This window comes from Hordeum vulgare, chromosome 2H (genome assembly GCF_904849725.1).
Source record: "Hordeum vulgare subsp. vulgare chromosome 2H, MorexV3_pseudomolecules_assembly, whole genome shotgun sequence".
NCBI classification, from domain to species: Eukaryota; Viridiplantae; Streptophyta; class Magnoliopsida; order Poales; family Poaceae; genus Hordeum; species Hordeum vulgare.
This window is the reverse complement of record NC_058519.1, coordinates 637880908-637951082: the sequence shown is the minus strand read 5'-3', so window position 1 is coordinate 637951082 and position 70175 is coordinate 637880908. Positions and strand designations below refer to the sequence as shown.

General features: G+C 45.0%; 3 protein-coding genes across 3 annotated transcripts; all 3 read left to right on the top strand.

The window, feature by feature from the left end:
• Positions 1–49138: 49138 nt before the first annotated feature.
• Positions 49139–51160, top strand: LOC123428189 (cytochrome P450 81Q32-like). Its single transcript, XM_045112374.1, has 2 exons — positions 49139–50126; positions 50222–51160. The coding sequence occupies exons 1-2, from the start codon at positions 49209–49211 to the stop codon at positions 50837–50839; spliced, it is 1536 nt and encodes a 511-aa protein (XP_044968309.1). The 5' UTR covers positions 49139–49208; the 3' UTR covers positions 50840–51160.
• A 9274-nt stretch (positions 51161–60434) lies between these two features.
• Positions 60435–61678, top strand: LOC123428188. Its single transcript, XM_045112373.1, has 5 exons — positions 60435–60481; positions 60857–61004; positions 61099–61149; positions 61261–61365; positions 61486–61678. The coding sequence occupies exons 1-5, from the start codon at positions 60450–60452 to the stop codon at positions 61630–61632; spliced, it is 483 nt and encodes a 160-aa protein (XP_044968308.1). The 5' UTR covers positions 60435–60449; the 3' UTR covers positions 61633–61678.
• A 4424-nt stretch (positions 61679–66102) lies between these two features.
• Positions 66103–67546, top strand: LOC123428187 (ervatamin-B-like). The gene is made up of 2 exons (XM_045112372.1): positions 66103–66580; positions 66753–67546. The coding sequence occupies exons 1-2, from the start codon at positions 66109–66111 to the stop codon at positions 67346–67348; spliced, it is 1068 nt and encodes a 355-aa protein (XP_044968307.1). The 5' UTR covers positions 66103–66108; the 3' UTR covers positions 67349–67546.
• The last annotated feature ends 2629 nt before the right edge of the window (positions 67547–70175 follow it).

The following is a 70175-nucleotide window of genomic DNA, read 5'->3' as shown; positions in this document are numbered from 1 at the left end:
AGATCCGGAGGAGGACGAGGCGAAGCAGCCTGCTCCGGTGTTCAGCATGGCAGAGGCGAAGGCAAAGCTCGTCATCGCCCAAGCCGAGGAGATGGCGGAGCAGCAAGCCATCCTGGAGTCCATCCAAGATGAGGCCTATGTGGATGCCAATCGGCAGTTCCTCCGACAAAAGTAGGCAGAGGCCGACACGCTCTTGGACAAACTCGAGGCAAAGATAGAGGAGGAGGAGGCCGAAGCAGAGCAGCCAGAGGGGACAGAGCTGTAGCCGCCGCCCATGTACCCGTTGGAGGGCACGGAGATAGCCAACATCTTCGACAAGGAGTAGCTAGGTGATCTACGTAGTACATATGTTTTTCGTTTGCATTTTGTATGGATTTAGGAATCTAGTATGAGGTGTCCAAATGCAGTTGTGCTAATTTGAGGCGTGCCCGGTCACGCAACTGTGGGCGTTTGAGCGGTCATATTTGTCATATGTGGGTGTAGATGCTCTAATACCACTACGCCTTCACGGAATCCCAGTCACCTGTGCTTGCTGGTTGCGGATGCCGGATGTGCCCAATCATTGTTTGCCGGAATGCCTCATCCAAGAGAAATGGCGGTAGATGGTGAGGCCATGATCAGACAAGTGAATGACCCCCAACTAGTGGAGTAACAACAGCCGGACACCTAATAGACGCGAACACCGTAGCCAGACACCCAGCTGCCGGCATGGATCCGTACAAGCAGTGGGAGTAGGGTGCCGAATCTAATAAAAAGCAGTGGGAATTATATTTCTCCCAAAGATGGATGAATTGTTGTGTGAGACGTGGTTGGTCATTGGTGTGAATCCGTTTCAGGTCAAGAAGCAACGATGCACGATGTTTTGGCAAAGCGTGCATACGTGGTTTCATGATCAAAAGCACTATGATCCGTACCTCACAAAGTGATCTATCAACGTAATTCGATGTCGCTCACCCATCGATGGTACAACATTTAAGATGGCATCAACAATTTTTGGGGCTTATACAACAAGTGCAAACCGATGGCCAAGTGACACACCAATCCGAGATGTTAGTTTTATTGTTTTTTGCTTTATGTGTTGGTCATTTCATTGATTTAGTCAATGTTGCAACTTGTTCATGATCCATTGTCTTTTTTGCTAGCCCATATGCACGGTGGACGTCATATGCAAAGAGGGAGAAGAAGCACTTCATCTATATGCATTGTTGGTTGAAGTTGAATGTGCAAGGCAAGTGAACCTCCTTGGTTTCCAATTCCGTCAAAATCGCCATGCTCAATGAGGATGAAGGTGGTGATCCAACCATTCTAACACAAGATGATCTTGCTCCAGGTAAGAAGGTGATTAGGAACGGGAAGAAAACGTGAAAGATGGAGAAGGAGAAGCGGAAAAGGGGCAGTGGCGAATATGGCGGAGAAGTTCGAGGACATTGCGATGAAGAAGGAGGAGGCACGTGTCACATCTAGTGAGGTGAAGGAGGAACTGTTGGGGAACGTTGCATGGGAAACAAAAATTTTCCTACGCACACGAAGATCTATCATGGTGATGATCATCTACGAGAGGGAGATCGGATCCACATACCCTTGTAGATCGCTAAGCGGGAACGTTAATAAACGTGGTTGATGTAGTGGTACGTCTTCATGATCCGCCCCACAAACCGTCCCACAATCCGTCTCGTGATCCGTCCCGATCAAGTGCCGAACGGACGACACTTCCGTGTTCCGCACACGTACAACTCGATTACGATCTCTGCCTTCTTGATCCAGCAAGAGAGACGGGGATGTAGATGAGTTCCTTGGCAGCGCGACGGTGCTCCGGTGGTGGTGGTGATCTATTCCTGCAGGGCTCCGACCGAGCTCCACACAAAACCGATCTAGAGGAAGAACTATGAAGTAGAGGTTTAGGGTTAGCACGTGGCAAAGTTGTGTCTCAAAAAGCCCTAAACCTCTAGTATATATAGGAGGAGGGATGGGGCAGGCTTGGCGCCACAAGGGAGGCTCCCTTGTGTCGGCCAAAGTGGAGGAGGGAGGAGTCCTCCTCCAACTCCACTTGGATTAAGACTCCTTCCTTAATTTCCCACCTCTTTTGAATTTTCCACTTTTTCCTCATGGGCTTTCCTTGGATGACTTTTTCAGCCCATTATGCCTTATTGCGCATCCAATAAACCCATGTGGACCCCTTGGGGCGTGGTGGGCCCACCCAGTGGGCCCCCGGAACCCATTCGTCACTCCCGGTACACTGCCGGCAATGCGCGAAAACCTTCCGGAATCCAGAAACCAACTTCCTATATATCAATCTTCATTTCCGGACCATTCTCGAAACCCTCGTGACATCTGTGATCTCATCCGGGGCTACGAACAACCTTCGGTCACCAACACATATAACTCAACTATACTAAAACATCATCGAACCTTAAGTGTGCACACCCTCCGGGTTCGAGAACTATGCAGACATGACCTGAGACACTCTCTGGTCAATAACCAATAGCGGGACCTGGATGTCCATATTGGCTCCCACATATTCTACGAAGATCTCTATCGGTTGAACCTCTGTGTCAAGGATTCATATAATCCCGTATACTATTCCCTTTGTCCTTTGGTATGTTACTTGCCCGAGATTGGATCACCGATATCACCATACCTAGTTCAATCTCGTTACCGTCAAGTCTCTTTACTCATTCCGTAATACAAGATCACATAACTAACTCCTTAGTCACATTGCTTGGGAGGCTTGTTGTGATGTTGTATTATCGAGTGGGCCCCGAGATACCTCTCCGTCACATGGAGTGAAAAATCCCAGTCTTGATCCTTGCCAACCCAACAGACACGTTTGGAGATACACTACTGGAATTCAGTTTTTTGCCGTCTGCTAAATCTTTGTCGTCCGCTAGCTGATGGCAAAGAGTGTCTTTGTCGTCCGCTGCCACAAAGCTGACGGCAAAGAACGAGCTGATGGCATAGAATGTCTTTGCCATCAGTCACTTCTTTGCCGTCAGTGGCTGACGGTAAAGATTAGGACAACAAATGGCAAAGCTTTGGACTGGACCCACCTGACCGAGTGAATGTTAGGTCAAACTATAGTCCCTTCTTTGCCGTTTGCTGGCGGACGACAAAGAGTCCGGAGGCAGACGGCAAAGCGTTAGTATTTTGTAACGGTCGTCCCGCCCCCACCCCGACCCTCTCCCTCTCTCCCTCTCTTCTTCTCTTCTTCTCTTCCACTCCGCCGACACCCACCGCCGCCACCACCGTCGCACCGCCGCCTCCCGCGCCCCCGGCGCCACCTCGGTGCCCCACAGCCCCGTTGCCCCCGCCCCCGGCACGGCCCCGGTGCCCCACATCCCCCCTGCGCCGCCCCACTGTTGGGGAACGTCGCATGGGAAACAAAAATTTTCCTACGCGCACGAAGACCTATCATGGTGATGTCCATCTACGAGAGGGGATGAGTGATCTACGTACCCTTGTAGATCGTACAGCAGAAGCGTTAGTGAACGCGGTTGATGTAGTGGAACGTCTTCACGTCCCTCGATCCGCCCCGCGAACTATCCCGCGAACAGTCCCACGATCTAGTGCCGAACGGACGGCACCTCCGCGTTCAGCACACGTACAGCTCGACGATGATCTCGGCCTTCTTGATCCAGCAAGAGAGACGGAGAAGTAGAAGAGTTCTCCGGCAGCGTGACGGCGCTCCGGAGGTTGGTGATGATCTTGTCTCAGCAGGGCTCCGCCCGAGCTCCGCAGAAACGCGATCTAGAGGTGAAACCGTGGAGATATGTGGTCGGGCTGCCGTGGCAAAGTTGTGTCAAATCAGCCCTAAAACCCCACTATATATAGGAGGAGGAGGGGGGAGACCTGACTTGGGGTCCAAGGACTCCCAAGGGGGTCGGCCGAGCCAAGGGGGAAGGCCTCCCCTTCCCAAACCGAATTCTACTTGGTTTGGAAGGTGGAGTCCTTCTTCCCTTTCCCAGCTCCTTTTTTTTTTCCTTTCCTCTTTGATTTTCTTCCCAATGCGCATATGACCTTCTTGGGCTGTCCCACCAGCCCACTAAGGGCTGGTGCACCACCCCCAAGGCCTATGGGCTTCCCCGGGGTGGGTTGCCCACCGGTGAACTCCCGGAACCCATTCGTCATTCCTGGTACATTCCCGGTAATTCCGAAAACCTTCCGGTAATCAAATGAGGTCATCCTATATATCAATCTTCGTTTCCGGACCATTCCGGAAACCCTCATGACGTCCGTGATCTCATCCGGGACTCCGAACAACATTCGGTAACCAACCATATAACTCAAATACGCATAAAATAACGTCGAACCTTAAGTGTGCAGACCCTACGGGTTCGAGAACTATGTAGACATGACCCGAGAGACTCCTCGATCAATATCCAATAGCGGGACCTGGATGCCCATATTGGATCCTACATATTCTATGAAGATCTTATCGTTTGAACCTCAGTGTCAAGGATTCATATAATCCCGTATGTCATTCCCTTTGTCCTTCGGTATGTTACTTGCCCGAGATTCGATCGTCAGTATCCGTATACCTATTTCAATCTCGTTTACCGGCAAGTCTCTTTACTCGTTTCGTAATACAAGATCCCGCAACTTACATTAAGTCACATTGCTTGCAAGGCTTATGTGTGATGTTGTATTACCGAGTGGGCCCCGAGATACCTCTCCGTTACACGGAGTGACAAATCCCAGTCTCGATCCATACTAACTTAACGAACACCTTCGGAGATACCTGTAGAGCATCTTTATAGTCACCCAGTTACGTTGCGACGTTTGATACACACAAAGTATTCCTCCGGTGTTAGTAAGTTATATGATCTCATGGTCACAGGAATAAATACTTGACACGCAGAAAACAGTAGCAATAAAATGACACGATCAACATGCTACGTCTATTAGTTTGGGTCTAGTCCATCACGTGATTGTCCTAATGACGTGATCCAGTTATCAAGCAACAACACCTTGTTCATAATCAGAAGACACTGACTATCGTTGATCAACTGGCTAGCCAACTAGAGGCTTGCTAGGGACAGTGTTTTGTCTATGTATCAACACATGTAAATGAGTCTTCATTCAATACAATTATAGCATGGATAATAAACGATTATCTTGATACAAGAATTATAATAATAACTATATTTATTATTGCCTCTAGGGCATAATTTCAACACCCACAGCCCCAACACCCACGGCGCCGCCCCGCCGCCCCAACACCCCCGGCCCCGCCGCCCACGACGCCACAGCTGCCCCTGCCGGTGAGCCCCCACACCCAACCCCTATATATGGATCTATAAAGAAATTTTCATTCCAACATTCCAAAAATGACACTCAAAATGTTCTTGGAATTGCTTGCAGTATATATATTTTGTTGAGATTTGGTATTATGTATGTGTGTGTGTGTGTGTGTGTGTGTGTATATATATATATATATATATATGTATATAATCTGTGGAGTCGTTTGGAGGCAAGGAATGGTGGTTGTGTGCAGGGCCGGCCCTGAGGGGGGGGGGGGGGGGGCAGAGGGGGCGGCCGCCCCGGGCCCCCGAGTATGAAGGGCCCCTGATGGCTTGTTTCCTCTATATACGTACGTGATGGGTAGCCCATGTAACAGATCGATTGATTCTAAAAAATGAAAAAGATGGTAACAGATTGACTAATTCTTGGCTTGCCGCACGCGCGTGATCTACTCGGGTTCTACTTTTTCTCTTCCCCAATTAGCAACAATCAGCCATGCCAAGGTCAACGGCCTCTCGTCCGCGTTGGCTAATTGTGATTTTCGGCTGCTGGGTGTACTTAGTGCATGAAGGTAATGTGATTTTCCCGATTACATGAACCTCCTCATCAACGTAAATCCCATATGTTTGTAGTCTTGTTAGATTGTTCACTTCGTGAAGTTAATCCTCATTACGTATCTCCTTCTCACACTTCAATTTCTTGTATTGATTGAGATTAGGAAAGGAAAACCAAATCTTTTGCTCGTGACTTCCTTAAACTTTTTTCATTTAACTAGTTGTGTTCGTAATTTTCCTCGTCTTGTGTCATATATTTGTGTGCTAATTATCAAGATTACTATTAATTTGGCAAGAGTATTCATCCGACAATGAGAAGAAAAAAACATGCATATGAGTTGATCGAGCCTGTTGGAGGAGCTATTGACATTTATTCAGAACACATACAAGTAGTACTTTTACAGCTTAGAAATTTTGTGGAATTAGTTTCTTTGCTGGTAGAATTAGTTTTAGTTACTGAGTGAAGGATTATATGCTGTTAAAATTTTGAGTAAGCATGGAAGTGTTACTAATTCACCTAACAAAAATAATATAAGTGTCAGATTGACAAGAGGGACCAACTTTTACGGTGAATGTTTATGACCCTATTTTCTTTAAATTTGTTAGCTGACAAGACAACATAAATTTTAGTGTACCCAGTTTATTCGCAAATGAAATAGTAAAAATTATGCATATGATTATGTGGCTTTAGGGACCCAGGTCCCTTTTGTGTTGTCTTCGCCCTGGGCCCCCGAATTCTCAGGACCGGCCCTGGTTGTGTGGTAGCCCGTAGCCTTAGGATTAGGAAAATCTTGGCAAATGTTCATTGTTCATACACACCATAAATAAAAGGTAATGCGATTCAGTGAATGGTTTCTGTGAAGGATGGGATTTGCCAACGTTTTGCAGGAACATGACAGTTTCTTCAAGTAAACACGACAAAATTGCCATCTGTGTTTGAAGACCTTGCTATAAAATTCATACTAATGGCTATTTATATTGCGGTCCCAAACAAATCATATTTATGGGAGTGAATTACTATTAGTCAGCTAGAAACATTTGAGATTACTCCCAATAGGCTGGATTATTCATTAAAAGCCAGTGATTTTGTAGTTTTGGTGCAATTTGCTCTTTGAAATTCTTAGTAGATATTTAGTTCACCAAACTAAATAAAATATCTTGAAATATATTGCAGTGAAAATATCATGTTCTCGAGAAAGTGGATTGAGTTCGAGAAAGCAAGTAATTTGAGGTATCATGAGAAAAGCAGTTGGTGACAGCCAAATACAGAAGGGTAGCATGTATGTATGTATGTATATATATATATATATATAATGGAGGGGGGTGAGCTGCCTTAGAAGTGCAAATATGTATTAGGATGAGCTAAAAAATGGAGGGGGGGGGGGGCTGAGCTGCCTTAGAAGTGCAAATATGTATTAGGATGAGCTAAAAATGGAGGGGGTGAGCTGCCTTAGAAGTGCAAATATGTATTAGGATGAGCTAAAAATGACTAGATTGGACTTTGGTACTAGTAGTAAAAAATATTTTAGCAGTGCTGGAGGGAGGGTGACTCAATCTTAAGGGAGCCCTCTAGTTGGGTTTATAAGGCGGGCACGTGTTTTTAGGTCGTCAATTTGACTAGGGAAACATATGTTATATTTTACAAAAATATATTTTTAGATTTTTACACCACCCGCGGGTGCTTCTTCGTCGGCGGCATTGCCCACTGGGAGAGGTGCTGGTTGGGTAGGGAAGAAGGGGAAGGTTATAGGGAGAGGTGGTGGCCGCGGAAGAGGTAGGCGGACTGTTGCGCTGTCCTCGCCACCACCACCAGCTCTTTCACCTGACCACAAGACTACTATGGTGGACCCGTTTGAGGAGGAGGCTACGGGGACTCCGGTCCACGAGCCTCGGGTGGACGGGCATTCGGCCCATGAGACTCCGGTCCAGGATCAGCCTCGGGTCGAGGTGCCTTCGGCCCACGAGATTCCGGTTCCTGAGGCTACATCCCAGGAGACTCCTGCCACACACGCTTCGGCCGACGTGGAGAGGTCTGGATGGGGTGCCTGGCCGGATTGGACCGAGGTGCCGGATTGGACCGAGGGTCCGGGTGGCTGTTCTGTTGATGGCGGGGATGAGTTTACGGATAGTGAGGGCGACGTGCAGGTGGACAGGGCCACCGTGTACAAGCGTGGTAGTACACGTCTCCCGGTCGTGCCGGCTACCCGCGAGCACAGGCCGGTGATTAAGCCTAAAGGGGATAGGTAAGTACATTTACTCTTTTTTTAGCTTTTGCTTTCAAGTTTCTTCAAATATCTAATGCGTTGACCTTATCATACTGCAGGGGATGGGCACACCCTCGTGGAGTCTGCAAGCCGAACAACGTCCTTGGTGTGCTTTGTCGGACAAATTTTCCGGGTTTTGTCACGTTGCCTGGTGAGGGTCACGTTCCTACACTAGGATTTTCCTGGGAGCACTACCAGGCTGCGGAGGCCCCGCCGGAGGAAATTATAGATGGTGTCTTGTGCCACACGAGGGCCGAGATGGTGATCAAGAGCTTTTGGGTAAATTATCCTTTTACACAATCTAAAATTAACAATATAGCTAATTATTGTACCAATCGGTGTTGTCTCGTTTGATTGCAGACCTTCTATAGGTGTGAGGAGGGATATGAGGAGGAGGCAGCCAAGGTTCTCGAGGCCGAGTGTAGGCGGTTATTACAGAACTTACGCCACGAGGCTCGGCCGCAGGCTATTCGAGACTACTACGCCACGTGTGGTATTAAGAAGCAGAAGGTGTGTCGCGGAAAGTATCTGAAGACGAGCAGCACATGAAGGTAATTACCTATTCTTAAGGCCTTCTACGTAGTTTTCTTGATTTGATTCATAGGCGCAGCGCTCAAAATTCTTTCTAATAACTTATAGGTGCCCCCGAGATGATGTGCGGATAAGATGGATTGTTGGAAGGCGTTGGTGGATGAGTGGTGCACAGGGAACTGGCGAGCCGTCCACGACAATGCGAAGGATCGGCGTAGCCAAATGGTTGGTGTGCCACACCATCAGGCAGCGCCAACTTACTTCAGTTCAGACGAAACTAGGTATGTGGTTTGCTTCATGATTCAAGCAATTCATTCTTCATGCTAGCTTGAGCCCCTTACTAATACTTTGTTCCTCTCTTTTAGGCGCATCACAATAAGACGGAGATGCCACACTTGTACGACCTTTATGGCATGACCCATAGTGCCTCCTACAAGAAGGGGAAGGAATTCTCTAAGTCTAACCTGGAGATCCAAATAACTTCACCAACATATCATCCCACCACAAGCCCGTGACTTACAGGGACACGGGGAAGGCTAGGAAAGGGAAGGACTTTAACCCGAGCCATGAACCTTTGGATCCAGAGCTGGTGATGATATCTAGTGGCGGGAGGCGCCATGGCTCTATAGACATTGGAGATGGGATAATACGTTGTCCACTCACTCTCCTGGATATCAAGGCGCGCCCGTCGAGCTCTTGTCCCGAGATAATGCCTCGTCCACGGTCAGTCGATCTTGCCATCGAGGTTAGTTGTACGGACTCAGAAAACTTTCATCCATTTCAGTATGTGTGTGACCATCGATCATTACTGTGGTAACAAGGAATGGTGTTGCAGGCTGCTCTTCAGAAAGAGAGAGCGGCAAACCAGGCTGCTCTTGAGAAAGAGAGATTGGCAAGCGAGGCTGCTCTTCACGCTGCTCTTGAGGAGAGGGACCGGACCACGGCACGAATGATTGAGGAGGAGAGGGCCCGGAATGACGTGGGTCAACGGGCCATGTACGAGCTTTTTCTGGTAAGTTTTTTTTTCACATTAGCCAAATCATGTGTGTAATGTCTGTTTCATTACTAACTAATACGACCGACTCTTCATAGTCTGTGCGAGAAGAACGGTCAAGTCCCTCCGCCGATGCCCGTCTTCTGTGCGATTGGCACGGTGAGTTTCATTTGAATGGTCATTATAAACTAGTATTAACAATTGAGTGTCATCATGCTAACTGAGACATTGCAAAATATTTTTTCTGTAGAATAACTCCCGAGCGGCATCGCACGATACTTCTCTAGGGCAACCGTCTCCAAACAAAGCCGGCGCGAGCAACCCTCGTGTGTTCTCCTCCTTGATGACCACGACGGTAATTTTTCTCTAGTTCATTTTTGACATAATTAGATAATTTAGCTCCAAGAAGAGGAGAAGAGGAGAAGAAATAGGAAAAATGAAAAGAAGGAAGAAGAAGAAGAAGATAAGAAGAAGGAGAAGGAGAAGGAGGAGGAGGAGATGAATGAGAATGAGCAGGAGAAGAAGAAGGACCTTCTCCTCCTTCTCCTCCTCCTTCTTCTTCTCCTTCTTCTTTATTTCTTGTTCTTCTTCTCCTCCTCCTCTAAAATGACATATTTAACCCAAGTTAGCTTCAAAACGACATATAGTTAGCTTGGCTTCCACCTAAATGACATAATTAGCTTAGTTAGCTCCAAAATGACATATTTAATAAAAAAATGACCTATACTTGGCTAAGTTCTCTCCTAAATGACATAGTAAGGCTTACGTAGATCCAAGATGACCTATTCCCCCTAACTTAGGTATTAAATGGCCTATAATTAGCTTAGCTAGCTCCAAAATGGCTTAATAAGCATAGTTTGCTCTGAAATGACCTATTTTACCCAAGTTAGCTCCAAAAGGACCTATAGTTAGCTAGGCTTCCACCTAAATGACATAATTAGCTTAGTTAGCTCCAAAATGGCCTATTCAATAAAAATGACCTATACTTAGCTAAGTTCTCTCCTAAATGACATAATAAGGCTTACGTAGCTCCAAGATGACCTATTCCCCCTAACTTAGCTATTAAATGGCCTATAATTAGCTTAGCTAGCTCTAAAATGGCTTAATAAGCATAGTTTGCTCCGAAATGACCTATTTTACCCAAGTTAGCTCCGAAAGGACCTATAGCTAGCTAAGCTTCCACCTAAATTACATGCTTAGCTTAGTTAGCTCCAAAATGGCCTATTTAACAAAAATGACCTATACTTAGCTAAGTTCTCTCCTAAATGACATAATAAGGCTTACGTAGCTCCAAGATGACCTATTCCCCCTAAGTTAGCTATTAAATGGCCTATAATTATCTTAGCTAGCTCCAAAATGGCTTAATAAGCATAGTTTGCTCCGAAATGACCTATTTTACCCAAGTTAGCTCCCAATGGACCTATAGTTAGCTAGGCTTCCACCTAAATGACATATTTAGCTTAGTTAGCTCGAAAATGGCCCATTTAATAAAAAATGACCCATACTTAGCTAAGTTCTCTCCTAAATGACATAATAAGGCCTAAGAGAAGAAGAGAAGAAGAAAAAAATAAGAAGGAGAAGAAGAGAAAAAAGAAGAAAAGAAGAATAAGTAGAAGAAGAGGATAAAGAAAAACAGAAATAGAAATAAGAGGAAGAAGAAGAAGAAGAAGAAGAAGAGGAAGAAGATGAGAGGAGGAGGAGGAGGAGGAGAAGGAGAAGAAGAAGAAGAGGAGAAGAAAGAGGAAAAATGAAAAGAAGGAAGAAGAAGAAGAAGAAGAGAAGAAGAAGAGAAGAAGAAGAGAAGAAGAAGAAAAGAAGAAGGAGGAGGAGGAGGAGGAGAAGGAGCCATCCTTCTTCTCCTTCTTCTCTCCTCCTTCTTCTTCTTCCTCCTTCTTCTCCTTCTTCTTCTCCTTCTTCTCTCCTCCTTCTTCTCTTTCTTCTTCTCCTCCTCCTCCTCCTCCTCCTTCTTTTTCTTCTCCTTCTTCTCTTCTTGCTTCTTCTCTTTCTTCTTCGATTTAGCTTATTTTACCCCACAAAGACATACTCCCTCCGTCTCAAAATAAGTCTCAACTTTATACTAGCTCTAGTACAAATTTGTATTAAGCTTGAGACGGTTATTTTGGGACGGAGGGAGTACTTAGCTAATTATCCTCCAAAATGACATAATTAGCTTAGTTAGGGTAACAACATCATAAGAACCTTGGTTAGCTCACAACTTAGCTAATTATCCTCCAAAATGACATAATTAGCTTAGTTAGATCCAAAATGGCCTATTTAATAAAAAATGACCTATACTTAGCTAAGTTCTCTCCTAAATGACATAATAAGGCCTAAGAGAAGAATAGAAGAAGAAAAAAAAAGAAGGAGAAGAAGAGAAAAAAGAAGAAAAGAAGAATAAGTGGAAGAAGAGGATAAAGAAAAATAGAAATAGAAATAAGAGGAAGAAGAAGAAGAAGAGGAGGAGGAAGAACAGGAGAAGACGAGGAGGAGGAGGAGGAGGAGAAGAAGAAGAAGAGGAGGAGGAGGAGAAGAGGAGAAGAAATAGGAAAAATGAAAAGAAGGAAGAAGAAGAAGAAGAAGAGAAGAAGAAGAGAAGAAGGAGAAGGAGGAGGAGGAGAAGGAGCCCTCCTTCTTCTCCTTCTTCTCTCCTCCTCCTCCTTCTCCCTCCTTCTTCTCCTTCTTCTCTCCTCCTTCTTCTCCTCCTCCTTCTCCTTCTTATTTTTCTTCTCCTTCTTCTCTTTTTGCTTCTTCTCTTTCTTCTTCAATTTAGCTTATTTTCCCCAACAAAGACATACTTAGCTAATTATCCTCCAAAATGACATAATTAGCTTAGTTAGGTAAAAACATCATAAGAACCTTGGTTAGCTAATTAAAATGACATTATAAGCTCAAAATGGCATAAGAACCTTGATTAGCTCATTAATATTATATACTTAGCTTGTTTTCCTCTATAATGACATAATTAGCCTATTTAGCTCCAAAAATACATAGTTAGCTAATTTAGCTCCAAGAAGAGGAGAAGAGGAGAAATGAAAAGGAAGAAGAAAAATAAGAAGAGAAAAATAAGAGAAGGAGAAGGATAAGAAGGAGGAGGAGAAGAAGAAGAGAAGAAGGAGAAGAAGGAGAAGGAGCCCTCCTTCTTCTCCTTCTTCTTCTCTCCTCCTTCTTATCCTCCTTCTTCTCCTTCTTCTTCTCCTCTTATCCTCCTCCTTCTCCTTCTCCTCCTCTTCCTCCTCCTTCTTATTCTTGTTTTTCTGCTCCTTCTTCTCTTCTTGCTTCTTCTCTTTATTCTTCAATTTAGCTTATTTGTCATATGTATGTTGTTGTTGCTCTTCTTCTCACTTTCTTATTCCCATTTTGCAGATTGGATGTACTACATGCATGGAAGCTGGCATTGGAGTGCTTTAGTTCTAGTTTTTATTTGAGTTGATGAACAATGTGGAACTATATGTATATGTATATATGGATGAACAATATATGTGGAACTATATGTATGTATATATGGATGGAACTTTGTATGTGTTGGTTCTTTCGATATATGAGATGTACATTGATGAAGAAATGGCATTGATGAACTTTATATGTATATCATATATGTGTTGTGACCTATATGTCATATATGTGCTATGAATTATGTATATATGTGCTGTGAAATAGAAAAAAATGTGACAACATTGGCTCTTTGCCGTCTGCCAGCTGATGGCAAAGGCCTTTGCCATCAGGAAGCAGACGGCAAAGAGGCCACGTGGCATCCAGCTGTGCAACCTCGGTAGCAGCAGCTGGCCATACGGGCTCTTTGTCGTCCGCTGCCTCGATAGGCAGACGACAAAGAAGCTGATTCCTGTGCTGGCCCAACTCTGTGCTGGCCCATAGAAGCAGACGGCAAAGAGGGGGAGGGAAGCAGACGGCAAAGCCTCCGTTAGCCCTAAGGGAGGCGTCGCCTGTCGGCTGCCGTCTCAAATTCTTTGCCGACTGCTCAGTGCGTGACACTGACGGCAAAGAGCTTTGCCATCCGCTTAGGGTAGGCTGACGGCAAAGAAGCTACAATGCCTTCGTAAGCTGACGCAAAATCTTTGCCGACAAGTGTTCTCTTTGCCGTTTGTGGATTGATCAATGCCGTCGGTGGAGTCCACTTTGCCGTCTGTTATGGCAGACGGCAAAGAAGCTGATTCATGTAGTGATACCTGTAGAGCACCTTTATAGTCACCCAGTTACGTTGCGACGTTTGATACACACAAGGTATTCCTCCGGTGTCCGGGAGTTGCATGATCTCATGGTCATAGGAATAGATACATTGACATGCAGAAAACAGTAGCAATAAACTAACACGATCATATACTACATTTATAGTTTGGGTCTTGTCCATCACATCATTCTTCCAATGATGTGATCCCGTTATCAAGTGACAACACTTGTCTATGGTCAGAAAACCTTGACCATCTTTGATCAACGAGCTAGTCAACTAGAGGCTTACTAGGGACAGTTTTTGTCTATGTATCCATACCTGTATTTGTGTTTCCAATCAATACAATTATAGCATGGATAATAAACGATTATCATGAACAAAGAAATATAATAATAACTAATTTATTATTGCCTCTAGGGCATATTTCCAACAGTCTCCCACTTGCACTAGAGTCAATAATCTAGTTCAGATCACTATGTGATTTTAACGGATCCAACACCCATACAGTTCTGGGGTTTGATCACGTCTTGCTTGTGAGAGAGGTTTTAGTCAACGAGTCTGAACCTTTATGATCTGTGTGTGCTTTACAATTCTCTATGTTATCCTGTAGATGCTGCTACTAGGTGCCATTTGGAACTGTTCCAAATGACTGCTCCACTATACGAATCCGCTTTACTCCTTAGTGTTATTCAGATTAGTGTCAAAGCTTGCATCGACGTAACCCTTTACGACGAACTCTTTAATCACCTCCATAATCGAGAAAAATTCCTTAGTCCATTAGTTACTAAGGATAACTTTGACTAGTGTTCAGTGATGCGATCCTGGATCACTCTTTGTACCCCTTGACAGACTTATGGCAAGGCACACATCAGGTGCGGTACACAACATGGCATGCTTTAGAGCCTACGGCTAAGGCATAGGGGATGACCTTCGTCCTTTCTCTTTCTTATGTCGTGGTCGGGCTTTGAGTCTTACTCAAAATCACACCTTACAATACAACCAAGAACTCCTTCTTTGCTGATCTATTTTGAACTCCTTCAAAAACTTGTCAAGGCATGCATTTCATTGAAATTTCTATTAAGGGTTTTGATCTATCTCTATAGATCTTGATGCTCAATGTTCAAGTAGCTCTATCCAGGTTTTCCTTTGAAAACTCCTTTCAAACAACCCTTTATGCTTTCTAGAAATTCTACATTACTTCCGATCAACAATATGTCAACCACATATAATTATCCAAAATTCTATAGTGCTCCCACTCACTTCTTTGGAAATACAAGTTTCTCATAAACCTTGTATAAACCCAAAAGCCTTGATCATCTCATCAAAGCGTATATTCCAACTCCGAGATGCTTGCTCCAGTCCATAGAAGGATCGTTGGAGCTTGCATACTTGTTAGCATCCTTAGGATCGACAAAACCTTCTGGTTGTATCACATACAACCTTTCCTCAAGGAAACCGTCGAGGAAACACTGTTTTGACATCCTATCTGCAAGATTTCATAAATAATGCAGCAAATCCTAACATAATTCCAACAGACTTTTAGCATCGCTACGAGTGACAAAGTCTCATCATAGTCAACTCTTTGAACTTGTCGGAAACATCTTTGCGACAAGTTGAGCTTTTCTTAGTGGTGACTTTTCACCATCATCGTGTGTCTTCCTTTTAAAGATCCATATGTACTTAATAGTCTTACAACCATCAAGTAGTTCTTCCAAAGTCTACACTTTGTTTTATACATGGATGCTCTCTCGGATTTCAAGGTCTCCAGCCATTTGCTGGAATCCGGGCCCACCATCGTTTCTCCATAGCTCATAGGTTCATTGTTGTTCAACAACGTGACCTCCAAGACAGGGATACCGTACCACTCTGTAGCAGTACGTGACCTTGTCGACCTACGAGGTTTGTAGTAACTTGATCCGAAGCTTAATGATCACTATCATCAGTTTCCACTTCAATTAGCGTACGCGCCACAAGAACAACTTCCTGCGCCCTGCTACACACTGGTTGAAGTGACGGTTCAATAACCTCATCAAGTTCCACCACCCTCCCACTCAATTCTTTCGAGAGAAATTTTTCCTCGAGAAAGGACCCATTTCTAGAAACAAACACTTTGCTTCCGGATCTGAGATAGGAGATGTACCCAACTGTTTTGGGTATCCTATGAAGATGCATTTATCCGCTTTGGGTTCGAGCTTATCAGACTGAAATGTTTTCACATAAGCGGCGTAGCCCCTTTTAAGAAACGACAGCTTAGGTTTCTCCAAACCATAGTTCATACGTTGTCATCTCAAGGGAATTATGTGATGCCCTATTTAAAGTGAATGTGGTTGTCTCTAATGCCTAACCCAAAACGATAGTGGTATTTAGATAAGAGACATCATAGTATGCGCTATATCCAATAGGGCGCGACTATGACGTTCGCACACACCATCACACTATGGTGCTCGAGGTGGCATGAGTTGCGAAACAATTTGCACATTGTCTTAACTGTGTAACAAACTCGTAACTCAGATATTTATCTCTATGATCATATCGTAGACATTCTATCCTCTTGTCACGACGATCTTCACTCTGAAATAGCTTGAACTTCTCAATATTTCAGACTTGTGATTCATCAAGCAAATACTCTCGTATCTACTGAAATCGTCACGGAAGTAAGAACATAACGATATCCATTGTGTGCCTCAGCACTCGTTGGACTACACACATCAAAATGTATTACTTCCAACAAGTTACTTTCTTGTCCCATCTCACTGGAAAAACGAGGCCTTCAGTCATATTGCCCATGTGGTATGATTTGCATGCCTCAAGTGATTCAAAATCAAGTGAGTCCAAACGATCCATCTGCATGGAGTTTCTTCATGCGTTTATACCAATAGGCATGGTTTGCATGTCTAAACGTTTCAAAAATGAGTGAGTACAAATATCCATCAGCATGGAGCTCCTTCATGCATTTTATACCAATATAACTCAAGCGGGAGTGCCACAAGTAAGTGGTACTATCATTACTACTTTGTATCTTTTGGCATCAATATTACGAACATGTGTACCACTACGACCGAGATTCAATAAACTATTGAAGGTATTTATTCAAGCAAATAGAATAATCATTATTCTCTTTAAATGAATAATCGTATTGCAATAAACACGATCTAATCATGTTCATGCTCAACGCAAACACTAAATATCAATTATTTAGGTTTAACATTAATCCTGATGGTAGAGGGAGTGTGCCATGTTTGATCACATCAACCTTGGAAACACTTCCAACACATATCGTCACCTCGCCTTTAGCTAGTCTCCATTTATTTTGTATCTTTTATTTCAAGTTACTAACACTTAGCAACCGAATCGGTATCTAATACCCTCGTGCTACTAGGAGTACTAGTAAAGTACACATCAATATCATGTATATCCAATATACTTCTATCGAGTTTGCCAGCCTTCTCATCTACCAAGTATCTAGGGTAGTTCCTCATCAGTGACTGTTCCCCTCATTACAAAAGCACTTAGTCTCGGGTTTGGGTTCGACCTTGGGTCTCTTCACTAGAGCAGCAACTGGTTTGCTGTTTCACGAAGTATCCCTTCTTGCCCTTGCCCTTTTTGAAACTAGTGGTTTTACTAACCATCAACAATTGATGCTCCTTTTTTATTTCTACTTTGGTGGTGTCAAACATCGCGAATAGCTCAAGGATCATCATATCTATCTCTAATATGTTATAGTTCATCACGAAGCTCTAGTAGCTTGGTGGCAGCGACTTTGGAGAATCATCACAATCTCATCTGGAAGATTAACTCCCACTCGACTCAAGCGATTGTAGCACTCAGATAATCTGAGCACATGCTCAACGATTGAGATTTTCTCCCTTACTTTGTAGACAAAGAATCTTGTAGGAGGTCTCATACCTTTCAACAAGGGCACGAGCATGAAATCCCAATTTCATATCTTTGAATATCTTATATGTTTCGTGACGTTCAAAACGTCGTTGGCGCCTCAATTCTAAGTTGTTAAGTATAACGCACTGAACTATCACGTAGTCATAAAAAACGTGTATGTTAGATGTTCGTAACATCCACAGACGATGCTCGAGGTTCAGCATAGCGAGCGGTGCATTAAGGACATAAGCCTTCTGCACAACAATGAGGACAATCCTCAGTTTACGGACCCAGTCCGCATAATTGCTACTATCATCTTTCAACTAAATTTTCTCTAGGAACATATCAAAAACAGTAGAGCTACAGCGCAAGCTACAACATAATTTGAAAAGACCTTTTGACTATGTTCATGATAATTGATTTTAGCTAATCACATTACTAATAGCTCCCTCTCAAATAGACATCCCTCTAGTCATTCGAGTGGCGCATGATCCAAATTCACCAACTCAACTCCGATCATCACGTCAATTGAGTATAGTTTCAGTGGTGAACATCTCCATGTTGATCATATCAACTATACGTTTCATGCTCGACCTTTTGGTCTCTTGTGTTCCAAGGCATGTCTGTACATGCTAGGATCGTCAAGTTTAACCCGAGTGTTCCGCGTGTGCAACTGTTTTGCACCCGTTCTATGTGAACGTTGAGTCTATCACACCCGATCATCACGTGGTGTCTCGAAACGACAAACTGTCGCAACGGTGCACAGTCGGGGAGAACACAATTTTATCTTGAAATTTTAGTGAGGGATCACCTTATAATGCTACCATCGTTCTAAGAAAAATAATGTGAATAAAAGGATTAACATCACATGGAAATCATAAGTGACATGATATGGCCATGAACATGTGCTACTTGATCTCCATCACCAAAGCACTAGCATGATCTCCATCGTCACCAGCGCCGCACCATGATCTTTATCATCATGATCTCCATCATCGTACCGCCATCGAGGTTGTCGCGCTATCTATGCTATTACTACTAAAGGTACCACCTAGCGATATAGTAAAAGCATCTGCAAGCACAAAATTTAGTTTCAAGACAACCCTATGGCTCGTGTCGGTTGCCGTAGCATCGACGTGCAAGTCGATATTTAACTATTACAACATGACCATCTCGTACATCCAATATATCATATCATGTCTTTGGCCATATCACATCGCATGCATACCCTGCAAAAACAAGTTAGACGTCCTCTAATTTGGTGTTGCATGTTCTATGTGGCTGCTATGGGTATCTAGTATGATCGCATCTTACTTACACAAAGCCATAACGGTGATATGCAAATTGCTATTTAACCTTCTTCAAGGACCGCCTCGGTCAAATCCGATTCAACTAAAGTTGAAACAACGGATATCCGCCAGTCATCTTTATGCAACAAGTTGCATCTCAGTCGATGAAACTGGTCTCTCGTAAGCATACGAGTAAAGTTGGTCTCGGTCGCTTCAATCCAACAATACCGCCGAATCAAGAAAAGACTAAGAAGGGCAGCAAGTTGAACATCAACGCCCACAAACTCTTTTGTGTTCTACTTGAGATATTGTCTACGCATGAACCTAGCTCTGATACCACTGTTGGGGAACGTCGCATGGGAAACAAAAATTTCCTACGCACACGCAATACCTATCCATGGTGATGATCATCTACGAGAGGAGAGAGTGCATCTACATACCCTTGTAGATCACTAAGCGGAAGCGTATATAACGCGGTTGATGTAGTGGAACATCTTCGCGATCCAAATTGCAGCCCGTGCCACGATCTCATCACGATCCGTCCCGCGATCCCATCACGATCCGTCCCGCGATCCCATCACGTCCATCCCGATCTAGTACCGAACGGATGGCACCTCCACGGTCAGCACACGTACAGCTCGATGACGATCTCCGCCTTCTTGATCCAGCAAGAGGGGCGAAGAGGTAGATGAGTTCTCCAGCATGGCGGCATGGTGGTGGTGATGGTAGAGCTATTCCAGAAGGGCTTTGCCTAAGCACCGCTGAAACTAGACTAGAGGAGAAACATATCCACAGAGAGAGGGCATCACGTGGCTGTTTTTCTGTTGTCTAAAACCCTCAAAACCCTTAGTATATATAGGAGGAGAGGAGGGAGGGGGATGCGCCCTTGGGCTGCCCTTTCTTCCCTTGCGCAAGGAGGAGAGGAGGAGTCCTCCTCCAATCCTAGTAGGAGTAGGATTCCTCCTTCCCACTTGGAAACTCTTTCCACCTTGTGTTTTTTCCTTCTCAAACATTATGGGCTTAGTGGGAACTTATTCCAGCCCACCAGGGGCTGGTTTATCTCTTCCTACAGCCCATGAGGCCCATTGGAGCATGACACCCCTCCCGATGGTCCTCGACACCCCTCCACACACTCACGGTACATTACCGATGAGCCCGAAACTTTTCCGGTGACCAAAACAGGAGTTCCTATATATCAATCTTTACCTCCGGACCATTCTGGAGCTCCTCGTGATGTCCTGGATCTCATCCAGGACTCCGAACAACCTTCGGTCACCAACACATATAACTCAACTATACTGAAATGTCACCGAACCTTAAGTGTGCAGACCCTGCGGGTTCGAGAACTATGGAGACATGACCTAGACACCTCTACGGTCAATAACCAATAGCGGGGCCTGGATGCCCATATTGGCTCCTATATATTCTATGAAGATCTTTATCGGTTGAACCTCTATGTCAAGGATTCAGTTAATCCCTTATGTTGTTCCCTTTGTCCTTCGGTTTGTTACTTGCCCGAGATTCAATCGTCGGTATCTCTATACCTAGTTCAATATTGTTATCGGCAATTCTCTTTACTCGTTCCGTAATACAAGATCTCATGGCTAACTCCTTAGTCACATTGCTTGCAAGGCTTATTGTGATGTTGTATTACCAAGTGGACCCCGAGATACCTCTCCCTCATACGGAGTGACAAATCCCAGTCTTAATTCACGCCAACCCAGCAGACACCTTCAAAGATACTTGTAGAGCACCTTTATAGTCACCCAGTTACGTTGCAACGTTTGATACACACAAGGTATTCCTCCAGTGTCCGGGAGTTGCATGATCTCATGGTCATAGGAACAGATACATTGACATGCAGAAAACAATAGCAATAAACTGACACGATCATATGCTACGTTCATAGTTCTCGGTATTCTCCATCACATAATTCTCCCAATGATGTGATCCCATTATCAAGTGACAACACATGTCTATGGCCAAGAAACCTTGACCATCTTTGATCAACGAGCTAGTCAACTAGAGGCTCACTAGGGATAGTGTGTTGTCTATGTATCCACACAAGTATTTGAGTTTCCGATCAATACAATTCCAGTATGGATAATAAACGATTATCATGAATAAGGAAATATAATAATAACCAATTTATTATTGCCTCTAGGTCATATTTCCAACACGATCATCATCTCTGAACCATCCGAGAACACCTCGTGACGTCCGGGATCTCATCCGGGACTCCTAACAACATTCGGTTACCAACATCAATAGTTCAACTATACAGAAACGCCACCGATCCTTAAGTGTGCAGACCGGTTCGAGAAGTATGTAGACATGACCGAGACACTTTCCGGTCAATATCCAATAGCGGGACCTGGATGTGCATATTTCATCTTACATATTCTATGAAGATCTTAATTGGTTGAACCTCTTTGTCAAGGATTCAGTTAATCTTGTATAACATTCCCTTTGTCCTTCGATATGTTAGTTGCCCGAGATTCGATCGTTAGTATCTCTATACCTATTTGAACCTCGTTACCGACAAGTCTCTTTACTCATTCCATAATACAAAATCCCGTGGCTAAGTCTTTAGGCACATTGCTTGCAAGGCTTGTTGTACTACTGAGTGGGCACCGAGATACCTCTCCGACATACAGAGTGACAAATCCGAGTCTTGATCCATGCTAACTCAACGGACACCTTCGGAGATACTTGTAGAGCACCTTTATAGTCACCCAGTTACGTTGCGACGTTTGACACACACAAGGTATTCTTCTGGTATCAGTGAGTTACATGATCTCATGGTCATAGGAACATATACTTGACATGTAGAAAAATAGTAGCAATAAAATGACACGATCACATGCTACATTCATAGTTTGGATCTTTTCCATCACATCATTCTCCTAATGATGTGATCCCGTTATCAAGTGACAACACTTGTCTATGGCTAGGAAACCTTAACCATATTTGATCAATGAGCTAGTCAACTAGAGGCTTAATAGGGACAGTGTGTTGTCTACGATCCACACATGTATCTGAGTTTCCATTCAATACAATTCTAGCATGGATAATAAACGATTATACTGAACAAGGAAATATAATAATAACTATCTTGTTACTGCCTCTAGGGCATATTTCCAACACCAGCAAATTTTCTCATGTGGCACAAGCATGTTTTCATCATACCATATCCTGGTCACCATCTTTTTTCCCCGGACTTTCTACCAGATGAGGCACAATATAACACTACTTCTTCATCAGAATCAACATGAAGTTCATCATCTATATCTTCATCGGATAAGGGAATGTACTCCACCTCAAGTTTGTCTTGTGAAATGTAGTGTGATCTAGTTGTTGGACCTCTTCTAACAAGCAATTTCTTGATAGGTGGTGCTTCAACAAACCCCTCTCCTACATCTCAGCCTCACAGGATAGGTCTTCTAGATCTGAATCACCTTCAAGAACCCTCTTTCTCTTCAAATCTTTTATTTTCTTGTGAAAATCTCCAACTTCAGGCTCCTCTTCCTGTATCTCCTCTTCGAAGCTCTCACCATCAATCTCTTCTATGTCCACGAACCCATCCTCTTCCATGCTTTCTTACTCTTGTACTACTGGCATGTCATCAACAAACTCATTAAGAAAATCATCTAACTCTTTCACACCAGCTATGTGTGACAACCCCATGCCGACGTTCCAGAAGATTCCCCTTCTATTCCGTTTTCGTTGTGTGTCTATTTTCTTTTGTCGCATCATCATCTCATCATTCGCATCATCTGCATTGCATCGGCATCTCCGTTGCCGCCAATTTTCAAAACTTGCATCCGTTGTTAGTTGCCGGTTCTCATCGTTGTCCGTTCTGAGCCCGACCGCACTCGCACGCGCCCGCGGCATCGTTCATATCTTGCTTTTAAAGTGTGTTGAAAACTTTCTCTGATTGGGTTAAGATTTAACGTGCGATCGTATTTTAATATAGGTAGGCCGCCTGTCAAGTTTGTCGCAATTGCAGTCCGTATGGTACCCGAACGTTCGACCGTAGCGGCACCGTCTTCGGTTATTCGTCGGACGTTTGTCGGTGTTGTAAAAATCGTTGCCGCGCCGCCCGTTTTCCATCTCGTCTCCGGTAAACCACTCTTCACAGCCACGTACCCGTTCCCGCATGCGGAATCGTCCGATTCCGACCGCACGGTTGGATCCGGAACGGAATTCCGGTTAACCTAGCCCCCTTTCTCTATAAATAGGCCCCCCTCCTAAATTTTAGGCATCCAACCCTAGCAGCCTCAAAAACCGTGCCTAACCTAATCCCCTCTCTCTCTCCTACCAACCGCCAGCCACCGCGGGCCCGCCGAGCCCATCCGAGGCCCGCCGGGCCCGAACCGCCGTCGTCGCCCGTTCTGCTCCCGTGCCCCGTGCCGTGGTGGCGAGCCGCCGGGCTGCCCGCGCCGCACCAGGCTCCCCCGTCCCGCCGGCCTCCGGCTGCAGCCCACAGGAGCTCCGTGAAGACCTCGCCGCAGCCTCCTCCTCGAGCAGTGCCGACGCGCCATGCCCATCCAGTCGCCGCTGGTTCCCGCGCTCCTTATCTCCCTGCCCCGAGCAACCCTCATCGGAGCCGCCACAGCTCTCCTGGTCGCTAGAACCGCTGCCTGCCTCCGATCCGCGGTAGAACCGGCAGCCACCGCGTGCGCCCCCTGGATCCGGTCGGGATCGAGCCCCTCGGCAAGGTCCCGACTGTTGGGGAACGTCGCATGGGAAACAAAAAATTTCCTACGCGCACGAAGACCTATCATGGTGATGTCCATCTACGAGAGGGGATGAGTGATCTACGTACCCTTGTAGACCGTACAGCAGAAGCGTTAGAGAACACGGTTGATGTAGTGGAACGTCCTCACGTCCCTCGATCCGCCCCGCGAACAATCCCGCGATCAGTCCCACGATCTAGTACCGAACGGACGGCACCTCCGCGTTCAGCACACGTACAGCTCGACGATGATCTCGGCCTTCTTGATCCAGCAAGAGAGACGGAGAGGTAGAAGAGTTCTCTGGCAGCGTGACGGTGCTCCGGAGGTTGGTGATGACCTTGTCTCAGCAGGGCTCCGCTCGAGCTCCGCAGAAACGCGATCTAGAGGAAAGACTGTGGAGGTATGTGGTCGGGCTGCCGTGGAAAAGTCATCTCAAATCAGCCCTAAAACCTCCGTATATATAGGTGGGAGGGAGGGGACCTTGCCTTGGGGCTCAAGGAGCCCCAAGGGGGTCGGCCGAGTCCAAGGGGGAGGACTCTCCCCCCCCAAACCGAGTTGGACTTGGTTTGGTGGGAGGGAGTCCCCCTTCCTTCCCACCTCCTCCCTTTTTTTTCTTTCTCTCTTGATTTTCTTCTCCTTGGCGCATAGAGCCTTTTGGGCTGTCCCTCCAGCCCACTAAGGGCTGGTGTGTCACCCCCAAGGCCTCTGGGCTTCCCCGGGGTGGGTTGCCCCCCCCGGTGAACTCCTGGAACCCATTCGTCATTCCCGGTACATTCCCGGTAACTCCGAAAACCTTCCGGTAATCAAATGAGGTCATCCTATATATCAATCTTCATTTCCGGACCATTCCGGAAACCCTCGTGACGTCCGTGATCTCATCCGGGACTCCGAACAACATTCGGTAACCAACCATATAACTCAAATACGCATAAAACAACGTCGAACCTTAAGTGTTCAGACCCTGCGGGTTCGAGAACTATGTAGACATGACCCGAGAGACTCCTCGGTCAATATCCAATAGCGGGACCTGGATGCCCATATTGGATCCTACATATTCTACGAAGATCTTATCGTTTGAACCTCAGTGCCAAGGATTCATATAATCCCGTATGTCATTCCCTTTGTCCTTCGGTATGTTACTTGCCCGAGATTCGATCGTCAGTATCCGCATACCTATTTCAATCTCGTTTACTGGCAAGTCTCTTTACTCGTTCCGTAATACAAGATCCCGCAACTTACACTAAGTTACATTGCTTGCAAGGCTTGTGTGTGATGTTGTATTACCGAGTGGGCCCCGAGATACCTCTCCGTCACACGGAGTGACAAATCCCAGTCTTGATCCATTTTAACTCAACTAACACCTTTGGAGATACCTGTAGAGCACCTTTATAGTCACCCAGTTATGTTGCGACGTTTGATACCCACAAAGCATTCCTCCGGTGTCAGTGAGTTATATGATCTCATGGTCATAGGAATAAATACTTGACACGCAGAAAACAGTAGCAACAAAATGACACGATCAACATGCTACGTCTATTAGTTTGGGTCTAGTCCATCACGTGATTCTCCTAATGACGTGATCCAGTTATCAAGCAACAACACCTTGTTCGTAATCAGAAGACACTGACCATCATCGATCAACTGGCTAGCCAATTAGAGGCATGCTAGGGACGGTGTTTTGTCTATGTATCCACACATGTAAATGAGTCTTCATTCAATACAATTATAGCATGGACAATAAACAATTATCTTGATACAGGAATTATAATAATAACTATATTTATCATTGCCTCTAGGGCATAATTCCAACAGTCTCCCACTTGCACTAGAGTCAATAATCTAGCCCTCACATCACCATGTGAATTACATTGTAATAAATCTAACACCCATACAGTTCTGGTGTCGATCATGTTTTGGCCGTGGAAGAGGTTTAGTCAGCGGGTCTGCTACATTCAGATCCGTGTGCACTTTGCATATATTTACGTCCTCTTCCTCGACGTTGTCACGGATGAGGTTGAAGCGTCGTTTGATGTGTCTGGTCTTCTTGTGAAACCGTGGTTCCTTTTATAAGGCAATGGCACCCGAGTTGTCACAGAACAAGGTTATTGGATCCAGTGCGCTTGGCACCACTCCAAGATCCGTCATGAACTGCTTCATCCAGACACCCTCTTTAGCCGCCTCCGAGGCAGCCATGTACTCCGCTTCACATGTAGAATCTGCTACGACGCTTTGCTTGGAACTGCACCAGCTTACTGCACCCCCATTAAGAATAAATACGTATCCGGTTTGCGACTTAGAGTCGTCCGGATCTGTGTCAAAGCTTGCATCGACGTAACCTTTTACGGCGAGCTCTTCGTCACCTCCATATACGAGAAACATCTCCTTAGTCCTTTTCAGGTACTTCAGGATATTCTTGACCGCTGTCCAGTGATCCACTCCTGGATTACTCTCGAACCTACCTGCCATACTTATGGCCAGGCTAACATCCGGTCTAGTGCACAGCATCGCATACATGATAGAACCTATGGCTGAAGCATAGGGGACGGAGCGCATATGCTCTCTATCTTCATCAGTTGCTGGGCATTGAGTCTTACTCAATCTCGTACCTTGTAAAACTGGCAAGAACCCTTTCTTGGACTGTTCCATTTTGAACCTCTTCAAAACTTTATCAAGGTATGTGCTTTGTGAAAGTCCTATCAGGCGTCTTGATCTATCCCTATAGATCTTAATGCCTAGAATGTAAGCAGCTTCTCCTTCATAGAGAAACTTTTATTCAAGTAACCTTTTATGCTCTCCAAAAAATCTACGTTGTTTCCAATCAGTAATATGTCATCCACATATAATATTAGAAACGCCACAGAGCTCCCACTCACTTTCTTGTAAATACAAGATTCTCCAACTACTTGTATAAACCCAAATGCTTTGATCACCTCATCAAAGCGTTTGTTCCAACTCCGAGATGCTTGCACCAGTCCATAAATGGATCGCTGGAGCTTGCACACCTTGTTAGCATTCTTAGGATCGACAAAACCTTCGGGTTGTATCATATACAACTCTTCCTTAAGGAAACCGTTAAGGAACGCTGTTTTGACATCCATCTGCCAGATTTCATAATCGAAAAATGCAGCTATTGCTAACATGATTCTGACGGACTTAAGCATCGCTACGGGTGAGAAAGTCTCATCGTAGTCAACTCCTGGAACTTGTGAAAAACCCTTTGCCACAAGTCGAGCTTTATAAACGGTCACATTGCCGTCAGCGTCCGTCTTCTTCTTAAAGATCCATTTGTTCTGAATAGCCTTGCGGCCCTCAGGTAGTATCTCCAAAGTCCACACTTTGTTCTCATACATGGATCCTATCTCGGACTTCATGGCTTCTAGCCATTTGTTGGAATCTGGGCCCACCATTGCTTCTTCATAATTTGAAGGTTCATTGTTGTCTAACAACATGATTGATAAGACGGGATTACCGTACCACTCTGGAGCAGCACGTGATCTCGTCGACCTGCGTGGTTCAACAGAAACTTGAACTGGAGTTTCATGATCATCATCATTAACTTCCTCCTCAACCGGCGTCGCAACGACACAGGTTTCCCCTTGACCTGCGCCACCATCCAGAGGGATGAGAGGTTCGACAACCTTGTCAAGTTCTATCTTCCTCCCACTCAATTCTCTCGAGAGAAACTCCTTCTCGAGAAAAGCTCCGTTCTTAGCAACAAATACTTTGCCCTCGGATTTGAGATAGAAGGTGTACCCAACTGTCTCTTTTGGGTAACCTATGAAGACGCACTTTTCCGCTTTGGGTTCCAGCTTTTCAGGCTGAAGCTTTTTGACATCAGCATCACATCCCCAAACTTTAAGAAACGACAACTTTGGCATTTTGCCATACCACAGTTCGTATGGTGTCGTCTCAACGGATTTTGATGGTGCCCTATTTAAAGTGAATGCAGCTGTTTCTAATGCATAACCCCAAAACGATAATGGCAAATCAGTAAGAGACATCATAGATCGCACCATCTCTAATAAAGTACGATTACGACGTTCGGACACACCATTACGCTGTGGTGTTCCAGGCGGTGTCAACTGTGAAACAATTCCACATTGTCTTAAGTGATCACCAAACTCGAAACTCAGATATTCGCCCCCACGATCAGACCGTAGGAACTTGATCTTCTTGTTACGATGATTTTCCACTTCACTCTGAAATTGCTTGAACTTTTCAAATATTTCAGACTTGTGCTTCATCAAGTAGACGTAACCATATCTACTCAAATCGTGAGTGAAGGTGAGAAAATAACGATATCCGCCGCGTGCCTCCACGCTCATCGGACCACACACATCGGTATGTATGGTTTCCAATAAGTCACTTGCACGCTCCATTGTTCCGGAGAACGGAGTCTTAGTCATCTTGCCCATGAGGCATGGTTCGCATGTGTCAAGTGAATCAAAGTCAAGTGACTCCAAAAGTCCATCAGCATGGAGTTTCTTCATGCGCTTTACACCAATATGACCTAAGCGGCAGTGCCACAAAAATATGGCGCTATCATTGTTTACTCTAACTCTTTTGGTCTCAATGTTATGTACATGCGTATCGCTATCAAGATTCAATATGAACAATCCTCTCACATTCGGTGCATGACCATAAAAGATGTTACTCATAGAAATAGAACAACCATTATTCTCTGACTTAAAAGAGTAACAGTCTCGCAATAAACAAGATCCAGATATAATGTTCATGCTCAACGCAGGCACTAAATAACAATGATTTAAGTTCATCACTAATCCTGACGGTAGCTGAAGTGATACTATACCGACGGCGATTGCATCAACCTTGGAACCATTTCCTACGCGCATCGTCACTTCATCTTTCGCCAGCCTTCGTCTATTCCGCAGTTCCTGTTTCGAGTGTCAAATATGAGCAACAGAACCGGTATCGAATACCCAGGCACTACTACGAGAGCCAGTTAATTACACATCAATAACATGTATATCAAATATACCTGATTTCTCTTTGCCCGCCTTCTTATCTGCCAGATACTTGGGGCAATTGCGCTTCCAGTGACCCATACCCTTGCAATAGTAACACTCCGTTTCAGGCTTAGGTCCAGCTTTGGGTTTCTTCGGCGGATTGGCAACAGGCTTGCCGCTCTTCTTCGAATTGCCCTTCTTGCCTTTGCTGTTTCTCTTGAAACTAGTGGTCTTACTCACGATCAACACTTGATGCTCTTTACAGAGTTCAGACTCTGCGACTTTCAGCATCGCAAACAACTCGCCGGGAGACTTGTTCATCCCTTGCATGTTGTAGTTCAACACAAAGCCTTTATAGCTTGGTGGCAGTGATTGAAGGATTCTGTCAGTGATAGCCTCTTGCGGGAGTTCAATCCCCAGCTCAGCTAGACGGTTTGAGTACCCAGACATTTTGAGCACATGTTCACTGACAGACGAGTTTTCCTCCATCTTGCAAGCATAGAATTTATCGGAGGTCTCATACCTCTCGATCCAGGCGTTCTTCTGAAAGATAAACTTCAACTCCTGGAACATCTCAAATGCTCCATGACGCTCAAAGCGACGTTGAAGTCCCGGTTCTAAGCCATACAAGACTGCACATTGAACTATTGAGTAGTCCTCCTTACGTGCTAACCAAGCGTTCTTAACATCCTGATCAGCTGTAGCGGGTGGTTCATCTCCTAGCGCAGCATTAAGGACATAATCCTTCTTCCCAGCTTGTAAGATTAGCTTAAGATTACGAGCCCAGTCTACAAAGTTGCTTCCATCATCTTTCAACTTAGCTTTCTCTAGGAACGTATTAAAATTCAGGATGATTGTCGCGTGAGCCATGATCTACAACACAAATATATTCAAAGTGGACATAGACTATGTTCAAGATAATTAGAGTTTAACTTAATCAAATTATATGCTAAACTCCCACTCAAAAAGTACATCTCTCTAGTCATTTGAGTGGTTCATGATCCACTTACACTATCCCAAGTCCGATCATCACGTGAGTTGAGTATAGTTTCAGTGGTAAGCATCCCTATGCTAATCATATCATCTATATGATTCATGATCGACCTTTCGGTCTCATGTGTTCCGAGGCCATGTCTGCACATGCTAGGCTCGTCAAGCTTAACCCGAGTGTTCCGCGTGCGCAACTGTTTTGCACCCGTTGTATGTGAACGTTGAGTCTATCACACCCGATCATCACGTGGTGTCTCGAAACGACGAACTGTAGCAACGGTGCACAGTCGGGGAGAACACAATTTCGTCTTGAAATTTTAGTGAGAGATCACCTCATAATGCTACCGTCGTTCTGAGCAAAATAAGGTGCATAAAAGGATTAACATCACATGCAATTCATAAGTGACATGATATGGCCATCATCACGTGCTTCTTGATCTCCATCACCAAAGCACCGGCACGATCTTCTTGTCACCGGCGCCACACCATGATCATCCATCAATGTGTTGCCATCGGGGTTGTCGTGCTACTCATGCTATTACTACTAAAGCTACATCCTAGCAAAATAGTAAACGCATCTGCAAGCACAAACGTTAGTATAAAGACAACCCTATGGCTCCTGCCGATTGCCGTACCATCGACGTGCAAGTCGATATTTCTATTCCAACATGATCATATCATACATCCAATATATCACATCACATCGTTGGCCATATCACATCACAATCATACCCTGCAAAAACAAGTTAGACGTCCTCTAATTTTGTTGTTGCATGTTTTACGTGGTGACCATGGGTATCTAGTAGGATCGCATCTTACTTACGCAAACACCACAACGGAGATATATGAGTTGCTATTTAACCTCATCCAAGGACCTCCTCGGTCAAATCCGATTCAACTAAAGTTGGAGAAACCGACACTTGCCAGTCATCTTTGAGCAAAGGGGGTTACTCGTAACGATGAAACCAGTCTCTCGTAAGCGTACGAGTAATGTCGGTCCAAGCCGCTTCAATCCAACAATACCGCGGAATCAAGAAAAGACTAAGGAGGGAAGCAAAACGCACATCACCGCCCACAAAAACTTTTGTGTTCTACTCGAGAAGACATCTACGCATGAACCTAGCTCATGATGCCACTGTTGGGGAACGTCGCATGGGAAACAAAAATTTTCCTACGCGCACGAAGACCTATCATGGTGATGTCCATCTACGAGAGGGGATGTGTGATCTACGTACCCTCGTAGACCGTACAGCAGAAGCGTTAGAGAACGCGGTTGATGTAGTGGAACGTCCTCACGTCCCTCGATCCGCCCCGCGAACAATCCCGCGATCAGTCCCACGATCTAGTACCGAACGGACGGCACCTCCGCGTTCAGCACACATACAGCTCGACGATGATCTCGGCCTTCTTGATCCAGCAAGAGAGACGGAGAGGTAGAAGCTTTCTCCGGCAGCGTGACGGCGCTCCGGAGGTTGGTGATGACCTTGTCTCTGCAGGGCTCCGCCCGAGCTCCGCAGAAACGCGATCTAGAGGAAAGACCGTGGAGGTATGTGGTCGGGCTGCCGTGGAAAAGTCGTCTCAAATCAGCCCTAAAACCTCTGTATATATAGGTGGGAGGGAGGGGACCTTGCCTTGGGACTCAAGGAGCCCCAAGGGGGTCGGACGAGTCCAAGGGGGAGGACTCTCCCCACCCCCCCCCCCCCCAAACCGAGTTGGACTAGAGGCTTAATAGGGACAGTGTGTTGTCTACGATCCACACATGTATCTGAGTTTCCATTCAATACAATTCTAGCATGGATAATAAACGATTATACTGAACAAGGAAATATAATAATAACTATCTTGTTACTGCCTCTAGGGCATATTTCCAACACCAGCAAATTTTCTCATGTGGCACAAGCATGTTTTCATCATACCATATCCTGGTCACCATCTTTTTTCCCCGGACTTTCTACCAGATGAGGCACAATATAACACTACTTCTTCATCAGAATCAACATGAAGTTCATCATCTATATCTTCATCGGATAAGGGAATGTACTCCACCTCAAGTTTGTCTTGTGAAATGTAGTGTGATCTAGTTGTTGGACCTCTTCTAACAAGCAATTTCTTGATAGGTGGTGCTTCAACAAACCCCTCTCCTACATCTCAGCCTCACAGGGTAGGTCTTCTAGATCTGAATCACCTTCAAGAACCCTCTTTCTCTTCAAATCTTTTATTTTCTTGTGAAAATCTCCAACTTCAGGCTCCTCTTCCTGTATCTCCTCTTCGAAGCTCTCACCATCAATCTCTTCTATGTCCACGAACCCATCCTCTTCCATGCTTTCTTACTCTTGTACTACTGGCATGTCATCAACAAACTCATTAAGAAAATCATCTAACTCTTTCACACCAGCTATGTGTGACAGCCCCATGCCGACGTTCCAGAAGATTCCCCTTCTATTCCGTTTTCGTTGTGTGTCTATTTTCTTTTGTCGCATCATCATCGCATCATTCGCATCATCTGCATTGCATCGGCATCTCCGTTGCCGCCAATTTTCAAAACTTGCATCCGTTGTTAGTTGCCGGTTCTCATCGTTGTCCGTTCTGAGCCCGACCGCACTCGCACGCGCCCGCGGCATCGTTCATATCTTGCTTTTAAAGTGTGTTGAAAACTTTCTCTGATTGGGTTAAGATTTAACGTGCGGTCGTATTTTAATATAGGTAGGCCGCCTGTCAAGTTTGTCGCAATTGCAGTCCGTATGGTACCCGAACGGTCGACCGTAGCGGCACCGTCTTCGGTTATTCGTCGGACGTTTGTCGGTGTTGTAAAAATCGTTGCCGCGCCGCCCGTTTTCCCTCTCGTCTCCGGTAAACCACTCTTCACAGCCACGTACCCGTTCCCGCATGCGGAATCGTCCGATTCCGACCGCACGGTTGGATCCGGAACGGAATTCCGGTTAACCTAGCCCCCCTTTCTCTATAAATAGGCCCCCTCCTAAATTTTAGGCATCCAACCCTAGCAGCCTCAAAAACCGTGCCTAACCTAATCCCCTCTCTCTCTCCTACCAACCGCCAGCCACCGCGGGCCCGCCGAGCCCATCCGAGGCCCGCCGGGCCCGAACCGCCGTCGTCGCCCGTTCTGCTCCCGTGCCCCGTGCCGTGGTGGCGAGCCGCCGGGCTGCCCACGCCGCACCAGGCTCCCCCGTCCCGCTGGCCTCCGGCTGCAGCCCACACGAGCTCCGTGAAGACCTCGCCGCAGCCTCCTCCTCGAGCAGTGCCGACGCGCCATGCCCATCCAGTCGCCGCTGGTTCCCGCGCTCCTTATCTCCCTGTCCCGAGCAACCCTCGTCGGAGCCGCCACAGCTCTCCTGGTCGCTAGAACCGCTGCCTGCCTCCGATCCGCGGTAGAACCGGCAGCCACCGCGTGCGCCCCCTGGATCCGGTCGGGATCGAGCCCCTCGGCAAGGTCCCGACTGTTGGGGAACGTCGCATGGGAAACAAAAAATTTCCTACGCGCACGAAGACCTATCATGGTGATGTCCATCTACAAGAGGGGATGAGTGATCTACGTACCCTTGTAGACCGTACAGCAGAAGCGTTAGAGAACGTGGTTGATGTAGTGGAACGTCCTCACGTCCCTCGATCCGTCCCGCGAACAATCTCGCGATCAGTCCCACGATCTAGTACCGAACGGACGGCACCTCCGCGTTCAGCACACGTACAGCTCGACGATGATCTCGGCCTTCTTGATCCAGCAAGAGAGACGGAGAGGTAGAAGAGTTCTCCGGCAGCATGACGGCGCTCCGGAGGTTGGTGATGACCTTGTCTCAGCAGGGCTCCGCCCGAGCTCCGCAGAAACGCGTTCTAGAGGAAAGACCGTGGAGGTATGTGGTCGGGCTGCCGTGGAAAAGTCGTCTCAAATCAGCCCTAAAACCTCCTTATATATAGGTGGGAGGGAGGGGACCTTGCCTTGGGGCTCAAGGAGCCCCAAGGGGGTCAGCCGAGTCCAAGGGGGAGGACTCTCCCCCCCCCCAAACCGAGTTGGACTTGGTTTGGTGGGAGGGAGTCCCCCTTCCTTCCCACCTCCTCCCTTTTTTTTCTTTCTCTCTTGATTTTCTTCTCCTTGGCGCATAGAGCCTTTTGGGCTGTCCCTCCAGCCCACTAAGGGCTGGTGTGTCACCCCCAAGGCCTCTGGGCTTCCCCGGGGTGGGTTGCCCCCCCCCCCGGTGAACTCCTGGAACCCATTCGTCATTCCCGGTACATTCCCGGTAACTCCGAAAACCTTCCGGTAATCAAATGAGGTCATCCTATATATCAATCTTCGTTTCCGGACCATTCCGGAAACCCTCGTGACGTCCGTGATCTCATCCGGGACTCCGAACAACATTCGGTAACCAACCATATAACTCAAATACGCATAAAACAACGTCGAACCTTAAGTGTGCAGACCCTGCGGGTTCGAGAACTATCTAGAAGTGACCCGAGAGACTCCTCGGTCAATATCCAATAGCGGGACCTGGATGCCCATATTGGATCCTACATATTCTACGAAGATCTTATCGTTTGAACCTCAGTGCCAAGGATTCATATAATCCCGTATGTCATTCCCTTTGTCCTTCGGTATGTTACTTGCCCGAGATTCGATCGTCAGTATCCGTATACCTATTTCAATCTCGTTTACCGGCAAGTCTCTTTACTCGTTCCGCAATACAAGATCCCGCAACTTACACTAAGTTACATTGCTTGCAAGGCTTGTGTGTGATGTTGTATTACCGAGTGGGCCCCGAGATACCTCTCCGTCACACGGAGTGACAAATCCCAGTCTTGATCCATACTAACTCAACTAACACCTTTGGAGATACCTGTAGAGCACCTTTATAGTCACCCAGTTACGTTGCGACGTTTGATACACACAAAGCATTCCTCCGGTGTCAGTGAGTTATATGATCTCATGGTCATAGGAATAAATACTTGACACGCAGAAAACAGTAGCAACAAAATGACACGGTCAACATGCTACGTCTATTAGTTTGGGTCTAGTCCATCACGTGATTCTCCTAATGACGTGATCCAGTTATCAAGAAACAACACCTTGTTCGTAATCAGAAGACACTGACCATCATCGATCAACTGGCTAGCCAACAAGAGGCATGCTAGGGACGGTGTTTTGTCTATGTATCCACACATGTAAATGAGTCTTCATTCAATACAATTATAGCATGGACAATAAACAATTATCTTGATACAGGAATTATAATAATAACTATATTTATCATTGCCTCTAGGGCATAATTCCAACACCGACGTGCTCGCGCCTCCTTCGGCAGCCTGCCATCGCCGGCAACCGCCGCCGCCGCCTTCGGTTCCCGCTCGGGAGGAACCAACGAGAACGCCTCCCTCCCGCTGGGCCAACCGCTCCGCCATGCCTGGGCCTCCTCCGCCTGGGCCCCGAGCTGGCCTAGGGACGCCAGGCCTCGCCCCGGCCCAGCTCCCGCAGCTGTCTGCCTCCTCTTCCACCGGGCCAGTCCCGAGATGATGTTTTTTTCCCTGTGCCCTTTAATCGGCGCCCGTGCGCGTTTTAGTTAAACCGCGCTTGCTCCTGTAGCCCATTAGCATTTAGATTAGGCCTGGTAGTATTTTTTCTTTTTAGGTTATTTTCGGAATTTAATTAAATTCTAGAAAATAGGTAAATATTTAGATGCTCGTATCTTTTATTCCGTGTGTCGGAACGAGGCGTGTAGCATATGTATTTCGTGTAGTTTTGCGCGTATATTACGCTTGTGCAACTTGCATATTTGTTTCACATGGTTTGCCGTGCCAAATGCATAGATTAACGTGTTGTTTCCATAGGATAGACGCCCGTATTTATTTTTCGCGCAAGATCGGATAGCCCGAATGTCGTAGTAGAAATGCCCATGGTTTAGAAACCCCTTTGCCATGTATTTTAGAGCGGTCATTGGTATTTGTGCGTGTAGGGATTTGCCGCTAGTTTATTTTCCGTGCTTAGGACATTATCTCGCATTTACGTGTGGCAATATTTTTGGGTTGCAACCCCACATGTTGCCCTTTGATGTTTAGTCTAGCCCCTGGTATTTTTGGTTGCAATAGAAATGCATGTTTAGGTGTGGTTTGCTTGCTCTCAAGTTGCTACAAATAGTGCTGATTTGGAGGTGCTGAAATATTTCTAAGTCTGGAATATATTTTGTTGATGTCTTGTCTTGCTTCTATCTTGTGATATGTAGCTCTTTTGAGGTTGGTCCAATGGAGTTAGTTGTATACTTTGTGTTTCTCTAGCATGCGGTGAATTTTCATGTCATTTGGAGTCCGGTAGCTTGTGGTTTTTCTGCTGTCAATATGGCTTCAGATCGAAAACTGCACTTTCAAGAACTGTTATTTTCACCAAGTCTGAAATAGTGTGTGAGATGCCATTTTGTGGCTTCTTTTCCTAGTGATCCTTGCTGCCATGCTAGTTGTTGTTAGTTGTTTGTTGTAGTGCTTCTTGCCCTCTTTCGTGCCATGCCTTGGTTGAGTAGATTGAAGTTGTGTAGCTCGTAGTTGTGGGGTGTAGAAAATGCTATGTGGCTGATTTTGGCAGATTGTAGTGTTTTCTTGTTTAGCTCGTAGTTGTTGAACCGTAGCTCCGATTTGCTCGTGTCCTATATGGAACTTGCTTAGAATCTCGTGTAGTTTCATTTTCTCTTGCTGGTTGTATGTTTTGAAATGCTCGTGAATGTCGTTGCACACATATTGCATTCATGCCATCATATCTTGTGGTGCTTTTATCTTTTGATCCGTAGCTCCGTTGGAGATGTTCTCTATGTGTAAATTGCTTGTCTCGACGCGTAGAATCACGTGAACCTATTTGTTTTGCTGTTTAACAACTAAATAATTGTGTTAGTTCAGATATGGACAGATTTGAAAATTAACACGTGAGGTCGACTCGGGGATGCTATAAGTCATTTACAACCTCATTTAAAATGCCTAGATAGGTAGATTACTTGCGCTTCACCTCTTGCCATGTTTAACAACATTTAATATTGCCGTGTACCTAATCGAGATAGAACTAAATAATCCGTATGTGGAGTTTCGTCAATACGCAACTCGTTGCATATTGAACTTCACTTAATGTGTAGTGATTGAGTGTGTGAATTGTCATGCCGTGTCTTGCATGTTTTCAGCTGCTCATCCATCATATGTGTTGTGCATCGTGTGGTGATTATCGTCTGTTGATTTGTGTTTCCGGTTTGCTTTGTCCCGATAGAGTTCCGCAAGCGTGTCGGATTGTGAGGACTCGTTCGACTACATCGGTTCGTCTGCTTCACGGAGTCATTCTTCTTCCAACCGGGATCTCAGGTAAGATGACCATTTCCCCAGATACCACTACTATCATTGACATGCTAGTTTTACGTTTCTATCATTATGTCTCGTTGCCTGCCACATGTTAAATATCAGCCTCTCTACAATGCCATGAATGCCTTCAACCTGTTCAACCTAGCAAACCACTGATTGGATATGTTACCGCTTGCTTAACCCCGTGTTAGCGTTACTAGTTGCAGGTGCAGTTGTTTCCATGTGATAACATGGGTCCCTTGTCATATCACCATATTAAATGCTATTTAATTTAATGCACCTATATACTTGGTAAAAGGTGGAAGGCTCGGCCTTTCTAGCCTGGTGTTTTGTTCCACCTTTGCCCCCTTAGTTTCGGCTATGGTGTTATGTTCCATAATTGAGCGCTCCTAACACGATCGGGGTTGTTATGGGGACCCCCTTGATAATTCGTTTTAGATTAAAGCTGATCAGGCAAGGCCCAACATTGGTACTATTTGCCCAACATAATAATTCTGTTAAACTGAAATGCATAGGGAGTTAGCGCTACCCGAGGAGTAATTCTACATAATACAGGGAGGGCCAGTGCTGGTCCAAAACAGAGTAGCTTACTAACGCTACCCGAGGCAACTCGGCGTTTGGCATGGTAACCATCGCTCATTCGTCCTGTCCTAAGAACGAGATACGCGGCTTCTATCGGGATCGTCGACACGTCGGGCGGCCTTGCTGGATTAGTCTTACCTTTGACGAGATATCTTGTGCATCGGGATTCCGATGATGCTTTGGGTAATCTCATAGTTGAGGTTTTCCACTAAGGAATCCGACGAGATCGCGAGCTTCGTGATTGAGGATTTCTATGCGGCTTGTGGTAATTTGTGATGGACTAGTTGGAGCACCCCTGCATGGTTGAATCTTTCGGAAAGCCGTGCCCGCGGTTATGTGGCAACGTGGAGACTTTGTTTAACACTGGTTCTAGATAACTTGAAGATAACGTAATTAAAATATGCCAACTGTGTGCGTAACCGTGACTGTCTCTTTCGTGAGTTCTTTCTCCGATCGAGGATAGAGTGGGGTTATGTATGACGTAGGTAGGTGTTCAGGATCATTCATTTGATCATCAGTAGCTCACCTCCGTTATGCGTAGATCTTCCCCCTCTTATTTCTGTACTCGTAAGTTTAGCCACCAAATATATGCTTAGCCGCTGCTGCAACCTCACCACTTAACCATGTCTCACCCAATTAAGCTTTGCTAGTCTTGATACCTTTGGAAATGAGATTGCTGAGTCCCCTGTGGCTCACAGATTACTACAACACCAGTTGCAGGTACAGGTAAAGGTTATATGACGCGAGCGCGTTGATTGTTCATTTGGAGTTGCTTCTTCTTCTTCTTCTTCATCGATCTAGGATGGGTTCCAGGCCGGCAGCCTGGGATAGCAAGGATGAACGCCGTTCTTCTTTCTCGTTTGTTTTCGTCCGTAGTCGGACCCTGCTCCTCTTCATGATGATTATGTATTTCCTGTTGTGACTCTGATGTAGCTTGTGGCGAGTGTAAGCCAATTCTTTATATATATATATATATATATATATATATATATATCTTCTTTGCAGTACATGTACTCGTAACGATATCCATTTTTGCGTCACGGCGAGATGCGCTTCTATCCCTGACGAGGCCTTCGTGCCAAATTGAGGATAGGGTCGCATCTTGGGCGTGACACCATGTCCTTCCACTTTTTCACATTGCAACTCTCCTGACTGAAAAGATACTATCCATAGGAGTCGTGTGTGTGAACACTAACAAGTGGAGCAGAAGTATCTGGTTAATGTTCACTGGTCTAACTTTCATGGAGCACACCTGCATCATCTATACTGTACACCTTAGGAGAACCAATCTCAAAAGTTGGAATCTGTTTTTCACATGGTTTATCTTCATTCAAATTGTAAGTTCAGTTAACATAAAGTTTAGTTAACATAAAGTTGAGATACAAATAGTGGAAATAGTACAGCTACACTAGCAAAATCACACCAATTGGACAATTACACTAGCATAATCACAAGCGAAAATTAATATGGGGAAGGAAAACACTCACTCCACGTTGCCGAGGCCGAAAGTGAAGCGGTGGCTCTGCCCTGGACCGGCCTTCTAGTCCTGGGACAATTTATCGGCCACCCGTGCCTCAATGTCGTCGGAGCTTCCATTGAAGATGTTGCCATCCTCGCCGCGCTCATCTCCATCGACGACGGCAAATCGAACGTCGACAACCGTACCAGGGAGCAGCGTCGGAGAGCAAGGAAGGGTGGAGCGGCCAGCAGAATGGGTGATGGAGAGGTCGGAGTCGTCCCTGCCGTCATCGGCTGATCCTCTACCGCCGCCGCTGCCGCTGGCCATTGGGGAAGTGAGCTAGGGCAGGAAGGAGATGCGATGCGATTGGGGGGCGGCTGGGTGCTATCTACGGGCTCGTTAGGTTTTGTGCGATGCCGTCTAATGACACATCGCGAGCATCGTGTGCTCGTCCACATGGCGCCTGACAGTGGGCCCAAGCGGTCAGTTTTCCACTCAAATGTGACAAACGGTTCAATCGGTGTTATTTGAAAATTGTCACCGCAAACGCGGTGTTTTTTTTATAAAAGAAGGTAACATGGTACTTTTCTGTTTTAGCGTCCCCAAATGTGGTTGTTTTTTGCAATTTACTCTTCTAGCGGGTATAGTCGACGAAAACTTTAAACATCGTGATGGTCAATATTATGGCCCAATCCTATTTGGTCCGTAGGTTGCCAAATAGTGACCTCACGCGTACTTCTTTTATGTGTTCGTACTCTCTTGATGGACCAGCCAATGTTGGTTCTTATTGCATCGGTTTTGGGAAGATTCTGGAACCTTCCCTGAACCGGATTATTTCTTTTTATTCTAGTTTTTTCTTTCCTTTATCATTTTCAATTATTTCCTTTTCTTTTATGTTTTTCCTTCTTCCTTTTATCTTGTTTGTTTGTTCTTTTCTTTTTATTTCCATTTTCCATTTTCCTGTTTATTTTCTTATTGTTTATTTCTTTTCCATTTTTATTTTTTTGAAACCATGAACATTTTTGGAAACCGTGAATATTTTTCCAAAATCATTTTTCAAATTCGTAAATATTTCAGGAAATTGTAACATTTTTCTGATTGGCTATTGTTTCTTAAGTTGTGAACATGTTTTGAAACTCACGAGCATTTTTGAATCGACGAACATGTTTTGAAATTTGGAAACCATTTTTTGAATTCAGGAGAGCTTTTTTAAAATAAAATATTTTTTAAAATGCATGAAATGTTTTTGAATTCATGATTTTTTTAATCGGAGTTTTTTTGAATTGATGATTTTTTAAACAAGGGATCAATTTTTAAATTCGGAAACATTGCTGGAATTTCTGTACAATCTTAAAATTTGCAAACATTTTTAGAGTTCACAAATATTATTTGGTCCCGAATATTTTTGTGAAGTTGTGAATATTTTTTTTACAAAATCACGAACGTTTTTTAAGTCATGATCATTTTTTGGATGCTGGATAGCCCACACATGCTGTGTTAGTCTTGCCGGCAGCGCCGATTGCACCATCACCGACCGGTCGTGGTGGCGCACTGACCGAAGAGGAGCAGAGGTGATGAGCTGTTGGGACGGAATTGGAACGCCGTGATGAGGGCCTCTGATCGAGTTATAGTCTGGGTATGTATTGTGTTTCATAGAAATATAACTTTGATAGAAAATAAAATAGTAGCTATTTAACTCTCTTTTTTGCGAAAAAAAATTATTTATTATAAAAGTTCAACAGATGTACAAAGCATCTCAAACTATTGAACTTGCAAGTAATTAGCTATGGTTCAAACCCTTAAACATATCCTTATAGAACAAAAAAGACACCTCCTAGTACACTATAAAGACTTAATTAACCTAGCTTGTTGCTACTCCCTCTATACGTAAATAATTACTAGTACAAATGCCCGTGCGTTGCAACGGGCTACAAATTTAATAGAAGTTGGCCCTCGTAATTTTTTTTATAATTAATTAATTTCTATGACTAACAGTTTCATTTGCAATTTTATTTTGTTAATTAATGATAGCATATGCATTAGAACATTATTTTTATCTTGTTGATATATGTGTTTGCATTTGTAATTTAAGTGAGTCTTAATTTGGTTGCAAACATATTAGACAGCTACATCGAAAACAATTAATTTGTAAGTACATGCATACCAAATGTTCCAGGTTGCGTATCAATATCGATATTCTTAAAATAATAATTAGCAAAACAGTTTATATATATGAAAAATCAAAGCTCAGCCATTTTTTATGTAAAGCTTGTATAAACAACATTGTATATTTTTTATACATTAGAAACATTTTTTTGTGTGTGACATCACAAACATTATTGAGTTTTGATGTCTAATTTTTTTTAATATGCATTTTACATATTTTGTATGCATCATGAATATTTTTTATATACATGTTTTACATTATTAAAATACACGATTAACATTTTTTAAAAGTTCTATTTTCTATGTCTACTTTGTTCCATACACATTATATATTTTTGTATATGTTTTCTTATACACCGGAAACATTTTCCTATGCACATTTAAAGTCTTTTAAATACACGATCAATATTTTTCAAAATAAAAGAAAAATATATTATTTATTGTCCATACGCATTGTACACTTTTTTGTCTACAAATTTAACATTTCTTTAATCCATGATTAACACGTGTGCAAAGTTTATCGAAATAAAGACAAAAGAGAAAAAAAAAGTGTGAAATAGAAGAACAAAAAGGTTTGTACACTTTTTTATTTCTCATACGCATTGTACATTTTTTTTTTGTATATGTGGAAACTTTTGTGTCTACAAATTTGACATTTCTTTAATCCATGATTAACATGTGTGCAAAGTTTATCGAAATAAAGGCAAAAGAGAAAAAATAGAAAAAGTGTGAAATAGAATAAAGGGTTGTAGTCAGGATCAAACTTGGGTCTCCTGGGTGGAGCAGGGTGCACCCAACCGCTTGGCCTAACCTGTTGTTGTGATAAAATACGGGAACATCAGCCTTTAGAATGAGAAACAAAGAGCCGAATCGGAGTTCAAAAACGAATCGTTTTTGTCACTTACGGGTGGCGTTGGTGGGTAATTTTGGCGAACTTTAGGGGCAAATTTATTGACGTACCACAGAAGCAATATGTACTTTATTAGTAGGTATAGATATAGATATAGATATAGATATAGATAGTTGGAAAAACTAATTTAGTTTTCTTTCTTCAGCTATAATTACTAGTAACAGTGCACGTGCAACGCACGTGTAATCGAATAAGATTGTCAATCAGTTAATGTGGGATGAAAACAATAGACTGGAACCACATTGTATGACACATACATGTGCTCATTCTTGATCGAGGTAATTATTTTCTTTGAGCAAATACACAAGTAACATTCCAACATATAACACAATGACACTTGTATATTGCTGAAATTACAAACTTAGAAGTAGCATAACACATAAAACTTACATCTACACTGTCAGCAACATGTATATATGAACGTAGTATGTCCACATGAAAGAATATGCTAAGCCTAGCTAGAAATGAGATTGAGAAAGATAAAAAACATGAAACCCATGATAGGGTCAAGAGAATAGAAAAACATAGATGAACCAGTCGTGGTAGAAGAGTGTATTGCTACGGGATAATAAACTTGCACGTCGGTCATCATCATTGTTTGTCACCCTCTCATGGCCCTAACAACCCTTTCATTAGAGGCCATCATCCCATAAAATAGTCTTATACCTTCGTCCCTATACAATGTAACACTAAACCAAAACATGTGACTCAAACTTGAATTCCAGACATACATACTTATCATCATGAGAAAGAATAAAAAGTATATAGATATTCTTAAGAGATTGGATTTTTAGGTCCCCGGGGTTCGGACACCCACTTATCGTCGCCGTCCATACACAATGCCTAACATGACGGTCTGTGCCTTGTCCTGCAACGGTGACATGTTTTGCAGACTATGTAAACAATAAGAATGGGTCGAGTAGGTCAGTGCTTAATATACGCTGACAGTTTTTTCACCCGACGAACCCTAACAAACAAATAATAGGGCAAAACATCTTTAGCTATCTCTGCTAAACTTGGTTAATTTATTAATCGTGGTGAAAAGAAAAATGGAGTAGAAAACACGGTAACCAGACCATGCATCCATGGGAGGACGCGGGTGTATTTGCGTACAAAAATATCTTCACAGGGAAAAACAGAAACCACGCTCGTTTCAAAAAAAAAAACAGAAACCACGCTGATCAGATCAACCATGGGAAACGTTGTGTTCAAAAAAAAAACCATGGGAAACGTGTACTTTACAGCCTTGAAGTATTGGCTCAGTTGAACCAAGGAAGATTGCCTTGTTGAATCCCCCTCGCCCACGAGTGACTCAGGTGCGTCTCCCCTAAAGCGCACCGCCGGCCCATCCCCTCCTGCCTCGCGCCGCTGTCGAAGGATTCTGCTCGGCGAAGCTCGTGTGGTCGATTGTGGTGGCAAAGCGACTCCCCGCGACTCCCGTTGGGGCTGGGGCGTCCTATCTCGACGGGAACCGCCGGTGGCCTGAGCTTGCGCAACCCTTGATGTCTAGCGGCATGGTGGCGGGTCTCGGCAAGGGGATGTAGGTGGTGGCACTTCCTCCGCCGACCCAGACCCGGGGACACAGGAGGTGCGTTCCACTCCTCCTATCGTGGTTAGGTGGTCGTGATGTGGATGGTTGTTGCCTTGTTGGTGCGTAGGGGCATGGATGCTGGGGCGATGGTTCTGGATGGTGGGTTCACGGTTGGCTTTTCGACAGACTCTGTGGTGGCGGCGATGGCTTTACCTCTTAGTCATGTGGATGGCATGTGGTGTAGTGACGGTAAGTTAAGTTGTGTTCTGCTCTAGCAGTGCCCAAATCTGGTGTGGATGGGTTAGCCGTCATTGCGGTGGTGATTGGGACTACTCCCGATGGTGTAGGTGAGTTTTTGAGCAAAAGCTTCGTGTCCCTAGCGCTTGTGATGGGGGCACCGTGATGACTGACCAGTATAGGGGATTACAACAGTCTTCGAGGGTAATATTTCATTTAAATTTATTAATTTGACTCAAGTTCTGTTAAATAATATTGATAAGCCTTAGCAGTTGAGTTATAAATTCAACCACACCTGAGAAATCACATTTTTGCTGCAATTTATTAGTAACGGGATAGTATGATAGTAGTGATAACATACTGACAGTAACAGTAGTAGCAGTAGTAACAAATTTGTAACAACTAGAGCAATAGCAACTTTAGCAAAGGCAATAGCAGAAAAGCATAGGCATGGAGTAGTCATGGGATGTTCAAATGGGATTGAATATGTAATGGTCACAACCTAGGACGGTATGAAACTAGCTCCAATTCATCCACCATATGCAGACATGTATTCTATATATACTCATACGTGCTTGCGATGAGAACGTGCATACCATATTTTATCCAACCCTCCCGTGGCAAGGGGTACTAATGGCAACAAAGGATAATCAAGGCGCTCCTTCTAATAAAGATTTGAAACAAAGCATTAACACATAATTAATACATAAAATTATAGTAATCCCCGTAGAGTATCTCAATTATTGTCACTTTGAGGTCTATGGTTCGGAACAATAATAGGTGCATACAACTTATAGGTAAGATCAAGAACGCACATATATTCACGAAAACATAATGGATTCAGATATGAAATTATCACATTTGGACCCTACTGACAAGCATTAAACATAATAAATTCATGGAAACAATAACCTTTGAAGATAATGCATAATGGAATCAAGAGCTAACAAATTAACAACGATTACATATGAAATCTCATCAATCCTATCTACCTCAAGTATGCATACAAGGAGATTACTCACATATGATTGTGAGCATCACGAAATTGTTGATGAATAAGAACTGGCGAGGACGGCAGTGGAAATTCCCTCTCTCCAAAGCCACAAAAAGACTCCCAATCAGGGCTTCCAACAAAGAACATGAGGTGGTGGAGGCTCCGCACCATAAAACACGATGAAACTTTCTCTCCATTTTTCTTGGGAGATGTGAATTTATAGCGTTGAAATTAGGTCGAAACGAGGTCCAAGGGCCCCGCAAGCCTAGGTGGCGCGATTAGGGCGCAATTTCTTCTGAGAACTTCGATTTCTGCACAAAAACAACGCCATGACAGTTCTGTTAAAAAACACTGGTCTTGGTTAGTTTCATTCAAATCATGCAAATTAGAGGTTCTTGGAGAAGTGTTTGGATAAGTAGATACACTAGAGATGTATCACACATGTGGGTGACGCATCCTTCCTGAGGACATCCTCGTGGGTATTGTTCTTCTGTCACGGCTCCGGGTGAAAATTTATGTGTGTTTGTTCGGACTTGACATCTATGACTCTTCGCGCCTTTACCCTCTTGGGGCGTCGTCGTGGAGCTCAGGCATCTTCGATCAGGCCTCGGGGTGGTGTTAGGTTTGTTCTAGGTTCATGTTGTATCTCTTGATCTTCTTTGTAAGGCGACCTTCCCTACAGATTGTATGTTTCATCATGTACTTTGATGTGTTATAAAGCGGACGAAAGCTTGTTTCGAGAAGTATTGGCTCAATTTAGTTTATGATCCATAATACTTCAAATCGAGTTAGAACATTCCAACTAGTGAGAAGAAGTGAAAAATATCATCCTACCTCCAACATAGTCTACCTAGGGCGACATGGGTGGTGTCCTAGCCTCGCCTCAGGCCTCTTTTCCCTCTCCATCGTCGGTGTCGTCACCGACGCGTAAAGCCCTGGCGACGGTAAGAGTTTGTGGGGCCATTCTCCTTCCCTTATCCTTCCTCCACACGTGTTCCTCGACTACTCTCGTGCATGGATCTCCAACGACACCCCCGTGCTACCTTCGATGACACCTTGAACATCTCCTCTGAGGATCCAATGAGAAGAGGCTAGATCTAGCCCTCTCTCAGTTGTGTCTTCATTAATGAGTTCATCTTGGGATCCCGTCACCATGTGTGAGTAATTCGATAAGGTAATGAGTTGAGTCGCCACCTTGCAACCCGATGTATTTATACAAGGGGTCGATGGAATGCCTGATTATTTGAAGACATGTATGTGCCCGATTGTAATGGAGTTGTCTCTTGTCTGTTTCTCTTTTTAAGGCCATGCAAGTAAGTAGGAACCGGTGATCGGTCAAGGAAAAAATAGGGAGCAATGTGGAACGCTAACCTGAACAACAATGAGAAAAGGGGTTAGTATTGTAGCGGAAAGCCAACGTTTGGGGACGAATGAGATGTAGTCATCAAACACCCGATGTTTTTGTATGAATATTTATTTTTAATAATCAAGGCAACCATGCAAGACGGTAACCCCATGGTTGGACAAGTGACTTTTGATGCAGGTCGCGCATCAGTTAAGATGCTGTTTGTATACATCTTCCACACCATTGCATCACAAGCACATCTTAACGGTTGTCTTTCACAGCACAAATTTATACCATCATAGTCCCAAGTATAAATATAAAGTTGTAAGAACAAGACCTCATACACATGCATGTTTTAATTATAGTGTTTACATGCCTAAGATTATTAAAGGTCCGGTTGAAAAACAAGGATTTAATTTTCTTGTTAGAACTGGTCACAGTCTTTGTTATAGTGTGCATCTTCTCGTGGATTCGATAACACGGAGCGACTTTTTGGAAAAAGGTAGGAAAGCTTTCTTCTATCTAAATCGTATCTTAAAGAGCATCAATCATCTTTTCTGATGCCGTTGCCGATGAGTCATTGTGCTAGTCACCCCGTTAGAGTTTTTAGAAATTCTTACGGCTAGAAACCTTGAAGACTTTGCTACTCCAACTAAGAACTTTATGTATGCATCAATTGCACAACCTAATATTGTTGTTGGTCAACATAAAATTAAGCCGTACTTAGTAACAATGGTTCAACTAGATCAATTTAAAGACTCTGCTTGGAAATATGCTTGGGAAGACTCTGCTTGACAAACATAAATTGAACCAACCGCTTTGAATTTGCATGTATTTCCTTTCTTTTTGAGAGGAAAAGCAAAAAAAAAAGGCTTATAGCTTTGCATGAAGGTAGAATAACTTCATGGATTGCTCGCTGTAGCAAACTTTTATCCAAATTTTGTCCTCTGCAAAAATTATGTAATTATGCTATTAGATAACAGGTTTTAAACAATAAGATCATGAACCACTAGTAATTATGTAATTTCGCCTAAGAAGTGAGCCTAGCTCACTTGGCTAGTGGAGTGGATGTACAACCTAGTCACCATTCAAGTCCTCACCAGCCTGAATTTGGGTTCTCATTATTTAAAAATAAATACTCTTTGTGAGGGCTTCCCTTGTCACTTTCCTTTAAAAAGAACACTAACGCTTGTGTGCGATCGCATGAAGGAGGCTATAATAAACTGCTCCAATCAGAGGATGGAAGAATGGTTATTTCTTCGTATGTTTTATATTGTTCTTATTCCCATGTCGGAAATTGTGCTTAATACAACTGCAGTAGGAACTATTCAAAGAAAATCAAATGTATGGAAATTTAAACTTGCTGGGTCCAGCCCAATGTAATTTGTGGTTTAATCATGAACAATGCATCTGATTTGTACTCCCTCCGTAAACTAATATAAGAGCGTTTAGATCACTAAAATAGTGATCTAAATACTTTTATATTAGTTTACAGAGGGAGTACGAGATATTACTATATGCATGCATTCAAACATCGTTGAAATGTTTATTTGATCCGCTAGGTGCCTAAACCCATCAAACTCTATGTTATCATTATGCAAAGGTGAGTGTGATAATAGCTTAGCTATTCAGGCAACTATTTCACTAACTAAAAATTGTCAACGGATTGCACACATCGTGGCATAGTAGGAGTATGTAATAAGGGGAACTCTACGCATTTGCCGGATGATTTCTAAAAATTATCCGTCACCTAGCCAGCCGTTGGATGCCCGAGCTAACAGTCGTTTGATCTAACACCAGCATCCCGCCGCATGGTCAGTCGTTATTTCCTGCAACAACCAGTCTATTGCGGAAACTAGACACTCTTCCTTGGTCCCTATAGAGCTGCGCCCCGCGTGAAGCCGTCGCCAGCCCGTCGTAAAATCAGCCCGCCGCCCACGTGCGGGAGCTAAACTACCGTCTTCGAGCAGATGGCATCGAGAAGCCTAGGTTAATTTCTAAAACATCATCTCCGTCGTGGAAATAATAGCCATGTTGTAGAAACAATTTCTGAAACAACAGTCGCGTTGCAGAAATAACTCCTGAAACAGACAGTCAGTGGATCGCCGTCAGATCTCGCAATCTATCGGTCGCCTGTGGTCCTTTATTTTTGCAACAAAGATCATGTTGCAGAAACATTTTGTAACATAGATCTTGGTAAAAAAAATACAACACAGATAATGTTACAAAAAAAATCGCAGCAAAGATCATGTTGTCGAAAGAGGAGCAGAGAACCAAGCGGTGGAGGAAAGCAAATTGTCCGAGCGAGAATAGAGTGGAGCGAGACGAGCCCCCGAAACATCCCTACTGTTATCCAGTATCAAGAATACCTGCCCTGAAACAACATGCCAGTTGCAGGAAACGAAAACGGCTTTGGGAGAGGATGTTGTGCAATTGTCTAATCAAATCGAACGGCTACGGAGATGGGGGACAGCCGCGCACGATTGGCCGGTGAAAGATAATCCTTTCCCATGTAATAATGGCACACCAGTGACGTACATCTTGCATCAATTTTTTTTAGAGCAAGCCTTCCGTCCTCTGGTCGGAGGCAAACTCCAGCAATTCGATCCTATCCTTAAATTTGACCTTGGCAGTTCATCCAATCCTCACATTTGACCTTAGCGGTTCATCCAGTCCAATCAGGCATTTTCCTAAAGAAAAAAAAGTGGAAGATGAATCCTAGAAGCAACGCCGAAAACGAGATCCTACGGCATCTCCGAGGAAAATAAAATAAAAGGATAAGAGATTCTACAGCGCATTACACCCGAGAAAGAGACCTTGTAGTCTTGCAAATACCCAGCCAGCCATGAAATAAGTGGAGCAGCAGCAATGGCTGGTTGGTCCACACGCATGCGGATTGTGGAGACGATTCCCTTCCCTTTCCGTGGAAAGGTGTCTATAAGTCTCCTGATTCCATAGCAAGCATGCAGCTCTACTACAAGTCTACAACGTGGAAAGGTGTCTCGGACTGGTGGTACACGAGCCATGGACGCCGCCACGGAGGGAACGGCCAGCGGCGGGCTCTTCCTGCTCCTGCTCCTCCTCGTCGCCGGTGTCGTCGCCGTCTTTGTTCGGCTGAGGCGGAGGCGGGGTGACGGGAGCAGCAGCGCGCCCAGCCCGCCGTCGCTCCCGCTGCTCGGCCACCTGCACCTGCTCAAGAAGCCGCTGCACCGCTCGCTGGCCGCGCTCGCCGGGCCGGCGCCGCTCCTGTCGCTGCGGCTGGGCGCGCGAAGGGCGCTGGTCGTGTCCACGCACGCGGCGGCCGAGGAGTGCTTCACCGCGCGCGATGCCGCGCTGGCAGGCCGGCCGCGGATGCTCGCCGGGGAGCTCCTTGGCTACGGGCGCACCACCATCGTCTGGGCCTCCCACGGGGCTCACTGGCGCGGCCTGCGCCGGTTCCTTGCCGTCGAGCTCTTCTCGGCTTCCCGCGTCGCCGCCATCGCCACCGACCGCCACGCCGAGGTCGCGTCCCTCGTCCAGAACCTGGTACTCGACGCCAGAACCGCGGGTGGGGGTGGGACTGTTACCCTACGGCCCCGGCTCTTCGAGCTGGTGCTTAACGTGATGATGCGCGCGCTCACCGCGCGCCGGCATGCCGGCGGCGTGGGCAGGATCCAGGAGATCATCGAGGAGTCGTTTGCCGTGACCGGCACTCCCAGCTTCGGGGACTTCTTCCCGGCGCTTCGCTGGGTCGACCGTCTCCGCGGCGTCGAGGCGGCGCTTGCAAGCCTGCAGGCAAGGCGTGACGCGTTCGTCACTGCCCTCATCGATGACCAACGCCGGATGCGCGACGCAGGTGGCCGAGAAGACATGGACAAGAAGGGCGTAATCGACGTGCTCCTGGAGCACCAACAAACCGATCCCGAATATTACAGCGACACCGTCGTCAAAGGCATCGTCTTGGTGAGTAGCTACCATATTTTGCAAACTGCATGCGTGCCCTTTTGGCAATCTGTGACAGCAACATGGTTGCCATGTCCATGCTGACTGACATTCAGGTACTGCTCACCGCCGGCACCGACACATCGGCGCTGACCACCGAGTGGGCGATGGCGCTGCTAATGACGCGCCCGGCGGCGATGGCTAAGGCGAGGGCCGAGATAGACGCCGTTGTTGGCATGGGCCGACTGGTCGATGAGTCGGACCTAGCCAACCTGCCTTACCTGCAGTGTGTCGTCAAGGAGACCCTTCGGCTCCAACCCGTCGCCCCGATCATCCCGGCACACGAGGCCATGGAGGACTGCGCGGTGGGTGGCTTCCGTGTCCAGCGTGGCACAATGATCCTCGTGAACGCATGGGCGATCCACCGGGACGCCAATGTCTGGGACGCGCCGGAGGAGTTCATGCCGGAGCGGTTCATGGACAAAGACACGGTCACCACGCCCATGCTGCCGTTCGGGCTTGGCCGGAGGCGATGCCCCGGGGAGGGCCTGGCGATGCGCCTTGTTGGCTTGACTCTGGCAACGCTCGTGCAGTGCTTTGAGTGGGACGTTGGTCAAGGCGACACCATCGACATGGCCGAAGGTGCTGGCCTGTCAATGCCAATGGCGACGCCGTTGGCGGCTGTCTGTCGGCCCCGGGAGTTTGTCCAGAGTGTGCTCTCTGCTTCCACATGAGGGACGGCACACAGGTGTCTAAAGGAAAAGGAACGAAAATCTGGACTATAATTGTTTAGCAGTGGTGCAGTGGTGCTGAATATTAGAGGTCTCATCCTCTTCTATGCTCATGCTTGGTAGCAAGGTCGTGGCGTTAGTAACAGCGCACTTGTGGATTTTTTTTATGATATGATTTCTGTTGTTTGGTTTTTTTTTTTGTTGCTCTGTTTTGCACGAGGGTTTCTCTCTACCTTATATTGTTTGGTTATGTAATACTGTTTATACAGCGATATGAAACCTACTTTCAGAAAGTAATGCAGAAGTTTATATTCTCTCCGTTCTTAAATATAATTCTTTTAGAGATTACACTACGAGAATGACGTTTTGGCTCTCGGCCTTTATGAAGGTCGAATTTTTCAAAAGAAAAACAAAATTCAAATTTTTGATTTCAAAATAATCTGAAAATAGTTGTGCAACTAAACAAGGGTCTGATCTCTGTGTGTGTAAAATTTCAGGTCAAAATACTTTGAATGCGACATGTACAAAAAAGATAAATATGTAAAAAAAAACAAATTCATGATCTCGAAGGATGAATAGTATCATGTGTTAAAAATCCCCACATTTGTCTTTTTTACACAGGCCTCATTTCAATGTATTTAGTCCTGAAAAATTACACACTTGTGTATTATACCTTCATCAATCTATGTAAAAGAATCAGATTTTTTTAAATGTTAAAATATGAATTTTCATGAAATATGAATTTTGCATTTGGAGGCCTCCATGAAGCTCGGCCTCCAAAACAATTTTCGTTACACTACGAACTACATATAGATCTATATAGACATACTTTAAAATATATGTTCATTTATTTTATTTTGTATATAGTCCATAGTAGAATCTTTAAAAAAGACTTACATTTAAGAACGAAGGAAGTATTTGAAACTTATGTGTAAAGGTTGAAACAAATGGAAGATTGCCCCAAGGAAGAGTTAGAGTGAATGTGGATCTCACTTGTCATTTATACACTGTGTATTCCAAAATTTACCTACAATTTTTCAAAGTCAAACTTTATCAACATTTTTGAAAAAATTATTGACATCTAGAATATTAAATCAGTACCATTATATTAACCATGAAACGTGTTTGAGGTATCTTCACGACAATATTCATCCAAGTGCGTTACTAAAATCAGTCACTAGCCTCGATAGGGTGGAGAGCGCGATCGGATGTTCATATGCGATCACATACGGGGATTTTACCTAGGTTCGGGTCCTCGTGCTCGAGGTAAACACTACTACTTTGCTTTAATTGATTGTGGAAAGAAAAACCTCGTGTGAGGTGATAGACTACAAGTGCACAAGATTTAGTTTGTCGCTTTTTCGAGGTAAAAATATGGATTCCACATGAAGCACGTGAAGTGATCTTTGTTCGATGTGGTGCGAGACAGGAGGTGTGAAGCGGACGCGTTGTGATATGGAGTTAAGGGTGTGGTCGCCTTTAAATAGCAGCTTTCGGTGTGATCAAGTGTCCGGATGCGTCAATGTGTGGCGTCCAAGTTGGTTTCTCAGCCAACGAGCCAAATTAATGGCGACATACAGACGAACATGCATTGAACAGGCATGAAAGATATTCGTCATGTCCTGTCCAGTAAATATCTCTCTAACATTGAACAAGCGTGGACACCCGGGATGCGGCACGGATGACGCTCCCGGTCGGCCCACCGCTTGAGTGCCGCCACCAGTGAGAGGTTGCGTTCGCTTTGGGCCGACGTCAAATGTGGAGTGGCCGCTCTACCGTGGTAAGAATGCGGGCGAGACGGGAAGGTTTTTGATGGGCCATGTTAGTCAGGAGCGGGCGTGACAGGAGACGCTCGCAAAGCCTCTCCCTATTTTGTCTTCGGTTTATGAGAAAAAACATGCTCGGACCCGCTTGCGGACAGATGCATGACCGTGGTGGATGGTAAGACACGTCCAGCGTACGCTCCGGATGGTTGCGAATGGTTTGAGGGTCGGCATTGGAGATGTCCTTAGAGCATTTACAGCCGGACTTAGCAAATATGACCCCCTATATGCCCGCGGACGCGTCCGGTCAGTGACCGGGCGTGTTCGTTTTGAACCCTTACTTTTTTTTCGTGCAGCCACACTTCTTAAAAAATAATTCTCATATGTCCGATCACTTGCACGTGATTGACGGAGAAGAAGGAAGAGAAAAAAAAAAGATAGATGGTCCAAAGTGGTGTTGCGTCCTACACGGCATGTCCGTGCGCGTCCACAAGCTCTCATGTCTTCTTCATTTTTTAAATAGATATGTGGGTTACCGGTTAGTCCGAACGTTTAAGACGGTTTAAAGGAATCAATTGAATCGCTTTTTTCATGACAAGACAGCATGTCCGGATATTTAAAAGGGATATGAGAAATCCGTTTGCCGATGCTCTTACACCTGATAATGCTTCGATTACGACATGTTCTTAGAACGTCAACAATAGGCTACTAACTCGTCGATGTAGCCACGTGCACTGGCTGAACGTACAGTGCTATAACAGCCACGTAGAGCGCGCTACCTGATGTCGGACGGATAATAGTGTGTGGTTGTGGACGGATAGTCCACCCTGCTTTATAGGAAAGCAAGAGGAGATCATGAGCTCAATCATTTTGAACAGCCACACCCAGAGATCAAGTTAAGCGCCCACTATGCAGCAGCTGAGCCGTACTAGTCCGAGTTAATGTCCGATTAGCCGTCCACACGTACGTCCACCAGTCATGCCGGCCGTGTATAAAACCAAGCCGCGGCGCCACGCTACGCCACAAAGCAGCCCACCGGCGACATGGCATCCTCATCCCGTTCCCCTACCATAGCCCTCACCATTGTTCTTCTCCTCGTCGCTTGCCTCACCTGCAAAGTCTCCCCATCTTCTCTCGTGTTTTTTCCACTCCGACTCATCAACGGGTACTTTCAACTTCCCGTCTATTTTACGATCTTTTTAGTGCCATCACATCAACTTGGCATGTTATTTGTTTCTGAACAAACGTTTCAACTGAGGTATTATAGAAACATACCACATCACCTTTGAAGAAACCCTCTTCCTGGGGCATTGGTCATCAACATCATCAGGGTCATCTCGTCTGATCTTATACCGCAATGCACCGCATAACGGGCATGCATTCAAATCCTCGTACTCATAGCGGTAGAGGATGCAGTCATTAGGCATGCATGTATCTTCTACACCTTCAATCGTAGAACCTTCTTTGCTTCGTACGTATTATATATCAGACAATTCGTTATCCTTTGGAAGCTTCGTCTTCATTATATTCAGTAGCTTTCCAAATCCCTTGTCAGATAAATCATTCTATGTCTTTCATTGCAGCAATTCCAGTGTGATACCAAGCTTTGTGTTGTCATCTTTGCAATTTGGGTACAACCTTTTTTTGTGATCTTCTAACATGTGCCCGAACTTCAACTTCTTCCTTTCACTTTCGCATTCTCTATGTGCATCGACAATGACCCGGCGAAGATCATCATCGGGCACATCGTCTGGTGACTCTTGATCTTCAGCTTCCCCCGTTGCAGTATCACCGTATTCAGGGAACGTAGGATCCGGATAGTTGTCATCATCCTCTTCTTCTTCATTGTCTTCCATCAAAACCCTTTTTTTCTCTGTGCTTGGTCCAAACATAATAGTGGGGCGTGAAACCCTTCTCAAGCACGTGGACGTGAAGAGTTTTCGCGAAAGTGTAGTCCTTCGTATTCTCACAGTTAACACATGGACATTACATAAAACCATTCTGCTTGGTTGTCTCGGCCACACCGAGAAAATTACACAAGCCCGTAATATACTCCGAAATGCGTCGGTCACTGTACATCCATTGACGGTTCATCCGTATTATGAAATTAAGTATATCAAAAACCATTGCAGAATATCATGAATAGAGAAATGATCAAATTGATACAAGTTCATCATCACAATTAAACCAAAGTACATTAGTGATCAAATGTTATTACTGAAAAAATAAATACATTAAGTTCATATATAGTTCTCACAAAACAACATACAACTATGTAAAACATTTAAATGCAACAACAAATATGATCAAAATCGCAACTAAGGTAACAATTGACCCAACAGCATAATGATACCAAGTCTCTTTATCACTGGCATATTATCTAATATTTCTAATCTTCAAGTGTATTGCATCCATCTTCAACCGCATTGCATCCATCTTGATCTTTTGATCATCGATGACATCGACACCATGCAACTCCAATTTCATATTCTTTTCCTCAATTATTTTCAATTTTCCTTCAAGTAATTGTTTTCTTTTTCAACTAAATTTAACCTCTCGACAAGAGGGTCGGTTAGAATTTCCGGTTCACATACCTCCTAGATAAAAACATCCATGTCACGTTGGTCAACATAATTGTCATAAACACTAAATGGAACAAATAGTTACAAAAGAAAATATTCCACGTCTGAATCATAGGTCGGACGAGGGCCGACGTGGGCGGATACCAAAACCATCGCACTATATAATAACAAACAATAATAAAAGTAAGAAATTTATACAAGTATCTATCTAAATCATACAAATAAGAATTTTTTTCTTTTAAAAAGAAGATAAGAACAAGAGGCTCACCACGGTGGTGCCGGCGACGAGATCGGCGCGGGCAATCGACGACGATGAGGACGGGGACCGGACGGCACCCTACACATGTGCAGACTCTAAGAAGTTAATTTAAACTCAAATTGTGCATCTAAATCAAAAGAACTCCCGCGTACACTCCTACACTAAACCCACAAATCACTCTACTTCTAGAGCATTTGAAATGAGCTAAACTAGCAGTGAGAGATGAAAGGATAAAGTAGCTAACCTTTTAGAACACTAGTGTAGTTGGTGCACCGCCAAACCTAAACAAATCTTGACGAAAATGGAGCTTGGAGGTCGAGCTTGGAGAGGAAAAAGCTTAAGTGTGGTTCGGGTATTTTATCATACACTTTATGTGCATAAGAAGGTAGAACAGAGCAGCACACACCTCTCACCTTCTACTGAAAAAAACAAAGAAGAGGGTGGGCAGGGGCGAGTATATATAGACATCTCTTTGGTCCCGGTTGATGGCGAGAAACGGGACAGAATACTGACCTTTAGTCCCGATTCCAGCCACCAACCAGGAGTAAAGGTGTTGCGCAGGAGCGAGGACCATTGGTCCCGGTTCGTGTTTGGAACCGGGACCAAAGGGGTCAGACAAACCGGGACCCTGGCCTCACGAACCGGGACTGATGCATCCATTGGTCCCGGTTCGTAACAGAACCGGGATTAAAATCCTTTCATCGTCTAGACCAAAGCTATGTTTTCTGCTAGTGCATGTATATATGATATATTTTCAAACCATCATGTATGGATAAGATAAGTAATTGCATATCACATTATTAGATGCTATAATTGGACTCACTAACAAAGATAAGTCCAAGCAAGCTTCCAAATACAATTTCCTGCTTATTCACATAGGATTCAAAACTGTCAAGTTGCAAAAGCATAGGTTATGGTATAGTCCTTGTTTGCTATAATTGCTACAAAGATGAAAGGTCTACCAAACATACATTCGTTAAATCAACTCGGATGATTCTGACGACGACCGTGGTATGAGCTGTTCCATCGGATGGCAAGGATAGGCGCCCATGGCGACGCCAGCATCGGCGGTGGCAAGCTCCTCTCCTTGAGGAGCTGGGTGTCGGAATTGACTCACGAAATATACACCTTACTGAACGTGAATCGAACTTGAAAAGATCCATCCAGCACACACGTACTCTTCCATGAAAGACATATCTCCCCTAATAATAAAGCGCGCAGCGCTTCTGCCGTACGTTGCTGGCTATTTTGCAAAAAGACCCCTCCCTTTTCTGGTATTCAACCCGCAGTACTTTTTAAGTTATAAAAAAACGTTTCGTTTATACTCCCCTCCCCGGCTTATCCATTGTCGTCCTGAGCAGGGGGCTTCTCGCCGGTGATGAGCGAGGAGGCGATGGGCCGGCGACTGCCCGGCGCGCCGCGCCGCCCCTTGCCGAGAAAATGGCGACCGAAGTACCTCCACTTCGGTGCCGGTGCCGGTTGCGTCGTGGCGTTCCCAGGCGCGCCCTGCGCCTGCTAGGGCGGTGTGGGGGCTTCTCGCCGGCGATGGGCGAAGAGGCGATGGGCCGGCGACTACCCGGCGCGCCGCACCGCCCCTTGCCGAGAAAATTGTGACCGAAGTACCTCCACTTCGGCGCCGGTGCCGGTTGCGTCGTGGCGTTCCCAGGCGCGCCCTGCGCGTGCTGGGGCAGCGTGGGAGCAGGAAAGACCACTGTGATGGCAGCGGGGTTCCTTGGCAGTGCAGTGCCACCCATAGGCACTCCCTGCGACGGCACGAACGCCCGGCGGTCTCGTTGCCTGCACACGCGGCCTCCTCCATCCGAGTCCGTGTCCAACACATCTCGATTTGGATGGACCGTCCGTGTCCTTGTTCAACTCAAATCAAGATTGTTGTTGGCTGTTATAAGAAGGGAGGGTCCTCGGCCCGAATCTCCGTCAGCTCCTATTTTGGACGAAGCATCCCATGTCGCCAACAAGTTCGCCGCAGGAAGAAGCGTCGAGTTCGTCGGAGAAAGAAGCGCCGACTTCGCCGAAGGTAGAAGATCATCCGCCGAGCACTCCAATGTCGCCTGCTACGGCTACACCAGAGGTATGTATCACACGGACCGTTGTTTGATTTTTCTTTCCCCTAGCTCCATGTCTGATAGATCGACGCCAGTTGTATCAGTGGTGTTGGGTAGCGGGTAGGTGCTAGCTTCCTTAATGACAGTGCTGCCAGCCTCTCCCTGTTGGGGGAGGGAGGTCCGTGAGGGGTGGCCGGCGGCTGGGGCGGTAGGTTTCCCCCTGAGTCGATTGTTTCAAATCAGTTCATCACCGCTACCTTTACTGCCAGACCGTTGGCGTATCCGAGATTTGTGTTGCTTCAGTAGCTTGTGCTGCTGCCACTTCCTTGTTCTTAAGAAGCATAGCATATTCCTGCTCCTTTATCTAGAACTGGCTCCAAACTAGCTATGGATTACAAAGTCCTGAAGATGAACTTGAGAGAGTGTAGAAATAGAAGGACATGGAGAGTGCGTGAGCTGAATAATTACGTCCAAAGATAGATTCCATCGAGGAATTGAGAACCTGATGTGCCACATTATGTGCAATACCATTTAGCATCCTGGATATATGATAAACAGATGGCTGCAACTGAATGGAGATGGAGAAAAATTCTGCTAGCGAGCGCCTGACTGTCCAATGTACATCGTTAGAGTCGAGTCTTCTACTTGCAGCAGCTTTGGCTAGAGGCAAACACTCAGTGAGAAAAGTGGCTTGCTTGAGCTAAAATATGTGTGCTATCTTAGCTGCAAGAACTAGAGCAAGAGCTTCAGACTGAAGAGAGGAATTAATAATAGGACCCGATGCCTAAATCTGAATCTGCTGTCCAAATTTTCCATCTGGAATATCTATAAAAAGACCAACTCCTATAGCTTTAGCAGAAGACCCCATTCCAGGGATCTTGGAACATCTAAAGGCCGCATCCGAGAAGACTTTAACACCTGATTTTAGTGGGGTTTCACAACACATGTTAGCATCCAAGGGGGTGGTGGTGTGCAGTTTTTTAGATGTAATTTCTGGGTGCAAAGGGATGTCGGCAATTTTCAGGGTACATTACATTGCTTTTTCAGGGTACATTGACTGAATCTTTCTCGACCTTGTTACTTGACTTGTAGTAGTAGTTTCTTCACCAGCGCTAACTGAAACAAATTACATTAACTGAATCTTTTTCAGGGTACACTAGCACTCGAGGGAAAGCTTTTACCATACTTGTCGTAGTAGTTTCTTTTTTGTAGGCAAGTTTTCAGTGAGTTAAGATAGAGGACTTTCCAAATCAATACAATGCATGGCGAGGTAAAGACCACACATTTTTTTGGTCTCTTGTTTTTTCGCAGCATTTTTACATGTCTTACACAGAGAATCAGTTAAAAACCCTGCAAACTATTTATTATGTAGGGAATTTATTTAGGTTATTTTTCAGAATCAGGCAACCTCGTGCATTTTTCAGAATCTTTTTTTTTTAGAATATGTAGCAGCCCAACCAACTCGCCTATCCCGGTGTGCTAGGTCGCCTCACCCGTTGATGAAGCCGCCTAAAATCCGAGATTTGTGTTGCTTCAGTAGCTTGTGCTGCTGCCACTTCCTTGTTCTTAAGAAGCATAGCATATTCCTGCTCCTTTATCTGGAACTGGCTCCAAACAAAATCCTTTACAGCAAGTAATGTCGTCTCTCGGTTTTAAATTTCTAATTCTTATTCACTTGGATGGTTCGTAATAAATGGAACAACAATATTTTTTGTCAATGCACATTCTTTTATTGATCGTCTGGCATGATGTTTAGTTGTTTACTATGATATGGTTGTTTTTTATTGTCTGGTCAGCATATTAAGACCGCTACTGTATCTGATTGTTACACTACCCATGACAGGATTACGAGCACGGACGATTGTTTTCATTACACGAACAGATTGAGCACAAGGTTCGTTTTGGCATGCTTTGGTCGTTTCCAACTGCAACAGCTCTTCGCAATTTTGTTCCTGTTGAAACATGTTTTTAGTTGTCATATCTCCAAAAAGAAACACATTTCTGAAACTTAATAGGAACAGGCGAACACTTTCCTGTTTCATTTTTCTCTCTCACCATTTTCTCGACTGTTGAGAATAGATTACTCATATTCCCCATGTCCATGTTTGCAGATTGATTTTCTTGAACAAGAGCTTCTACATACCGAACAGTCGATAATTGTGGTATGCTTCTGTCATCACCAACACAAGCTTCCTTTTATTATCTGTCCTATGCTAGATTACTATGTGGAAAATTTAGTTGGTTTATGCTACAATACAAGTGTTTAAAAATTCATATAGTGTAAGTATTACATGGAGCCGAATAGAGGAAAATGAAAGTCTGAGTGAATTTTGTGGAAAGGTGCCTGCACCGCTGCTTGACTTGCTGGCCCATGATCATTTTGTTTTAGGGTAATATCTTCATAATATATTTCATATGTAGTTCGTTTGCCAACTGTTAGTTATGTAGCATTGTACATAACTGTTTTAGCGTATGAAGACATCATAGTAGTGAAGTTCTTGGTTTGTTTACTCTTTCTGCAGTACTATACAAAACTGGTAGTTATGTACTCCCTCCATCCCAAAATAAGTGACTCAACTTTGCACTAACTTTATACTAAAGTTAGTGCAAAGTTGAGTCACTTATTTTGGTACAGAGGGAGTAGCATTTGAGTCCAACTGTTAATATTTCTTACCGAAGAGTATGTGATTAGCTTCTATATGAAAGAGAGCACCTAAGCTTAGTTCTATATCAAATGAAGGTAGGTCATTCTATTGGCGCGTACATAGGTCTGGAAATATGCAAAAGATTCCAGAAGAAGGTATGAGTATTTATCCAAGTGTGATACTACTTTGAAAGTCCTTTTCTTAAGTCTGTACTTGCTGTTTCACTTTTGTTTTTGACACTCCTGGACATGTAATTTCTTTTGTGGGGCTTTATCTATTTTTGACATTGAACAAGAATGCTATGAAGCAATCAGCAATTGGATATGTTGCAAGGTAGTAAATTCTTTGGAGTTTGGTTGCTTTTTTTATGTATATTTATCAACACAACAATACCGCTTTGCTACTCCACAAAACTTGGATAATTCAAACAAGGCGATGTGATAACATGAGCCGTGATAGGGGATTTTTTTTCTAATTTTTTTGTTCTATTAAACAAGCAACACAACACATACAGGATGCTAGATGGTAGGCAACTAGGCAGACAACTAATATATATATAGCTGTAACTATTCCTGTTCCTAATTATCATCTTGTAGGAGGTTAATCAGTACCTTACTTTTGAGTTTCAAAGTTGAAATGATCATCATGCCCATTCCCAAATGAATATTATGTTTCCCTGAACTCGATCTTCTCACATGAATACGTTAGGTCATCTCTCCTTAGTAAAGGGGTTAGTTTGTTTGCGTGTTTCATCGGCTCACTCCAGGCTTCAGTTACAAGGAGCATTGTGAAAAGGTTCCTTGGATCTTCGTGGTCTGCCACAGCCATCGATGCTGGATGTAGCCATCTCTTGCAGGTGTTCTGAGTTTCTTTCTATTTAATTGGCCCTTTGTATTATATATTTTCTCTTATCTGAAAATGTCATTTGCTCATTTTCACAAACTGTGCAGTACCACACGATGCGCAGTGTGCTTTTCATGGCAAAGACAGAGTTCCTAAAGGTAAATGTGGATAATGCTACATGCAGCTGTATTATGGATCAAAAGAGTACCATAGCAACCGTTGCATTACTATACTATACGAGAGTTTCTTATTTGACTTGTGTACTTCAGCTTCATGAAGAACCAGACTGGAATTTCATCAGAGCAAAGCAGGACCAAATTGCTTTTCTGTTTGGTGTGGATGATCACTGGGGCCCACTGACTCACTTAGAAGAGGTGAATAGAGTTTATTTCTCATTTTCTTATTCCAACGGACTATTCCGATTATGTGAGTCTGTATGCTGTATCGTGGATATATTTTATCATGTTAATATTTCTTTGAGTATTCAATTGCAGATCTCAAGGCATGCTCCGGGGGTTGCCCTGTCAATAGAGAAAGAGGGTCACACACATGGCTACTGCTGCACGAAGGCTGGATCCTTCTGGGTTGCTGACTACGCCGCGAACTTGATTAAAAATCGGATGCTCGTTAGAGATAGCTGATGACATACAATTGTCTTATTTGGATGAAGTAATATACGAGTATGATGCTTGAATTAATGTATATTTTTTCTCATAGGCTATCTCTATTCTCGACCTAATAATAAATCAGGGATAACTTTTGTTTGTCCGTCGTTGCGGCACCTTTCTGAAAACATCCTTCTGTTTTATGATAATTGAACCCGCAGTCCTTAACTTAAGTGGAAAATATTGTTTCGCCTTTCTATAAAAAAACCTTGGGCAGCTTCGCTTCGCCTGCGCGCCACCCCTCCTCCTTCCCTCCCCTCCCCCTCCTCCTCCTTCCCTTGCCGGGGATAGCATGATGGACAGAACGTCGACGAAGGTAGCGGCGCTTGCACTGAACCTCGGACAACTCCGAGTTGCCCGCTCCCACATCGGGTACAACATGCTCCTCTAGCTTGAATCTTGATCGACGCTGCAACATGTGGACCGCGACGGCAGAGTAGATCTAAGGAAAATCGACAACGGGGTTAGCGGCAAGCAAGCTCATGGGGGGGAGGCAGCGTGCGATTGCTTGTCGGAGAGAGGAGGCAGTGAGCAGATCAGGCGGGGCCTCACGCCAGCGGAGGGGACAAACGGAAGGGGTGGCGTTATGAGGTACACCGAGAGCTCAGCTCCACAAGGAATGGAAAGGAGGGGGCGGCCACCATTGGAATGGGGGAGCGGTGAGAACAGATTGAAGAGATGAGGAGAACCTTTTTTTAGAAGAAGATGAGGAGAATTTTTTTAGGGGTAAAGCAACTCTTCATTCATCGAAAACCAAAAAAAGTGGGATTACATTTGAGTCTTGGGGTTGCAAAAGCCACATATGGTGATCTGGACCTAACAAAAAGGAAAATCTAGCTAACTTATGAACTTCCTCATTGCCTAAACGACTTAAAAAAATATAATAGAAGTTACTTGCTCTGCTTTTAATCTCCTCGATAATTACTGCATGACGATCCCGACTTCCTTTCCATATGTCACTAATCACTTGTTGTGCGTATAATGCCACGACGAAGTTCTGGAGGCCAAGGTCTTTTGTCAATGCGATGGCTTCGCGACACGCTATTGTCTCAAGTGTACTAACATCTTGCAGACTTGGAATGACCGGAGATCAGCTCCCCATATAGTTGTCATGGTGATCTCGGTAGACCGCCACTGCTGCTACTCTCGATCTTCAAAAACCGGCATCAACGTGTGTCTCATTTTTTTCCTTCATGTTGTTTGCAGAGATTAAATAAGTAAAACTATGATGATGGTCTTGTGGTAACTATGTGACCAATCTGTGTGAAGTTTCACTTCATTTGTATGAAAGTTCATATGTTTGAATCTCTACTTGCACTTCAATGAAGGTGCGGAGCTGAAGTAGATGGCGACAAAGAGCGAGGGCGGGACTTTTCAAATACAAAATTCATGATCCAAATATCAACAATCTAACCCGGTGCAACGCACGGGCACTTTTACTAGTATATTTAAAGTAAACTGGTATGAAGAAATAACACTTATTTTTGCCATTCTGGTTGTCATGCAGGTGGTTTTATCTACAACACATTACTACCTTTATCGAATTTGAGGTGAACAAGTGAAATCATTTTTAGTAAGCTGATCCAATAAGAAGCAAGACTTAATAAACGACATGACTTTGCCATAAACTTAACATTCTTCTTATCTCTACGCATGACTAATGAAGATTGGTTTCTCCAGCAAGTATTATAATTGTACCAGAACTGAATTGGTTATTTTAGTACTAGCAAATAAGCATAGAATTTAGTTATGTACAAATGATTCAGGACATAGTTATGGAGAATAAATTACTGAAGCAACTTCTGTTTTTTTTTTTTTTTTTTTTTTGCGAAGAGCAACTTCTGGTTGTTGTTTCTTCATATCAATTTTGTGAGTCTTTTTTTTCAAACATGCATCTTGTATTAGAAGACCAGCAAGAGCAAAATAAGGAAATTAAGCAGAGTATTATCCAGGTAATCCTCCATAGCATATTTAAATCAAGCAAGCCACCTAACATAGGAAAGGATACCATTAAACATACCTACAAACAATCTTCTTCTTTTTTCATTATTAGCATACAAGCCCGACTTGTCTCCAAATCGCTGAGAAAAGGCTAGATATTGGTTTCCGGGGAGAATATCATACGGAACCAACATTCGGTGGAGAGCGGTGAAAACCACACAAAAAATATGTTTTGAAGTTTCAAAAAATCTGAAAAGAATATACGGGGTGTTAAGAGGGTTGTATTTTATTGCCTCGCAAAATTTCAAATTACAACACATTATGCGATATGAGCTATGAAAAAGACAAAATCAACTTTGAATAGTGCCAAATAGTAATGCTACTGTTCAGGGTTGAAATTTGTCTTTTTCGTAGCTCACATCTCGTAATGTGCTTCAACTTGAAATTTTGTGTGGCAACAAAACATCATCCTTTTAACATCTCATATTTTGTCAGAATTTTTTAAAACATAAAAATATGGTTTCCATGAAGTTTTCATTGAACATTGGTTTCCGTATGATATTCTCCCATCTGATAATAGGGAGAATATCATACGGAAACCAACATTCGGTGGAAACCGATGAAAACCATAAAAAAAATATGTTTTGACGTTTCGAAAAAATCTAAAAAATATATATGTGATGCCAAGAGGATGATGTTTTGTTGCCACGTAAAATTTTAAATTGAAACACATTACGAGATGTGAGTCACGAAAAGGACAAAATCAGCTTTGAATAGTGTCGGTTTGACTAGGTGATCGCTCTTAGAATGTCAATAATATGTACGTACTATAACTGCTCGATGTAACGTGCACTTGCTAAACGTACAGTACAATAACAGCCAGTAGAGCATAGCTCAGTTGGCTTGGCGAGTTAATGTCCGATTAGCCGTCCACGTAGTACGTCCACGAATCACGGCAGCCGTGTATAAAACCCAGCCGCGGCGCCACGCTACGCCACAAAGAAGCTCACCGGCGACATGGCATCCTCATCCCGTTCCCGTACCCATACCATAGCCCTCGCCATTGTTCTTCTCCTCATATCATCCTCATATTTAAGATATCATATCGTCCTCATATCGTCTACGAGCTCTACGAGCTCTCATATCGTCCTCATATTTAAGATAGATATGTGGGTTGCCGGTTAGTCCAAACGTTTGAGACGGTTTTAAGGATTCAATTAAATCGCTTTTTTTATCACCGGTCAGCGACCAGACAGCCTGTCCGGATATTTAAGACGAATATGAAGGATCCGGTCTTCGATTAGGACATGTTCTTAGAACGTCAACAATAGGCTACTAACTCGTCGATGTAACGTGCACTGGCTGAACGTACAGTGCTATAACAGCCACGTAGAGCGCGCTACCTGATTGCGGACGGATATTAGTGTGTGGTTGTGGACGGATAGTCCGCCCTGCTGTATAGGATAGTTCACCTTGCTCAATGTTTTTGGACAGCAACACCCAGCGATCAAGTTAAGTACGGTGATCGCGCCCACGAGCCCTAGTAGTACATGCCCTATTTTATAGGATAGTCTGCCATCAACATTTATCCTACTTCACATTTTTTTAAAACATCATTGTACATGTTCTAACAGCCACGTAGAGCGCACTACCTGATGGTGTACGGATATCAATGATCCTGTTTGGATCCATGAGTTAGAGTTAGAGTTGGTTAGATTGAACCAATCTAACCTCAAAACATCCAAACAGGAAGGGTTAGAGTTGGTTAGATGCATCTAACCCATCCAAAAAAACTAACCCACCCAAGAGGTGCTTATTTGAGTTAGAGTTGGGTTGGGCCCACAAAAAGATACTTTTCTCTCTATCTCCACCACACCAAATCCTTGATAAAGGAGTCAAATGATTGAAAAAGATGTATTTATTGACAATCTAACCCTTCATCCAAACACCAAGGCCCTGTTTGGATCCTAGGGTTGGAGTTAGAGTTGGTTAGATTGAACTCATCTAACCCTCAAAAATCCAAACAGGGTGGGTTAGAGTTGGTTAGATGCATCTAACCCACCCAAAAAATCTAACCCATCCAAGAGGTGCTTTTTTGGGTTAGAGTTGGGTGGGGCCCAGAAAAAGTTACTTTTCTCTCTCCCTCCACCACACAAAATCCTAGATAAAGGAGTCAAATGATTGGAAAAAGTGCATTTATTGTCAATCTAACCCTTCGATCCAAACACCTCTTTGATTAGAGTTAGTTCAGGATTAGTCTAGAGTTAGAATCTAACTCTAACCTCTAACCGAGTTAGAGTATCCAAACAGGGCCTTTGGTTAGAGTTAGTTTAAGGTTAGTCCAGGATTAAAATCTAACTCTAACCTCTAACGATGCAGCAGCTGAGCCATAGTAGTCCGAATTAAAGTCCGATTAGCCGTCCGCGTACGCGTCCACCAATCATGCATGCAAGCCGTGTATAAAACCAAGCCGCGGCGCCACGCTACTTCACAACGCAGCTCACCGGCGACATGGCATCCTCATCCCGTTCCCGTACCCATACCATAGCCCTCGCCATTGTTCTTCTCCTCGTCGCTTCTGCGTCGGCAAGGCCGAGCCAGCATGACGAGCCGGTCACGATGGAGAGGTTCCGCCGGTGGATGGAGCAGCACGGCAAGTCGTACCCGGCCGTCGACGAGGAGCTGCGGCGGTTCGAGGTGTACCGGCGGAACGTGGAGCGCATCGAGGCCACGAACCGAGATGGCGGGCGCGGCTACACGCTTGGCGAGAACCAGTTCACCGACCTCACCAGCGAGGAGTTCCTCGCGAGGTACACCGGCCGGTTCGCTCCGCCGGAGATGACCCACAATGGCGGGATGCTGATCACGACCCGTGCCGGGGATGTCGTCGAGGCGCACCGCGGCAACTTGTCCGCCGTGCCTGAGAGCGTGGACTGGAGGGCCAAGGGCGCGGTCACGCCCGTCAGAAATCAAGGAGGTTGCGGTAAGTTTTTTGAGATGAGATGATTTGCAAGCTAATTAACGTGTCATCTAGAGTAAAAAATCTTGATTAGCAGGTACTCGATATGTAGGTCTTCGTCGTGTAATTAATTTGAACGTCTGACCTAAGTCGTTCTATGTGCCCCGTTTTGGTTGTGTGCTGTGCCGGGCGGCAGAAGCTTCTGTGGCTTTCGCCGCGCTGGCAGCAGTGGAAGGTCTATACCAGATAAAGACCGGGAAGCTGGTGTCCATGTCCGTCCAGGAGCTCGTCGACTGCGATTCATTGTCAACCCATTGCAACCCCGGCGGCACACCCGCCGCAGCCTTATCATATATCCAGAGAAACGGCGGCATCGCGGCGGCCGCAGACTACCCCTACACCGCGCAGGAGGGCGTCTGCAACACAGATGTCCCGCTGGTTGCCGTCTCCCTGCGCGGCTACCGCAAGCTGCCCTACAACGAGCAGAGCGAGCAGAAGCTCCTCGAGGCGGTGGCGCAGCAGCCCGTCGCCGTCGCCGTCGACGCCAGCAGCTTTGAGTTCCAGACCTACAAGGACGGCGTGTTCTCTGGCCCGTGCGGATTCCAGGTCAACCACTACGTCGCCATTGTAGGGTACGGGAAGGACGCCGCCACCGGGAAGAAGTACTGGATCATAAAGAACTCGTTTGGCCAGTCGTGGGGGATGGACGGCTACATGTTGATGGAGAGGGGCATCGTGGATCCACGAGGCCTGTGCAGCATCAACTCGTACCCGGCTTATCCCACCATGTGACGACGGGGATCATGCAAGTAACAAGGAATTTATATGTGCCTCTACGGTTGTTTCCTGCATGTCACGTCGTACATCTAGTAAGCATGTACTCACACTAGCTACGTGTGTATACTTTGTGTGTAAGTGTATCATATTCATGTCACAACATGAATTACTCGTGATGAATCAATGAAATAAATAAGGGAATGATTTGCTTTTTGAAGGTTGTATAGTTTTGTCGCAGCATCGACATGGCCGTTCAAAGCATGCCGCCGCAACATGATTGAAGCATACAGGCTTTCTTTGTAGCATAACCGCGTTCGTCGATGCATGCCGCCCAAACACACTCCGACTGTTCGAATAACGTCATTGTTGCATCACTTGCATCAGTTGAAACATGTTGTCGCCACATCATTAAAGCAGACAAGCAGCCGGACTGCCGTCACATCATGCCGCATAACATCTTCGCGCTTGTCGAAGCAGTCGAGCCGCAATCACAACATGCCTCATAGCATCACCTTGGTCATCGAAGTAGTCTGAACAGGGAAACAACACGCCTCATAGCATCATTGTTGTCGTCAAAGCAGTTGGGACGCCGACCCAACACTGCTCGTAGCATCACCTAAGTCGTCGAATCAGTCGGGCCACCATCGCAGCACGCCTCGTAACATCACCGCGGTTGTCGTAGCAACCGGGTCCTCGTCACAGAGACCATCAACCAACATTGCGGCACTACTCTGTGCTTCAAAGCTGACACCCGCAGCAGTCAGACCACTCTCACAACATGGTCATCTCGGCTTGCAGCGCGTCTGCCCGCACACAGGAACCACTTTGTTGTTGTTTTTTGCAGCATCTAGCGTCGTGGTATCGTGGCACTCGCAGTGGTAGTGGCGTCCCAGGAACTAGGTCGCATGGATACTAGTTGACGACCACTAGCTGAATGGGTGGCTTTCTACGCTGACTAGCAGTTTTAGGGCATCTTCAATGGTTGTAAGATAGTTGTTGGTAGATTTTGACACATAGGATTTTTTATGATGTGTCATGCAATAAATAAGAAAAAAGAGCAAGGTTGTATGTAAATTAACTAACACCATTGCACAAGCTCCAATGTAAATGAGAGAGGACCTTATTTATTATCTCACATCCTATTGGTCAAACTAGATACAACCTATTGGTGTAGTTGTGTGTTAAAGTGTTGATTGATGACATGACATATTTTACCAACAAGCTAACCAACAAACGGTTGAAGATGCCCATAGCAGTAGGAGGCTGGGTCCATGGAGACGAGAATGACGTGAATAAAACCAGCCTTGTGGTCCCCTCCGCCCGGTGATGTGTGATAAGTCTACGCTTCAGCACCCCGCGTGAATAATCTGAGCGGTATGATTCCTAGATCGTAAGGCTTGACAAGACGGATGATTTTCCACGGTTATCAGTTGGATGACGCCTAGCAGGAGCCTAAAACTTATATAGTCACGATAAACTTGAATGAAACTCCACATCTATATCAGCAGTAAAAAATCACGAGCGAAAAAGAGTGGCAGCTCGCCTCCCTCAGATCTGGCGTCGATGGAGATGGGCTGGGGAGGCGACCCACCTGGTGAGAGGGACATGGCGAGAGGTTGCAAGACCAAACACCGATGCACTGACCCACTTGCCGCCTGCAAACCCCTCCTTGCCGGACCCTAACTCTAGTCGTCGTCACCATCTCTGTTTCTGCTGCTATGAACTACCTCTCGTTCGTCCGCCCACTCGAACAATGGCGCGCCCATGATGACAACGTCCAGCGGAGTTGCTCGCCTCGTGATCAAACACCGATGCACTAGCTCCGCTTGCTGTCGTCCACCTAGCAAGAGGGACATGGGTAGACAGCAACAAGCGGAGCCAGTGCATCGGTATTCGATCTTGCAGCCTCTCACCATGGTTGCTCCTGCAAACAAGAACGAGGAGAGGTGGCGCGTGGGAGAAAAGAGAAGCACGAAGGAGAATAAGAGGCGCGACAGAGGTTCTGCTGGTGGTCACAAGAGTTGCTCGGGTGGCTCCTGCCAGCAGCGGTTCAGAGCAACTTCAACAAGCGCGCTATCTAAGTGGCACGCTGAAAAATAGCGTTTTACACGCGCGCATCCGCATTGGCCAATCCAGCAGTGGCGTTAAAGTCAGGCGCGCTGAAAAACCGGTTATGTGCGCGGAGCGTAACGTCACCCCGTGCTAGCTATTTCGGGCGCCCGCTCTCTCCTGCCCCGCCTACGCCTCGCCCCGCGCCGTCGTCGGAGAAATTGCCCGATGGAGCGCGCCCGTGACATCCCCCTCAATCCTCCCTACACCCGTGACCCCCCCCCCCCCCCCGCCGCCGATGCCGCAAGTCCTAGCGCGGGGCTAAGCATCACTGGCGGCGGCATCGCGCCTCCAAGCTGCGGTGTCCCACACAGCTTGTTCATGGCGCCAAGACCGACGGTGCAGGGTGTCGTCGTGCCGCCGCCCACCGTCAAGCCACAACACCCCATCAAGAGATCGAATGCGGCGACTGCGATGACGGAGACGACCCGAAAGAAGAGGGCAACGGACGGCATCGGCGCTAGTAAGTTGTAACGCTCCGGACACACCCGCCGGCGGTCGTTACTCATCCTAGAACTACTCCAAGCCGAGCACGCTTAACTTGGGAGTTCTATTCGAATGGGCTCCCGGAAAAGAAAGAATTCCTTATTGATATGAGTAGTCTATCATCCCTAATAAGCCAGGCTATTACATAAGCGGTCGAAGAAGAAACTTTCAAGGTGACCAGCCGAGGCTCCGCCGACTGAAGAAGCGTCGGGGAGCTCGTAATTTCTTGCACTGGCGTCCGCCGCAA

Bases quoted from the DNA above. Each gene is read 5' to 3' on its own strand.
- LOC123428188 (XM_045112373.1), top strand. From the start codon at position 60,450: ATGAAGCAATCAGCAATTGGATATGTTGCAAG. The intron at 60,482-60,856 runs GTAGTAAATTCT...TGAATACGTTAG, and splicing joins GCAATTGGATATGTTGCAAG to GTCATCTCTCCTTAGTAAAG. The intron at 61,150-61,260 runs GTAAATGTGGAT...TGTGTACTTCAG, and splicing joins CAAAGACAGAGTTCCTAAAG to CTTCATGAAGAACCAGACTG.
- LOC123428189 (XM_045112374.1), top strand. From the start codon at position 49,209: ATGGACGCCGCCACGGAGGGAACGGCCAGCGGCGGGCTCTTCCTGCTC. The intron at 50,127-50,221 runs GTGAGTAGCTAC...ACTGACATTCAG, and splicing joins TCGTCAAAGGCATCGTCTTG to GTACTGCTCACCGCCGGCAC.
- LOC123428187 (XM_045112372.1), top strand. From the start codon at position 66,109: ATGGCATCCTCATCCCGTTCCCGTACCCATACCATAGCCCTCGCCATT. The intron at 66,581-66,752 runs GTAAGTTTTTTG...GCCGGGCGGCAG, and splicing joins CAGAAATCAAGGAGGTTGCG to AAGCTTCTGTGGCTTTCGCC.